The sequence below is a fragment of the Cavia porcellus genome, unplaced genomic scaffold (assembly GCF_034190915.1).
Source record: "Cavia porcellus strain 051 isolate PalLab524CR breed Dunkin Hartley unplaced genomic scaffold, mCavPor4.1 scaffold_11, whole genome shotgun sequence".
Classification (NCBI taxonomy): Eukaryota; Metazoa; Chordata; class Mammalia; order Rodentia; family Caviidae; genus Cavia; species Cavia porcellus.
Genome location: NW_026947494.1, coordinates 27,165,678 through 27,237,766, shown reverse-complemented (window position 1 = coordinate 27,237,766; position 72,089 = coordinate 27,165,678). Strand labels below are relative to the sequence as shown.

The 72,089-nt window shown below is 38.6% G+C and overlaps 1 protein-coding gene and 1 long non-coding RNA gene across 2 annotated transcripts; one reads left to right on the top strand and one right to left on the bottom strand.

The window, feature by feature from the left end:
• Positions 1-42,455: 42,455 nt before the first annotated feature.
• On the bottom strand, positions 42,456-58,658 carry Sub1 (SUB1 regulator of transcription). Its single transcript, XM_003470230.5, has 5 exons — positions 58,542-58,658; positions 55,964-56,036; positions 53,079-53,201; positions 44,494-44,602; positions 42,456-42,774 (listed from the first exon to the last, which is right to left on the bottom strand). Exons 2-5 carry the CDS (start codon positions 56,033-56,035, stop codon positions 42,695-42,697), a joined length of 384 nt encoding a protein of 127 aa, XP_003470278.1. The 5' UTR covers position 56,036; positions 58,542-58,658; the 3' UTR covers positions 42,456-42,694.
• A 36-nt stretch (positions 58,659-58,694) lies between these two features.
• Positions 58,695-68,114, top strand: LOC111756966 (uncharacterized). The gene is made up of 5 exons (XR_002791356.2): positions 58,695-58,836; positions 58,923-59,017; positions 61,555-61,722; positions 61,867-61,957; positions 64,393-68,114. It is a non-coding gene; the product is annotated as an uncharacterized LOC111756966 (long non-coding RNA).
• Positions 68,115-72,089: the final 3,975 nt, after the last annotated feature.

Sequence of the window (72,089 nt, the reverse complement as noted above, 5' to 3'; positions counted from 1 at the left end):
CATACTTTTCCCCTCATTGACACATTTCATATAGCTGCAAATTGCCCAGTGTCTCAGGTCCTAAAAGACACACAATCCCACTTCATCTCCAACTGCTCTAAATCACAGAGCTACCACTAACTAACCCTGCTGTGAGTTTCTCAGGGAATTTTCCACCCCAGCATAATTCCTAACTGCAAATCCTCAAAGGCAAGGGAGCATTGCCCACCTCCTCTGCATCCCTCAAACCTATATGGTATACATCTATGCATACAGAGGGCCCCCATAAATGCCTGCATGAATAGTTGAATGATGGAAGGTCTGTTTTAATTCCAGGACCCCAACAGATTGGGGAGGGGGTCTCTCATAGCTGATAAAGTGCCCTTAACCTTATCCTGGAATCATGGAAATTAAATGCTTTCAAAGAAAAACTGAGAACTAAGTCCATCTTCCTGACCATTTTTTTTTGTAATTATCTGAAAAAGATATGAACACTGCACTTTAAGTCTCTATAGTTTTCTCTTTCAAGAAGTGGATCTAGTCAGACTGTGGCCAACAGGGAAGGAAGCTGGGCCTCCTATATACGCTTGCATATATAAGGAACAAAGAATATGGTAAGAGGGAGCAACAAGAAAGGCTCCTCGGCCCCCAATCCTGCAAAGCAAGCAATAGCAGACACACCACCAATAGACATAAAGCGCTATCTCCAGAGCCTCAAAGACGAGTTCAGGAATGAAGTTATTAATGACCTGAAGCAAGACATAAGCAGAACAGTCAGAGAAATGCTAAGCACCACCCAAGAAAAAGCAGATGGTGGAATGGAAGAACAGAAAAAGAGGGGAGAATTATTTGATGGAGAAAATAGAGAACACATAGAATACATGAAGCAGGTTCAAAGAGATTACCAGGAAAACTCTATCGAAAACTGGCATAACAGCTTGAAAGAAACTAAGGACAGATTATCTGAACTAGAAGGCAGACTTGTAATATGGGAGCATGAAATGAAAAACTTCTTAAAAATAACAAAAAAAACAGCAATAATACAAAAACTAGAAGATGATAAGAGGATCTATAACTTAAGAATTAAGAACATAAGAGAAGAAGTGGGGACACAAACAAATGGACTACAAAAGCTATTCACAGAAATAATCCAAGAGAATTTCCCTAATTTAGCAAATGGTAAAGATACTCAGATGTATGAGGCATACAGGACTCCAGCTACCTACAACCCAAATAGAGATACACCCAGGCATATAATAATCAAAATTCCAGAAATCCAATATAAGTACAGAATATTAAAAGCTGTCAGAGACAAGAAACAGATCACTTACAAGGGAACACCCATCAGAATTACAGCAGACTTCTAGGCACAAACCATCAAATCACAAAGAGCGTGGGGGGAAATAATTCAAGCTTTGAAAGATAATAACCTCCAGCCAAGATTGAGATATCCTGCACAACTATCCCTGGAAATTGACGGAAAAACAAGGTGCTTTCAGGATAAAGAGGAACTAGGGGAATATGCAACCACCAATTCAACTCTACAGAGAATACTGAAGGATATTCTAAAAAAGAAAAATACTAAGAATCCAGAAATGGTGACAGAGAGGCCACAATGGAGCAGAAAACAAAATGAAGAAGACAAGCTGACAACTAATGACAGAAAAAGAGCTCAAGAGAAATGAAGCAGAGAAGACTGGATGATAGGAATAGCTATCTTGGAGAAAACGACGTCATAATAGGTAGTGCTGATTTGGTATCAAATTATTTTGAAGCCCCATCAAGCTTTTGTTCTTCTGTCTCCATAGGTCTTAACATGTTGACTCTTACTGGATTTTATTATATGTCATAGCATAAACAAAAACTTTTATAGACAAGGAGATTATGCAGAAACCATAGTTCATTATCTGTTAGTTGATTCTAAATGCCCTGTAATACTGTCATTCTCTTGAATGGTTATACATTGTGTTGATATATTTGATGCTACAGTATATGAAGTTATACTCAAAGATCTCAAGGAAAGAGACAATATGGTAACTACTTTTATGTCAGGATTATCTTGTGGTGAAACACTAATTTGCTTAAATGATCTGCACTGTTTAGTTGTTATGCCCTCTTTTATCTCAATGTCCATTTTATTATTTACTTTTTATTTTTATCCTTTTAATTAAAGGAAAAATAAATTTTAAAAAAAGCAGGATATATTATAGTAACCCACTTTGATATTCTATTAACTTAATATGAAGCCCTGTATTGCTCTCACCATCTTGTTTTGACTGATGTTCCTCTATTCTGCTTTGCTTGATAGTACCAGGTTCGAAAGTTTAGGCAACAGCTGTGAAGATAGTGGGATTCATTATGACACCCATTCTGGTTGACTATTATCTACTTTTGAAGACCTGTAATGTCTCCAGTGTTTTGGTTTTGTTGGTTTCATTCTTTACTGTTTTGTTCAATTTTATTATAACTGATGATATTGGCAATTCTATTTGAGATAGCGGGAGGCATTATGGTAACCATTGTTGACCACCTTGTATTAGGTTTTTACATTATCTATTATGTCCACCCTTTTGATTTAACCGATTCTGTTGAGTCACATTTGGTTTTGCTCTCTTCCAAAAAAAGCAATAAGAACTGTGGGAGCAATAAAACCCAAAATGTGTAATAGTCATTGTACAAAAGAGAGGAAAAGAAAGTGCGCTAAATGGTATAACTGCATGTATATTTAAGTGTGTAAGATAGACAATGATATTACTGAATTTTGTTGCATCATTGAACAGAACTGTTTGCAGTCTCAATGTCCACTTTATATGCTTTAATCTTGTAACTTGAACAAATATTTCTAAGATGACAATATGTAATCCATTAACTAGTGATTTCCTGTTTATTTTTTTCTGAAATTCTGTATAACTTGTACCCTTTTTCTGCTCTTTTTTCCTTTTTCTCCTTAAATAAAAAAAAAGAAAAAGAAAATAAGTGGATCTGAGTTCTCCAAAGGGATGCTCACAGAAGATCCTGTGCCATGGGAATCACAGCTGTGCTGGAAACCAGCATCATCTCTTCAGATCTTAGACAGGGGGCCTTCTTTCAAGAGTGATGCCAAGAGGTTGGAATTATAGCTTTCATTTATTTGGGAAAATAGATGAAACCCAAATTTTTATTGCTATGATTCTCCTTTACTTGGCTTTTATTTACCATATAAAAATGTATGGAAAACAGTATTTTTAAAATGTCACAAAGATTGGATGTTCATACCATCCCAGTGCAACTATAAAACTTCAGTAACTAGGGGTGAGCCTATAGAAATGTCAGGATTGATTTTCATGCCATCTGGTATCATTCAGTAATTGTGAAAAACACACTGTCCAAGAAAGGTCTGATATTATTATGTGGCCTTACCCTTTTTGATGTCTTTGACATCTGGAGGGAACAATGATGCAAAAGTGAACACACTGAAGTTTAGAAGGAAGAATGCTAGGAGCCAGACAGATGATGTTCACACAATGCATCCCACAAAAGGTGCCTCGCATGGCGTGGTGCTTAATCCTGAACACTAGGGAGCCAAAAATGGCCCAGTTTCTTGCCACATCCACGGATGCAAGGGAATAATAACCCATAGGTAAAGGCCACTCTGTTACAAAATGTTGGGGGGCATTCAGATGTCATCTTGAGGTTTTACCTCCATGACCAGACCCTCTGACAAGGTTCATTTCTAATATAACCAGCTAAGAGGAAAATGGGGAATAGCAAAAATGAGCTTGAGAATTCCTTGTAGTGCAGAACTTGGGACGGTTATACCTTTAATACCATTGGACCTAGAGTGCAGGACCACTCACTCCAGCAAATTACAGCAGTATCCACATGCCTCCGATTCCAGTTCTCTCATTTTGTACCTTTTAAGAACTTCTCCTAAATGACATAAACTTCACTGACAGTTTGAAAAAGTATAGTGCATGCACCAAGGATTCAAGGGAAGGGGACCTTGACAGAAAGATGATAGCATCTTTGTGGCTTAACAGCATTTCGTTTCCAGGAAACACGAGGATTCTAAGAAAGAATTTAAGCACCTTCCTGGTACTTTACAGAATTACTCAATAAATGACACACTATGTTTGTGACTTATAATGCCTCCCAAATGTTTAGCATGTTGAATGGAACACATGAGGTCCTCAGTCATATTTGTCAAATTGAATTGTACTTAAGGAGTAATACTAATGACTGTATTTCTGAATTTCAAACATTCTGAAGTTAAGAATGAGAGTGTAGGCTGGGGATTTAGCTAAGCAGCATAAGTGCCTGCCTGGCAAGCGTGTGGTTGTGAGTTTGATCCCCTGTACTACAAAAAAAAGAGAGAGAGAGAAAGTGTTGAATTTATCCCTGTATTTCAATCCCAGGGGCCCTTAATAGAAGATATGCAATGATCACTCAATAAATGTTGGCTAATGCAATGAAATTTAACAAAAATCCAGACTGTCAAAACAGCTGATGAAAACTGCAAATTCCTTTCTCATTTGGATGAAGTGTATTTATGTTTGCCTCAGTTTAACTGAAGTTTCTCAATCTAGTTTTCTTTCCCCCAAATCCCTGGCATCATGTCAAAAAAATTATAAGACAGCTATTTTAAAACAATCAGTAGATAGCTGAGTCAAACTAAAACACAAGTTAGACATTTGAAAGGCAAATAGATTATTTTTACTTGAAATATCTGAACCACAAAAAATCAATACAATTAATAGGAAGATGGTTAAGAGACTTGAACTTTAAGATATAGACATTTTTTCAGTGTTGAGTTAATAAAATAGGTAATTTCTATATAATTCTCTTTAATAATTTGAAAGCTCTCTTTAACCCTTACAAGGTAGAACAATGGGTTGACTTGCTCATAGGATAATGTTCACCATATAAAAGTAGGATAATTGCACATTAAGATAATTGGTGTCTCTGTAACTGTCACTTCCCTCATCCATTCCTTTCATTAAACTGTTTGTTATTTCAAAATGCTTTCCTGTGTTGTAATTTAGAACTCTTGCAACAAAAATTTGACAAGCAACTAACAACTGCCTGTGCACTGGACGTAGAAAAGACTTTCCCCTCCCTGACCACGACGAGACCGCAGGGTTAGGAAACACTAACACAGAAGCACTTCCAATAACTTGGGAAGACTGCAGCTGGTTTGGGAGCCCACCTCTTCCATCGCTCTCTAACATTCCGTGTGCAGATCGGGAACTTCCTGTTTAAAAAAACAAGTAGGGTCTTCTTACTCTTCCCTTGCCATAATCTCTCTATTTAGTCTACACATTTCTCAAAATTCAAGCCCAAATTCTAGCCTCCTACAGCTGACATTCCAGCAGTTCTCTCTTTTTCCATAGAAGCTGTTTTAGGTGCAAAGTTCTGGTTCAAGAATAAAATTTGAACTTTGATGGTTCATTGGCTCTACTATGTTAGGTTTTTAGTTTTCTGGCTATTGTCCCCTCTAACCTATATAAGATGTTATTAGAGGATCCCTGCAGTGAGTTCCCAATTTTGATGTTTTTAAAGTTCATTATTAATGTCCAGAAAAAGAGAGAGATAGACACAGACACAGACAGAGTCAGAAAGAGAGACAGAGAGAGAGATCTGGCACCCCAAGCTGCACTTCTAAATGACAACAATTGGCCCTACTCAGACAGCAGCTTCTTCTTAAGACCAGCACAGCCTCGTCCAGCCCAGGCCACTCCTACAGCACACCACTGCCCACTGCGCACATTTTCTTTCCCTACCTGGCTCCTGAGCCCAGGAGTCTACACTTTTTCCCTTCACCAACAGGTGGATTAGCTGACCCAGTGAGCACAGTAATACCCACACTCCATATCACTGCCTAAACCAGCACTGTCCACTGCAGTAGCCACCAGCCACACCCTGGCTTCTGAGCCCTTGAAATGTGGTCAGTGTAATGACAAGCAGACTTTTCAACATATTTTAATTTAATTATTAAATTTAGACTTAAAGCAACAGCATAAAATTCTCCTGGAGAGTGCTGGTCTAGAACAAGAGGCATTACAAGATTAAGATTTTTTTGTTAACCACGTGCATATACTGGCCTTTGTTCTCCTCAGGATTGGAAAGGTCATCTCTCATGAGGTGCTTTTTAGTTGGCTCCTCCAGAGCACAAGTACCTCTTCTCTCATTGAGCAGAGACACTGATCAGCCCAAACAATCCAAAGTTCCCTGCTGTCTTCCTCCCTTTCATCCACAATGATCAAGGTACAGGAAATCATCTGCACATTTACATTTCAGGGGAGAAGAAAGTGCGTTATTCAGAGCCTTCCTTCCCCATGTGCTTGCCATCTTGCATGCAGTCGCCTGAGACTATGGAGCACAACTGCCAGAAGGCACGCAGGGTTCCGGGGTACAGCACACCCCAGCCCCTCTCCACTCAGTGCGCTAAACTGTGCCGGTATGTGCTCCAAGGACCAGCTTAGAAAGCAGAGGGGAACCTTGAGAGAAAAGGACAAAGATAGCCCCACAAAAGGGGCTTGTGCTGATCTGGGGCTTTTCCTGAGAGAACCCAGAGTCTAATTAGGACACATTAGAAAGAAAGGACCCTACAAAAACACCAGCCCCAAAGGCAAAGAAGGCACTTAGGAAGAGAAGTGACTGTTACAGCTTGTATTTTGGTGTCTCCTAAAAGCCTCATGCACTCATAGTTGGGCCTTTCATGGACTGGCTGGACCTACGGTGTGTGATTGAGAGTGTGGTACTAAATTAGTCCACTGATTGGAATAGCATAGTTCTAGGTGACACCACCCAAAAGGCTGGTAGCCTGAATTAGATAAAAGGGAAAGGCACCTACTTACTGGCTATTGCTTACTGCTTGTGCTTGTCACGCCATAGACTGTTTCTCCTCTCAGATGCCCCTCTGCCTTGGAGCCAGATGTCTATGGACTGAAACCACTACAAACTGTAAACCAAAATAACCTATCCTACTTAGAGCTGTGGATGGTGTGTCTTAGTGACGAGAAAGTAAAACACATTTATAACTATAAACTTCCCTCCGAGAACTGGCCTTCCTATATCCCAAAGATTCTGGTGTGTTGTGTTTCCACTTTCATTTGATTTTAGGAATTTTTAACTTTCCCTTTTTTGAAAATTAAGGCTCTGAGAAGTCAAGCAACTCAACAAAGTCTGCAATGCTAATGTGACAGGTTGAAGATGCAAATCCAGATCTCCTGGCTCCAAAACCTGTATTTATATCACAGTGAGGATGTTATAAAGATAACACTATATAAGCAAACAAAGATATCCTTCTGTAAAAACTCAGTCATTTCTGAAAGTGAACACCAAGAGTATACACTAAAGCCATCCAGATTAATTCCAAGGAATTCTATAACATACTAGAATTTTTAAAGACTGAAATGATCCATATAATACACTGGAATCAAAATCTAGCTTCCATAGCTGGGGGTTGTGGTGCATGCTATAATCCCAGCACCCAGGAGGTTGAAGCAGGAAGGTCTCAGTGAGTTTGAGGCCAGCCTGGGATCCAAAAGGGGGCTCAAGACCTTGTCTCAAAATACAACAAAAAATCTAGTCTCATATGGAGACCTAAACCCCTTTCCTACACACAGCGAGTCTCTGCATATAGCATATAACATATAGCATACAGCATATAGCATATAGTATACAGCATATTGCATACCCTGAAGCCAAGCATACACAGCTTCTTAGTTTCACCTTGAGCGGTTTTCACCGTCCCTTAAGACATCCAGCTGCTGGGCTAATTCACACTGGATGAGCTCAGAGGCACAGAGAAGCATTCTTTAATACACAGTTCGCCTCAGAGCACACATCCCTGCACCAGAAGGACTGCCCTATGCTTATGCTCACCAGTGTGCCATAAATTATAGATTATTTTCTGAGAATTTCTATGAAATGATGAGACACTGGAAATTGAAGCTCTGTAGCCAGAGAGGTTTGTGGAATTTTGTTCTGTGGAAATAGAACTGTGGGATTTTAAGGCTAAAAGAAACCTTCCAAGTATACTCCTGCCAACGGCAGGGTTGAACTGAAACTGTCACTGAGATATACTGTGTTTAAATAACATGCTTCTTCCCCTCCTGTGTCCCGCACTCCTCAAACAGTAAGGGCATCAATAGGAAGAAATGCATCAACTTTTTTTATTAAATTCTCTTCACCTTTTCATTGTATTGTTTATTTTCTTTTTGGAAACAGCAACTACGCCCTAAGGTTTCCTAAGTGGATTTCAGCTTGTCCTTCCTAGTCCAACCAAGACGAGGCCTAGGTGACAGCATGAGATGATGTGACTTAGAAGAGTGGAGAACAGCAAAGCTGTGAGGACTCATTTGCTCTTTGCCCTCTCAATACACACCTACCCTCATTCCTGCAGAACCCTCAGGCCTGGGGAAAGGGGTGCCCAGAGTCAGCAACGGCCTGTTCCTCTGACCTGTTGAGCGCACTGTGGTGTCCTCAGGCAGAACCTTCGCAGGGGATGCAAAAGGCAAGTGCTTTGGGGGTATGCCTTTGAGACCGTTAATCCCTGACCTTCTGTGAGCAGAAAATGAGCCTGAGGACCCCAAAGAGCAGACACAAATCATCATGTTCCCCCTAAACTGAGGAAGAGTGGCAAGGAACTGCTCTTGGATTGGGCTGTGCTGTGGGACCACTGAAGTACCAGGGTAAGGGAAGGGAGGCCCATTAGATAGTAGTGTCATTTATAGAACCATCTCCCAAAAACCATTTAATTATGTACTTTCAAACTTTACCATCATGATTTTTGTTCACAACTTCTCATGGCTTCCCATAATCAAATCTTATTTTCTTTGTCATAGCCAACAAGCCTCACTCCTAATTCTCCCTATTGTGTGTATTTCAACCACATTGCCTTTCTTTCTGTCCCTAAAAACTAAGCTTATTCTCACCTCCAGCCCTTCTGTCCCAGCTTAGGTTGCTTCTTTTGTACTTCATCACATGACTGGCTTCTGTGTCACATCAGTTATCATCTGTGTAAAGTTCTTCCTTCTCCATTTCAACTGCCTGTCTCCCTATGTTGCAATCACATTTATTTTATCACACTTTTAAGGTAAGAATTTGCATTTATGAGGACTAGGGATAGGGCTCAGAGGCACAAGTGCTTGCCTGGCAAGGCAAAGTTATTAATTCGAGCCCCAGTACCAAAAAGGAGAAAAAAAGAAAACTGTAAAAAAAAAAAAAAAAAAGTGACTCAAAACTTTTTTTAAAAAAAGAATTTCCATTTATTTTATAGCTTTAAAAATAATATTATTATAAAAACAGGAAATATAAGATTAAAAATCACTTATTAAATAAACAGGTGATATGTCACTGTTTACCTACTTTATTCTCGGTTTTCCTGTCCTGTTCTGGTTTGGGTTTTCAATTGGTTTGGTCTGTTTTCACTGACTGTTGACACTTAAAATTCTTACCCAAGGCCTGTTTGTAACTTTGCTACCACCTTCTGGCAAAATAATGAACATCTCAAGATCTTTGTAAGATGAGTTTCCAAATTTTTATTTATTTGACGTTATAAATTTATTTTACTTATATCTATTGCTGTACCTGGGGCTTGGTGTTCACCAAGAACACCAGTCCTGTGTCCTTCCTCATTGGTGCCAGGGTTTCTCCCTCATTGGTCACGTTCCATGCCAGCAAGAGGGCAGAGGTTCTCTTTGCTCCTTCCAAAGTGTGATCCCTGTCACGTCAGTATGTTTCTTTCTCTTTTCTTAAAGAACTATGCTGGGGACACCTAGTAGATACCACCTAACAAAGCTACCAAAGTTGCCACCAGTCATAGGATGAGTTAAAATCATGTACTTCCTGTACTAAAGCTTCTCAGGTGTCCTTGCCGACAGTGCACAACCTGAATTTGGTTATGGCATGTACCAAATGGGTTACCAAATTGAAACTAAATAGCTGGTACATTCCAAAGTTCAAAAACCTTGAATAAGTACTTCAATCTAAAGGCGCAAAAAAAGACATAATAAAAAAAAACTTGCTATGTGATCCTGGATTGGATATTAAACCAAAGCCAAGGACATTGGTGGGACAATTGTAAAATCAAAAAGACTAGATAACTATATCAATGTTAGTTCCATGCCTTCATAATTATAAGATACTGAGAGGGGAACTGAGGATTTACCTCAGCAGCACAGCAACTGCCTGGCAAGCCCAAGGTTCTGAGTTCAATTCCTGGAACCAAAAAGAAAAGAAACAAAAAGATACTCTCAGTATAAGAATCTGAGTGAAATGCTTACAAAATCCTTTGTAGTGGTTTTTTATTCTTGTTTTGGTTCCACGTTTTGCAGTGCTTGGATCAAACCCGAGCCATATGAATGCTAGGCAATACTTTCAGTCCTACTGTTTTTGTAACTTTTTAAGGTCTAAAGTTATTTCAAAATGAAAGGAATTAAAAGATTTTTGAAACTACAGACTTTGAAGTTCATGCCAGCTAAGTCTCTGTGTGTTCTGTGTCTAGATGTCCCCCAAAGCTTCCTGCCATCAGAGGTAGGGCTTTTCAGAGGAAGCTGCATCTAAAGGAGTTGTGTGACGCTGAGACTGATTCATGGTGCAATGCTAGGATGAAGGATGAGAGTGTTATCAGTAATACCCTAAGGGCAGGTATCCTGATATGAGACAGAAAAAACTTGCTGCTTATCACTTTGCTTTGGCTGTCTTTTGCCTGCCATGAACTGTTTCTCCTCTACAATGCCCCACTCCCATACCACCCTGCCTTGGATCCAGCTATGAACTGAAACCTCTCCAAACTGTGAGCTAAATACATCTTTCCTCCTTTAATTTTGGGTGTCAGGTATTTTGTCTCAACAACGAGAAAAATAACTAAGACATCATATTTCTGTCACTGTCACTGTCTGACCTCATTACCTTTTACTCACACACATCGAAGGTAAATCCATCCACATAGTGTTCTGTTCTCTCCTTTCCCTGACCATTCATCTCAAAGAAATTTTCTTCCTCTTCTTCTTAGCCAATACTGAAATCTTCAATCACCCCTGAAACTATGCACCATCTACTGTACTGTCTATCTTTAAATCTCAAATCCTATGCCAAAAAATTCTTTGATTCCAATCTAAACTACTGACACTACATTTTTACAGTATCCAATATCATCCTGCCTCCAGGATGCACCATCTTCCTGCTTTCATGTGTGTATGTATGTATGTACGCATGCATGCATGTATTAAGAAGGGGGGTCACTATGCAGTCCAGGCTAGCACTGAACTCACTAGGTAGCTCAGACAAGCCTCAAATTCGGGGTGATCCTCCTGCCTCAGCCTGAGTGCTGGGATTACAAGTGTTCACAACCATGCCTGGTTACCTTCTTCACCCATTTTATAGTCCATATCCAACACTTTAAATGTTCTCTTGCAAACACTCTTAACTTGCTTGGCTATGTCACCCTTTTCCCTCTCACCTGCAAAACTCGACACTGCTTAAACACAGTACCCACTCAAACAACTAAAGATTACTAGAAAGATTTAAACTGCTGACAGTCTCATGTAAAATTATAAGCACAAATGGGCAGTAATACCCAAGTGGGCACTAATACTTCCAAATAACCCTTCTTCATAACCCTCATAAACTCACAGTCCCAGTGTTGAAGAAATCAAATTTAAACTGTGTTCAGGTCAGTACTTTTGGAGCTACTTCATTGCTGGCATTTCAGTAATATTTGGAAAAGGAGGAAAGTAAGCTTGATATAGAATATATGTTTCTGTCTTTTTCATCCTAGAAAAAAAAATTTGTCATAATGCAAACAAAAAATTTTGTCATCTGAATTCGTAAAACAAAAAATTCAAGAACATTTAGGTCAGGGCTGGGGATTTAGCTCAGCAGCATAAGCGCCTGCCTTGTAAGCAGGCAGTCGTGAGTTTGATCCCTGGTACCGATAAAAAGGAAAAAGACAAAAAAAAAGAACATTTAGGTCATACTTATGTCTTTATTCTCATGCACCAAACAGTTTCTTTTAACATCTCTAACATTGCCCTATTCCATATCCTATTCCTACCCCAAACTTAGAAGACTCTTAAAAAGTGATAGGATATCCCTTACATCAGTGGCAGATCAATGTGTGTCATTGGTCCAATATGAATCAAATAGAGAAATTGAGGGAAGGTGTGTATCTATGAGCACTTACAAAATCTTGACGCTGATGTAACGTGAAGCCTGGGATGTGATGCACACAGGGCGTGGGCCAGTGTAGGTGTCGAGCAGGCTGCTAGACACGTGCATCCATTGCACTGTGTAACATTTTATATGTTTTGTCAACTATAATCTAAGATATGAATAAAGCTTAGAAAATGTAATCCTTTCTTTTTATATTTTTATAATAGTTTTGTTAATCAAGTGAATTTTTTTAATTTATAGTTTTATATTATCAGTTTAGAAAAGTCATTTAGATTGTTTATTTTTATCTTTTATGAATAATAGTTATGATCAAGATAGTAGATTTTGACAAAATTTCCTTTTGATAGTATTTGCTAAATTAACAGGTAGCCATGTGGACCTTGACATTTTAATGTTTTCTCCTAGATCATATAGTTATAAACTCCCCACAGTGTGTTTACTGTCATGGAACATCGTATATGAGAGCCTTTTCTGTAACACTGCGTTGCATGTTCCTGAATTTCTCTTTTCTAATGGTGTTATTAGGTGCATTTGTCTGCCTTTCCTCTCTGTGGACATAAGATTATTAATAAAATCCCAGACTTTAACAGATTAAAAAAAAAAAAAAAAAAGATAGTAGATTTTGGTATTATGGCTACTTCCTAGTCAACTAATCATCTATTTGTAATTTTAACATTTTCAATCTAATTTGTTATTACTACTATTATTATTACCATTTGAGGTATTGGGGATTAAATTCAGAGCTTTGCACATACTAAGCAAGCTATCTACCACTGAACTACCATCCCAGCCCTAAAATTTTTTAATTTGAAATTTCTTCAATAATAATACAAAGAATTTCTATATACCTTTTACTCAGATTAATGAATTTTTAACATTTTATCAATTTGCTTATTTATATGTATGTATATATTCATATTCTAACCCAGTAAAAATCAACATCTCTTTTTACTTATTATTTCTTGAATTTCAACAGTGTGACTCCCTTCATTAACAATGTCTTGCTAGTTTAAAAAAAACCCTCAGATGATTTTAATAATGTATTGACATAGTAAAAATTATGAATGACAGTAAAAAATAATGCTTTAGGGTTGAGAATATACTTATGTGATACAGAATCTCCTGATAATAAGCACTAGTGCTTGCTGAGATGAAAGGAGTACTGTTGAGAAAGTCTGAGTCAAACTCTCAGTTTAAATTAAGAATGTGAATCAAACAGCCATGTTTACGTATCTTCTTGACAGTTTCAGCATATTCAACAATTTCAATACTTTCATATAACATATTTTCAAAGGCAAGTTAGATGTAAGGACAAAAATTAAAGTTTTACTTTGAAAAGACAAAATGTACACAGACTAATGAAATTTAGAAACTGAGTAGAATGTCATTTTAGATGAAAGTGAATCTGGAATTCATTTATTTCATCAAAAGACAATTTAACTTTAAATATAGTAATACAGAACAAATTACTAAACTAATTACAGAAGACTGAAGATGAATTTTTGGAAAGTATAGCTCTGCTTGCTTTATTTTACACAAAAGTTAAAAACCAATCTCGTGAGCTAGGTTATATAACTTTAAATTATCGTGTCCTCTAGTCTTATCTACCCTGTGAGCTGATTTCTCCATGTATGTTATTTTTTCATGTACTTTATTTTTTAAAAACAGAAAGTTTAGCTATACATTAACCCTGTAATACTGTCATCAATTCAACCTAAGTTAGATACATTTTAACAAGAAAAAGTTCATTTATCATATAAAAAACTAAATATTAAAATAGATAGGTATTTGTTTAAAATCACATTTTGTATGGAAAAGTAGCCACTATACTTCAACTTTGTTTAGTTTTGTCTACACAGTTACGCAAATAGTTCTTTATTCTTTTTCCCTGTTTTGTTTGTTCTAATCATATTAAAATGATATTTTTGCTGAACTAATAATAAAAGTGAGACTTTTGTGTACTTGTTTTTATATAATATTAGTAATAATCTTTTGTTGCACTTTATGATTACAGATAAATTTTTTTGAGACAGGGTCCCGCTATGCAGTTCAAGCTGACCTTGAACTCTGTAGCTCAGGCTGGTCTTGAACCTGCAAAGATTCTCCTGCCTCAGCCTCCCGAGTGCTGGGATTACAGGGGTAACAAATCTTTTACCACAGATATCTTGCATACTGCAGTTGCTCATTCATTCCCTAGGTAGCCACTAGGTGGTGCCCAAGGATCGTCTCCCTGACTGCTTGCAGGACCCCAGGCCCGGCAAACTCCAGTTAAGAGTAATAAAGATATTTTCCACATAGACTGGAAGAATCCTCAGGTCTTTTTTATCCATCAAATCCACATATGTAAATTAACTTATACAAATTAAGACGTATGCTCTCTCAAAAATGGGCTGGGAATATAGCTCAGTGACACAAGACCCTTGCCTGGCAAGCACAAGGTACTGGGTTTGATTCTTAGTACCAAAAAAAAAAAAAAAGTACTCTCACACAACTATATTTTGCCAATCGTTAAGAGGCATTTTTCAACAAAGCATAACCATTTATCAAAGTTATGAAACTATTATTATCAAGAAAACTATTTGACATCTCTCTGATCAATAATAGTGACAAGAGCCAATTCTAGCCAGGTCAAATTAGAAAGGAAGTCTATTAGACTTTTCCTTGATCACATCGCCCAGTCAGGATAGTAGTAGAAGGGCAGAACAAAAATCCAAAGCGTACCTGAAATCTGTCCACAGTCCAAACCTTAAGAGGCCTGAGGTCTGTATATAGAAGCCGGAGCCAACAGAAAATACCCCTGCCCCAAGAATGACAGACAGCCCATGCTACCTGCCTGCTGCTGCCCCCTCAGGAGCCAAGGACACACCTATATTTCAAGATATGCTGGATGCTATTAAAGTACAAGTGAAGAATGCCAACGCTTTCTCTTCATACGTATAAGAATTCAATCCTGAGGAACCCTGCAATAGTTTCTTTACATGTGGAAGTTCATCCAAGAAATTCATTGCTTCAGCCTCACCGAAGCATGATAAAACCTTTTAAAAATCACCAAGGCCTTCCACTTTCAGCAGCTTCTTCCCCAGCCAGTAAAAAACTTTTGCATCAGCGGGGTGAACAACAAAAAGGAAATATGCCTATGGCCAAACTGATATCATTCCGTATGACAAGTCGTCAAGGTTTCCAGGCCTGCCATTTGTAACTGGGAGTCTGATTTCCAACATGGCTATGTCTACGCTGGCCATTCCTCAAGCTTACAGACACCCAAGTACTTAGAACTTCTACATCTTCTCACTTTAACTGTCCTTGTTTTGCTCAGGGCAGCTGGCAACTAAGTTTCTAGGTTCAGTGTGGTAGGGAAACCCACCTGTCAAAGAACAGGGACGCAGAATGACAGCCACTGGTCAGTCTCAAAGCATGCACATAGGCAACCGCCCCAGCTCTCACCAATAATCTCACCTTCCTCCTCATGGTCTTTGGTCCTGAGACAATGTAAAGAAATTACTGTAGCCTTGGAATGGAGAAGAGTTTGCATTGGTGGGTCAATCTTTGAAGAACTCTTTTTTTCTTGGATTAGTTTCCAGTTGATGACGTTAGCAGTTATGTCTGGTTAGTGCCATGACTGTTCTTACAGGCCTCTTAGGACAAGAACCAACCCTAAAAATAATCCAGCAAAGTAAGTCAAACACAAAGCCTCATTTATCTCCTTTGAACACAGTTTTTAATTCTGTTCCAAAATCTGCTAATCTTGTCTGTCCATTATTAGGTTCCCAATTTGAAAAGACATGCCCCAATTAAGCCAACTCAAGAGGCTGAGGCAGGAAGATCAATGTGAGTTCAAGGCCAGCCTGGGCTACATGAGACCTGCCTCAAAAAATATATATATTGGGGCTGGGGATTTAGCTCAGTGGCATAAGTACCTGCCTTGCAAGTAGGTGGTCGTGAGTTCCGATAAAAAGAGAAAAGAAAAAAGAAATATATATATATTAAGATTGATGGGGAAAGTATGTTCAAAGTGTGAAGTACTTTAAAGGAATCTTTCTTTCTTTCTTTCTTTCTTTTTTTTTTTTTTTGGTAAGCCAAGGTCTTGCTGTGTAGTTCAGGCTGAGATTGAACTTGCTATGTAGCCCAAACTTGTGATGATCCTCCTGCCTCAGTCTCCTGATTGCTGGGATTACTTTGCCTATTATTCCAAGGAGTCTAAAATAACCAAAGGAAAATCTCCACTGCTTCTACAGTGGAACTCCCGATGCTTCCTTCCACATAAGGTCCCCAACACTCATACATTTGTCAAAATAGTAAATGCAAAAGAGAGGGAAGAAAGAGGCTTTATAATAGAGAGTAGCAAGGAGGTATAGGAGATCCCGGGGACCTGACTGGGCCACGCCTAGCCACCTCCACTGAGCCCCGGGAGCTGACAGCACATGAGGTGAGTTCCAGCATGCTTATACTCATTTGGGGAGAACCTGAGACCATCACTCTCAGAGGTTAAGATTCTGCCCAGCATCCTAGACCACTGGAGGACGCACAGGAGGTCCCTGCAGGCCTATCTGGGTCACACAGAGTGATCTCAAATCAGTCCTGGGGAGCTGAGGGCACGCAAGGTGATTTCCAGCATGCCCGCTGGAAGCTTTGGAACATCCCTCAAAACCCAGAAATATACAAAAGACCAAAATGCAATCTTAAACCTCCAGTCCATCCCAAGCAAGCCACGGAGCCCTATACATAGAATAAAATATAAGTCATACACTTGAAATGCCTGAAATGATAACAACTGAAATAAATAACTCTGGGAAGCTATAAAAGAACTCAAATCAGAAATCATCTCCCAGGTAAAAGAAGAAAGGACAAATGTAATGAAAGAAATGCTGAATACATCTAAAGAAGACATAGTTAAAAAATTAGAGCAACAATGCAAACAGATGGAAAGCGTGAATGAACAATATAAGAAACAAACAGGGTCCTCCCCCAAGATGGCAGATAGATAAGCAGCAGAATACAGAGGCTCCCTGAGACAGACAACTCAGATGCCAGAATAAAACATTGTGGGGAGGTCCAGACAGAGGGAGATGGATCCTCTCGAACTAGGAAGAAACTAAAGGGAAAAGAACTAGTCAAACATGCAGTTCTGGAGCTACCATTGGAGCAGCGAAGATTATGGGCATGGTGCCCTCACCACAGTGCCTGAACTCACATGGCCATGACTCACCGAGCTGCCCAAACTCCCGCCACTTCAACCAGCCTGACTGAACTCCCATCACTGCAACTCGCTGGAACTGCGGTCGTACAGAAGCCAGAGGTCAGTGAGCCCAATGGAGAATGGACCCAGCAAGAGGCCTGCATTCCCTATATTGAATGCTGGGATAAGACCCTCCCACAGGAAAGGGGCAACCAACAGGACAACATGTTGGAATTGGGCAGGATGGGTGGGAACAAGGAACAGCAGTGACTTCAGTCAGTCGTTCCCTTCCCAGACCAGATTGGTGGGATCTGCTTGGCCTGGGTCACACCTTGGGCCAAGACCCAATAAGTCACCCCAAACTAATTCCTTATGCAGGGTACACAGTAATGCAGTGAAGGTCCCCGAACGTTGACTGACCCAGAAGGGTGGGGCCAACATACACTGCACCTCAGTGACCAATAGTAAACTAGACAGGGCAGAAAACCCTAGACAGCATGCTTCAGAAGGACAATAACTAATAAGGAAAGGGACTGGGACCTCTTCAGTACACCTGTTTGGAAGGAACCAAAAACATGACAAGAGAAAGAAACAAGAAAAAGCCCTCAGCCCTGAGAACATTGATCCAGGAGAGGTAAATACAAAAGAGACTGAGGGCAGCAAACATGCAATATCAGACACAGCATCAGTGGACATAAAGAGATATCTTCAGGACCTCATAGACGAGTTTAAAAGTGAAATATTTAATCAAGTGAAACAAGATATAAGTAGATTAATAAAAGAAATGCTGTGTTAAGACACAGATGGAAGAATGGAGGAACACAAAAAAAGGAGAGAAATGTTTGATTAAGAATATAAAGAAAGACTTCCGGGAGAACATGGCGGACAGATAGCAGATACTACGGAGGCTCTCTGAAAGGCTTGGTTCAGAAGTCAGGAATGGTGCGGACTAAGGAGACATAAGCCAGTAGAGATATGCTCTGCTGACTCAGGAACGAACTGGGCTGAGAGAAACCAACTTGGAATGCAGTCCTGGTGCTAAAACAGGAACAGAAAAGCCTCGGTGTGGAGGCTAGACCCCGCGCCATTGAAGGCCGCGATTTGGGTTTCCCGCCACACGGCGGCTGGCTGCCTTTACAGCGGCTCGGCAAGGAGAGAGACGCGCAGAAGCTCTGAGAACGGGAGTCTGCGAACCGAGTCAAAAACAGGACGGCCAGGGAGGCGTACACTGACTTGTGGTGAGGTGAGTGAGAGAAACTGACACTCTACCACAGTTTGACTCCAGCGGAGGACTTTCTGGGCCCGGGCAGTCCTGCGGGAGCAGGGCGTGGTGGCAACTCCAGCCACACATCCCCCTCTAGGGCGGGATTGGTGAAAAGTGCCTGGCCTGCGTGACACTGCTGGCGGACCCGGTAGGCTTGCCCAACCCAGATCCCAGAGCCTGATGGTGGCCCGGAGGGGCGACTCCCGCATAGGCTGCCTAGTCCGCAACACCCTGGTGTGCTGCGGTGGGCGGGAACACCTAGCCAGCGCAATTCGATCAGGCTGTGGCTGACAGGGAGGGAAGCTGGGCCTCCTATGTAAGCTTGCATATATAAGGAACAGAGAATATGAGAAAAGGCAGCAACAAGAAAGGCTCCTCGGCCCCCAATTCTGAGAAACAGGCAATAGCGGACACCGCACCAATAGACATAAAGCGCCATATAGAGAGCCTCATAGACCAATTCAGGAATGAAGTTATCAACGACCTGAAGCTAGAAGTATGCAGAATAGTTAGAGAAATGCTAAGCACCACCCAGGAAAAAACAGATGGTGGAATGGAAGAACAGAAAAAGAGGGGAGAATTGTTTGATGGATAAAACAGAGAAAGCATAGAGTACGTGAAGCAGGTTCAAAGGGACTATCAAGAAACTAAGAAGTCTATCCAAGACTGGCATAACAGCTTGAAAGAAACTAAGGACAGACTATCTGAACTGGAGGGCAGACTTGTAATATGGAAGAATGAAATGAAAAACTTCTTAAAACTAACAAAGAAACAAACAGCAATAATACAAAGACAAGAAGATGATAAGAGGAGCCATAACTTAAGGATTAAGAACATAAAAGAAGAAGTAGGGACACAAACAAGTGAACTACAAAAGCTACTCACAGAAATAATCCAGGAGAATTTTCCTAATTTAGCAAAAGGTAAAGATACTCAGATGTATGAGGCATACAGGACCCCAGCTACCTACAACCCAAACAGGGCAACACCCAGGCATATAATAATAAAAATTCCAGAAATTCAATACAAGAACAGAATATTAAAAGCTGTCAGAGACAAGAAACAGACCACTTACAAGGGAACACCCATCAGAATTACAGCAGATTTCTCTGCACAAACCATCAAATCACGAAGAGCATGGGGGGAAATAATTCAAGCTTTGAAAGATAATAATCTCCAGCCAAGATTGAGATATCCTGCACAACTGTCCCTGGAAATTGATGGAAAAACAAGGTGCTTCCAGGATAAAGAGGAACTGGGGGAATTTGCAACCACCAATTCAACTCTACAGAAAGTATTGCAAGATATTCTAAAAAAAGAAAAATACAAAGAACCCAGAAATAGTGGTGGGGAGGCCACAACGAATGGAGCAGAGAACAAAATGAAGAAGACAAACTGACAGCTACTGACAGAAAAAGAGCTCAACAGAAATGAGACAGAGAAGATTGGATGATAGGAACAGCTATTTTGGAGAAAATGACATCTTAATAGGTAATACTGATTTAGTATCATCTTGTTTTGAAGTCTCATCTAGCTTTTGTTCTTCTGTCTCCAATGGTCTAAATAGGTTGTATCTTATTGGATTTTATTATCTACGATAGTATAAGCAAAACCGTTTTAAAGACAAGGAGATTATACAGAAACCATTGTTCATTTTCTGTTAGTCGATTCTAAATACTCTGTAATGCTGTCATTCTCTTAAATGGTTTTACATTGTTTTGATATACTTAATGCTACAGTATACGAAGTTGTACTCAAGGACTTCAAGGAAAGAGTCAATATGGTAACTACTTTTGGGTCGGAATTATCTGGTGGTGAAACACTATTCTGCTTAAATGGTTATGTTTTGATCTGCGCTGTTTCGCTGTTATGCCCTCTTTTATCCCAATCTCCACTCCATTGTTTACTTTTTTATTTTTATCCGTTTAATTAAAGGGAAAAAATAGCAGGATATATTATAGTAACCCACTTTGACTTTCTATTATCTCGATTTGAAGCCCTGTATTACTCTCACTATCTTGTTTTTGACTGATGTTCCCCTATTCTGTTTTGCTGGATAGTATCAGGTTCGAAAGTTTAGGCATCAGCTGTGAAGATAATGAGATTCATTATAACACCCATTCTCGTTGACTTTTATCTACTTTTAAAGACCTACAATGTCTCCAATGGTTTGGTTTTGTTCTTTACTGTTTTGTTCAATTGTATTATAACTAATGATATAGGCAATTCTATTAGAGATAGCGGGAGGCATTATGGTAACCACTGTTGATCACCTTGTATTATGTTTTTACATTATCTATTATGTCCACCCTTTTGACTTGACTGATTCTGTTCTGTTATGTCACATTTGGTTTTACTCTCTTCCAAAAAAGCAATAAGAACCGTGGGAGCAATGAAACCCAAAATGTGTAATAGTCATTGTACAAAAGAGAGGAAAAGAAAGTGCTCTAAACTATATAACTGCATGTATATTTAAGTGTATAAGATAGAAAATGATATCACAGAGTTTTATTGGATCATTGAACAGAACTGTTTGCAGTATCATTGTTGGAATGTCCACTCTATAAGCTTTAATTTTGTGACTTGAACAATTATTTCTAAGATGGCAATATGTAATCCATTAACTAGTGATTTCCTACTGTTCATTTTTTTTTCTGTAAATCTGTATAACTTGTACCCTTTCACTGTTTTTTTCCCTTTTCTCCTTAAATAAAATTAAAAAAAAAAAGAATATAAAGAAAACCCAGAATACATGAAGCAGATTCAAAGAGATTACCAGGAAATAAAAAACTCCATTGAAAGCTGGCAAAACTGCTTAAAAGAAACTAAGAATAGATTATCAAAACTTGAAGACAGGTTTGCAATGTGTGATCATGAAAGGAAAAAAATCTCTTAAAAATAACAAGGAAACAGACAATAACAATACAAAGGCTAGAAGATGACAAGGAAACAGGCAATAACAATACAAAGGCTATAACCTAAGAATAAAGAATGTGAATGAAGAAGCAGGAGTAAAAACAAAGAAAATACAAAGGCTATTCACAGAAATAATTAAGGAAAACTTCCCAAACATAGGAAATGATATTCACATGTATGAGGCATACAGAACTCCAGTGACCTACAACCAAAAGAGCTACACCCAGACATATAATAATCACGATACCAGAAATTCAATATAAGAATAGAATATTAAAAGCCATCAGAGAAAAGAAACAGATCACCTATGAAGAAAAACCCGTCAAAATCACAGAGCCTTCTCAACACAGACCATCAAATCAAAAAGAGCTTGGAGCGAAGTATTCCAAGCCCTGAAAGAAAATAACCTCCAGCCCAGATTGATGTACCCTGAAAAACTGATTCTAGAAATTAATGGAGAAACAAGATGCTTCCAAGACGAAGAGGAACTGGGGGAATTCATGACCTCCAATCCAATACTACAGAGAATACTGAAGGACATTCTAGAGAGAGTAAAAAGTAATAGGGTCTTAGGAACAGTGGCAGAGAAGCCTCAATGAATGGAGTAGAAAGTGGAATGAAGGAGAAAAGCAGACAACTAATGGAAGAAAAATAGCACAACAGAAATAAGGCAGAGAAGGGTGGCTATAATCTCTAATATATATGGCTTTGATACACTAAAAAAAAAAGAAAGAAAGAAAGAAGAAAAGAAACACAGGCAGAGTAGAGCAGGCAGCAGGGTCCACCAAGATGCTTTATATAGGAAATATAATTAACCTTATAGAGTTTACAGACTGAAAATCAAATATGAGAAAACAATGCTCTCTGTGACAGGGAACCAGAGAGAGTCATAGGGGCAACTCGACCAGCACCTGTAGGTTGGAAAGACAGGTTTTGTAGGTAAAGGAATACAACTTGAGATCAAGTCCAGGAGTGAGAAGGTTTGGAACCACTTAGGTAAATAGCAGGTTGCCCCCTCAATCTAAAAACTGAGGGAGTTGGTGGGACCCAAAAATGCATGGTACACCCTGTGGGAGTAAAAGGGGAGGGGTAATACAAAAAAAGAAGGCAGAAGATATTGTTAATAGTGTATCAGGATTTAAAACCCACATTACTCACACCTCTTTGTTCAGAAAGATTATATTCTGTCCCATTTTGTCTACTTGCACTAGATCTGAGGGCATAGACAGCTATCCCAAAAACAGCAGGATACAGTATGGTAATCATCCTTAATTCCCTACTAACTTAAGCTGAAGCCCTGTATAACTTATACTATTTTATCATGACTGATCTTAGTTGAATATGGTTTGTTAGATTGCTATTTGGTATCGATAGATTTTATTCAAAACTGTTATGATTGATAGTATCAGGTCTGAGAGTATAGGCAACTACACTGAAGATGACAAGATTCACTACAATTCCCATTCTGGTTTGATTATTACCGGCTTTTGAAGTTTTACACTATCTACAATGTTTTGTTTTTATTAATATTGTCGTGTACTACTATATTCAATTATACTATGCCTGATGACATAGACAATTCTGTTGAAGATAAGAGACAACACAGTAATCATTGTAGAATTCCTTGTACTGTGGTTTTATGACTTCTTCGTTTCATATGTTAAAAGGAATATGCTTTGTTTTGTCCTGCTTTGTTTTGTTTCTCCTTCTAATATAGAAAGGATAGAAATACATGTAGAGACTCATGCATGTGTAGAACCTATAAACAGTTTATCAGAAATGATTTTATAATGAATGATGAAATGAACAACTACTCTGAAGAAGAAGACACTACAGTCCTCGGTGCTGATCCCATAGTGTCATGATGTGAAATCCAGCAATGCTATTATTCTTTGTTCAGGATGATTTTAGCCTGCTTTGGTTTGTTTAATCTTAACATACATGAAGATATGGATAAATGCATGTATGTTTAAGTGTATAGGATTGTTAACCATATTACTAAGTTCTTGTTGGATAGTTGAACAGAACTGTTTGCAGTCTTACTGTTTCAATGCTTCAATTTGTATGCTTCACTTTTGTAACTTGAACAACTATTTGTAAGAGGACAATATGTAATTATCAACTAGTGATTTTTTACCATTTATTTTTCTTGAAATTATGTATTTCTACCCTTTTTCTGTTTATCTTTAAATAAAATTTTTCATTTTAAAGAGATTAAGATAGAAGAGGACATAACAAAGCAGATCAGAACAGAATAAAATTAAGCAACAAGTTATTTTACCAAGAGACAACCTGATATAACAGTAGCTACCATGTCTCTTTCCTTGAAATGGTTGAGCATATCTTCATATACAATAGTATCAAACAAAACAAAATAATATAAAACCATTCAAAAGAATGAAAGTATTATAGGGCATTCAGAACCAAGTAACAATGATTACTATATTATATCATTGTCCATAAAAAATTCATTTATAGTACCACACATAATAAAATCTAGTAAGTTACTACATGATAGAACCAATGGAAACAGAAGTACAAAAGTCTGGTAGTACTTCAAAACAAGATGATATTAAATCAGCCCTGGCTATTATAATGTCTTGTTTTCTTCAAAATAGCTGTTCATACCATCACAGACAATAAAATCAAACAACCCAGGATAAAACCATTCTAACTAATGAATGGAGACATTATAAGGCCTCAAAGCAATGTAATGGGGGATCATGATTATCAAAAACTTCTATGTACTCTTACCATTTCTTATACTAGGGAGACCATATGATACATATACATGTGAGTTTGATTTATTTTGCTTATGAGTATGGTCTCAAGTTGCATCCATTTATTTATAAATATCTCAATGTGATCATTCTTTCTAGCTGAGTAGTACTCCATTGTATAAAAATACCACAACTTTTTTATCCGTTTCTCAGTTGTGGGATACATACATTGTTTCCAAGATCTGGCTATTACAAATTGTGATGCTATAAACATGGATGCACATATATAACTGTGGTATGATGTTTTCAGTTCTTTTGGGAATATGCCTATAATATGTCCTTCAAAATGGATGAAGAAATAAGATACTTCCATGACAAAGAACAGCTGAAGAATTTCATGATCACTAAACCAATCCTGCAAAGAATACTGAAAGACATTCTAGAGAGACATAGGAAAAAACCAGTAAGCAAGGCAGACAAACACAATGGAAAGGTAAAGAAGCAACAACAGAAAAATAACATGTCAACAATAAACCAATATATATCATTTATAACCATTCATGTAAATGGCCTCAATTCACCAATTAAAAGAAACAGACTGGCAGAATGGATCTAGAAACAACATCCAACCATATGCTCTCTACAAGAAACCCATCTAACCCAAAAGGAAACTCATAGGCTAAAAGTCAAAGGATGGAAAACAATACTTCGCACAATAGGAACCAAAAAAAAAAAAAAAAATCATGGGTGGCTATTCAGCTGTTTGCTGACAATGTGAACTTCAAACCGAGAAAGAGCCAAAGAGATAAAGAAGGTCACTACATACTACTTAGGGGGAAACTTCAAGAAGAAGAGGTAACAATCTTAAATATCTATGCATCAAATTCAGGAGCACCCAGCTATACAAAACAAGTATTGACAGAAATTAAAAATCAAATAAGCAAAAACACAATTATAGCACAAGACCTTACCATGACATTGACACAAAGGGACAAATCAACTAGACAGAAAATCAGCAAAAAATAACAGAACTGAATCATACCTGTGAACAAATGGACTTGATAGATGTATACAGAATGTTCCACCCAACAACATCACAATATACATTCTTCAAGAGTACATGGGGCATTCTCTAAAATAGACCATATAATAGCCCACAGAACATGGTTAAGTAAATGCAAAGGAATTGAAATTATCCCATGCATGTTATCAGATCATAGCACCATGAAACTAGAAATTAATGATAAAAGAAATTGCAAAAACCCCAGAAACAGATGGAAATTGAGTAATACATCTCTGAGTAATCAGTGGGTCACACAGGAAATTAAAAAAGAAATTAAACAATATTAAAAACAAACAAAAATACAAATACAACTTACTGGATGGGATGCAATAAAAGCAGTTCTCAAAGGAAACTTTATTACTGTGAATTCCCACATCAGGAAAATGGAACAAACACAAATAAACAACCTGATGTTACACCTCAAACATCCAGAAAAAGAAGAGCAAGTCAAACCCAAAGCCAAAAGAAGGGAGGAAATTATAAGGATCAGAGCAGAAATCAATGCAAGAGACTAAGAAAACAATACAAAGAATCAATGAATCAAAGAGTTGTTTCTTTGAAAGAATAAATAAAATTGACAAGCCCCTAGCCAACCTTATTTTAAAAAGGAAAGAAAAAACTCAAATTTATGCAATAAGGAATGAAAAAGGTAAAATCACTACACACTCTGTGAAAACACAGATCATCAATACCTATTTCAAAAGCCTCTACTTTCATAGGTTCAATAATACAGAAGAAATGGACAGATTCCTAGAAACATATGAAATACCAAGCTGGGTCAAGAAGATGTAAAACTGCTGAGTAACCCAATTTCTATTAATGAAATTGAAAATGTAGTTAAATCCTTACCAACAAAGAAGAGCCCAGGCCCAGATGGAGTCACTGTGGAATTCTACAAGAAATTCAAACAAGACTTAATGCCAACACACCTCAAACTCTTCAATGAAATTGAAAGGGAAGCAATTCTTTCTAACTCATTCCTGGAAACAAATATTACTCTAGTACCAAAACCTGAGAAAGACCCAACTAAAAAAGAGAACTACAGGCCAATCTCCCTAATGAGCATAGATGCAAAAATTCTCAATAAAATATTGGCAAACAGAATGCAGCAAATCATCAAGAAGATTATACACAACCAAGTGGGATTCATCCTAGGCATGCAGGGATGGTTCAACATATGTAAATCAATAAATGTAACCACCATATCAATAGAGCCAAAAAATAAGAATCACATGATCATTTCTATAGATGCAGAAAAAGCTTTTGATAAGGTCCAACACTTATTCATGATAAGAACCTTACAGAGAATTGGAATGGACGGTCCTTTCCATCCATATAATAAAGGCCATCTATGACAGACTAACAGCCAGCATCATATTAAATGTCCAAAAATTGAAAGCCTTTACCCTAAAATCAGGCACAAGACAAGGATGTCCATTATCACCACTCCTATTCAACATAATTCTGGAAATACTAGCCAGAGCAATTAGACAAGGAAGAGAAATAAAAGGAGTAAGGATAGGAAAAGAAGTTAAATTATCATTATTTGCAGATAACATGATACTTGACATAGAAGACCCCAAAAAGTCCATTGAAAGACTCCTAGATATAATAAATAAATTTAGTAATATAGCTGGATATAAAGTCAACACTCAAAAATCAATAGCATTCCTATACACTAACAATAAACTCACTGAGAGAGAAATAAGAGAAGCCAAACCCTTCACAATAGCATCCAAAAAAATGAAATACTTAGGAATCAATCTAATGAAAGAAGCAAAAGGTCCATTCAGGGAAAATTATAATACCCTGAAAAAGAAATCAAAAAGGACCTCAGAAAATGGAAGGACATCTGTTTTGGTGAATAGGAAGAATAAACATTGTGAAAATGGCCATTCTCCCAAAATTGTTATACAGATTTAATGGAATCCCAATCAAAATACCACTAGCATAGCTCATAGATCTAGAGAAATCATGCCTAAAATTCATCTAGAACTAGAAGAGACCTAGAATAGCAAAGGCAATTCTAAGCAACAAAGGCAAGGCAGGAGGTATCACAATCCCTGACTTGAAGTTATACTACAAAGCTACTGTAAAAAAATCAGCATGGTACTAGAATAAAAACAGACCTGAAGATCAATGGAATAGATTAGAAGATATAACTACTACAACTACAAACACACTCAGCCACCTTATCTTTGAAAAAGGGCCAAACACATCCACTGGAAGAAAGATAGTCTCTTTAATAAGTGGTGCTGGAAAAATTGGTTGTCCATATGTCAAAAACTAGAACTAGACCCATGCCTATCCCCATTTACTAAGGTATAAATGGATCAAAGATCTAAATATTTAAAACAGAAACACTAAATCTGTTAGAAAATAAATCAGGTAAAAATCTTTAAGACATGAGGTAGGTAGAGAATTTATGAACAAGAATCAAATTGCACAGGAAATACTTCCCACCATCACTAACTGGGATCACGTCTTATTAAAGAGTTTCTGCATGCCGAAAGAAATTGCCAGCATAGTGAAAAGAAAACACACAAATTGAGAAAAAAATCTTAGTGAACTGTCCCTTAGACAAAGGACTTCTATCTAGAACATATAAAGAATTTTTAAAAAATCAGACCCCCAAAATTCAAAGATCCAATCCAAAAATGGGCATCTGAGATGAATACACAATTCTCAGAGGAAGAAATACAAATGGCAAATTGAATACATGAAAAAATGCTCATCATTATTAGTCATTAGAAAAATGCAAATTAAAACCACACTGAGCTTCCATCTCACTCCAAAAAGAATGGCCAAGATCAAGAAAACTACCAACAACAAATGCTGGAGAGGCTGCGGGGGTGGAAAAAGGAACTCTTCTGTACTCTTGGTGGAAGTGTAGACTGGTGCAACCACTGTGGAAGTCAGTCTAGAGGTTCCACAAAAAGCTGGGATTGCAAGTCCCATTTGACCCAGCTATTCCACTTCTAGGCATATTCCCAGAAGAACTGAAAACATCATTACCACAGTTATATATGCGCATCCATGTTTATAGCATCACAATTTGTAATAGCCAGATCTTGGAAACAATGTATGTATCCCACAACTGAGAAATGGATTAAAAAAGTTGTGGTATTTTTATACAATGGAGTACTACTCAGCTAGAAAGAATGATCACATTGAGATATTTATAAATAAATGGATGCAACTTGAGACCATACTCATAAGCAAAATAAATCAAACTCACATGTATATGTACCATATGGTCTCCCTAGTGTAAGAAATGGTAAGAATACATAGAAGTTTATGGTAATCATGGTTCCTCATTATATTGTTTTGATGTCTTATAATGTTTCCATTCATTAGTTGGAATTGTTTTATCCTGAGTTGATTTTATTATGTGCGATGGTATGAACAGCTACTTTGAAGAAAACAAGACATTATGGCAACCATTGCTGATTTAATATCATCTTGAAGTCCTACCATGCTTTTGTTCTTCTGTTTCCATTGGTTCTACCATGTTGTGTCTTATTGTGTGATAGTATAAACAAATTTTTAAAGGAAACTGAGATATTATAGTAGCCATTGTTCATTATCAGTTATTTGGTTTTGAATGTCCTGTAATACTTTCATTCACTTAAATGGTTTTATACTATTTTGTTATGTTTGATATTGTGTGTGAATGTATGCTCAACTGTTTCAAAGAAAAGACATTATGGTAGCTACTGTTGATATCCAGTTGTCTTGTTGCGAAGTGCTGTGTTGCTTGCATTGTTTTGTTTTGTTCTGATTTGCTTTGTTCTGTTCTCTTTTGTTTTATTGTCTTTAAAATAAAAAAGAGAGGGAGTAGCAGTCACCACTTGATCTTACCAAGTGACCAACCTCACAGGAACCTAGCTTGCTTAGGCACGATGCAATTCAGAGTGCAACATCTCACTTACATAGTGTTCTCGCAAAAGACAGTCAACCTGAATTAAGCCATGAAGAAAGACAAATCTAAAATGTGAGACCATTATAAAGCAGTTAAACCAAACTTTTTTAAATTAGGGATTTGAACATATGCCCTTGTACATACTAAGCAAAATTCTTCCACTGAGCCTCATCTCCAGCATTTATTTTCTTTGACAGTATCCTAAATTGCCTAAGTTGGCGTTGAATTTTTGATCCTCTTGCATCAAACTAAAAACTAGGATTACAGGTGAGTGCCACCACACCCAGGAAGCAAGCTGAATGCTTAGTCAATGTCATGGAAAAAAAATAATAGGAAATTTGTCCTAATGTTTTCTGTTGCTGTGATAAACCACCTGAGGCTGTGCTTTAAAAAAAAAAAAGTTTGTTTAGCAGTTTGGAAAGCTGCAGGATCAGCTAGCCTAGCCCCATCATTTCAGCCTCCAGTTCAAGCACCCGTGGCTACGTCACAACCCATCAGAGTAATGGTGAAGGATATGGTTGTGCACCACAGGGAATACTTATAAAGGGTGGCATCACTTTAGAACACTCTCCTGAGAATTCACCAAGGTCCTTCAAGAACTACATTAGTCTCATTCAAGCACAATGTCCTACACGACTTAATTATACCCCACCAGATCCTACCAAAGGTTCCTCCTCTTCCCAGTACTGTCACACTGGGGACCAAGCTTCCAGCTTAAACCTTTGGGGGACACACTCAAACTACACCTTAACTATGCAGAATTACCCTAGAGAGGCAAAAGAGACTAAGAACCAAATGAAGTGCATGATCATTGGATCAGGGCAGGAAATAAAGAGTATCTGGGAGAACTGAGGAAACAAACACGGATTCAATATTTTAAAAAATAAATGAATTAATTTTTCTAGATTGCAATAATATTGAGGGGTTTTTTTAATTATACTTTAAATAATATTGAAGTTAGGCAAGAAAATCTCTTTACTCTTAGAAAATGCACACTGACTATCTCAAGGGAAGATACTGGCCCAGTTGTTTGAACTGAAAAACAAACGCAGTTTTTTCATGAAGCACCACTTTTATTTGCAAGAATAATCAAAACATCCCTATTCATACTTGTGGATTTGGCCATCTTTTCTCAAAAATAAACAAACTAAGCCCGCCACTTCAAACAAAACAACTGACAGCATTTGTTGCCCATGGTGAAATTCGAGCTTTCAAGGGAAAAGTACATATTGTAACTAAAAAAAACTATCACCTGGCAAGTTTTGTAACTGCTATAATATTCACAATTACCTAAAGGTTATTAAAAATTTCTTTCCAACTACATCTCTGTTATTTTTCCCCAACTATGTATCTCTCTTTCTTCACATCTTCAATCCAAATAACATATTGCAAAAGATTATTTGCGGACTTCCAGGAGAACATGGTGGACAAATAACAGCAGCCACGGAGGCTCTCTGAGATTACCAGTTTAGAATCCAGGAGTGGTGCCATGTGAGGAGTTCTACATGAGGGGAGATGTACCCTGCCGACCCAGGAACGAACTAAGCTGAGAGAAACCAACTGGAAATGCAATCCTGATGCTATAACAGGAACAGATAAAATCTCAGTGTGGAAGCTGGATCCCACGCCATTGGAAGCCGCGATTAGAATTTCCTGCTGCCGATACTGCATCCCAATCCGCATGGCAGGGAGAGAGACGCACGAAAGCTCTGAGAGCTGGAATCGGTGAACCAAACGCGTTGAGAGCAGGACTGGCAGGGAGCCCTGCATCGACCTGCGGTGAGTGAGAGAAATGGGGACCCTTTCATAGACTAGGAGGCTCCAACAGAGGACATTCAGGAACGAGCAGACTAGCCGGAACAGGGCCTTGCAGTGACTTAAGTTGCATATTCTCCTCTCAAGCAGAAGTGGTGGGGAGCGCTTGGCCTGGTGACGCTGCGGACTAAGATCCAGTAGGCTAGCCCAAATCAGGTCCCTGCGCCTGGCAGTGCACCCTAGCAGTGAAGCATTCAGTAGGTTGACCTGGAGGGGCGGGCCCAGCAGAGGCTGCCCAGGTCTGTGCCTCCCTAGTACACTGCAGTGGGTGGGAACACCTAGCCGGCGGATTCAAACAAACTGTAACAGACAAGAGAAAAAAAAAAAAAAAAAAAAAAAAAAAAACTGAGCCTCCTACATACGCTTGTATGGAAGGAACAAAAAGTATGGGAAAAGGGAGCAACAAGAAAGGGCCCTCAGTCCCCAATCCTGAGAATACTGATACAGAAAGGTAAATGCAAAAGAGAATAAAGACAGAAAACATGCAATATCAAACACGGCACCAATAGACATAAAGCGGTATGTCCGGAGCCTCATAGACGAGTTCAAAAATGAAGTATTTAATGAAATAAAGCAAGATATAAGTAGAATAGTTAGAGAAATGCTAAGCACCACCCAAGAAAAAACAGATGGTGGAATGGAAGAAAAGAAAAAAAGGGCAGAATTGTTTGATGGAGAAAATAGAGAAAACATAGAATATGTGAAGCAGGTTCAATGAGATTACCAGGAAACTAAAAACTCAATTGAAAGCTGGCATAACAGCTTGAAAGAAACTAAGGATAGATTATCAGAACTGGAGGACAGATTTGTAAGGTGGGAGCATGAAATGAAAAACTTCTTAAAAATAACAAGAAAACAAACAGCAATAATACAAAGACTAGAAGATGATAAGAGGATCTTATAACTTAAAAATTAAGAACATAAAAGAAGATGTAGGGACTCAAACAAAAGCTACAAAACTACAAAAGCTATTCACAGAAATAATCCAGGAGAATTTCCCTAATTTAGCAAAAGGTAAAGATACTCAGATATATGAGGCACACAGGACCCCAGCCACCTACAACCCAAACAGAGCTACACCCAGGCATATAATAATCAAAATTCCAGAAATCCAATATAAGAATAGAATATTAAAAGCCGTCAGAGACAAGAAACAGATCACTTACAAGGGAACACCCATCAGAATTACAGCAGACTTCTCGGCACAAACCATCAAATCACGAAGAGCGTGGGGGAAATAATTCAAGCTTTGAAAGATTGCTATGCAAAATTACCCTAGAGAGGCAAAAGAGACTAAGAAAGATTGCTAAACCTCCAGCCAAGATTGATATATCCTGCACAACTGTCCCTAGCAATTGATGGAAAAACAAGGTGCTTCCAGGATAAAGAGGAACTAGGGGAATTTGCAACCACCAATTCAACTCTACAGAGATTACTACAGGATATTCTAAAATGAAAAATACCAACATTCCAGAAACAATGGCAGAGCGGCCACAATGAATGGAGCAGAAAGCGAAATGAAGAGGACAAACTGACAACTAATGACAGAAAAAGAGCTCAACAGAAATGAGGCAGAGAAGGTTGGATGGTAGGAACAGCCATTTTGGAGAAAACAAGACATCATAATAGGTAGTGCTGATTTAATATCCTCTTGTTTTGAAGTCCCATCAAGCTTTTGTTCTTCTGTCTCCATCGGTTTTAACCTGTTGTATCTTATTGGGTTTTATTATATGTGATAATATAAACAAAAACTTTTATAGACAAGGAGATTATACAGAAACCATTGTTCATTTTCTGTTAGTTGATTCTAAATACCCTGTAATACTGTCATTCTCTTGAACAGTTTTACATCGTCTTGATATATTTGATGCTACAGTATATGAAGTTTTACCCAAAGATTTTAAGGGAAGAGACACTATGGTAACTACTATTATGTAGAGATTATCTTGTGGTGAAACACTATTTTGCTTAAATGGCTATGTTTTGACCTGCGCTGTTTTGTTGTTATGCCCTCTTTTTTTATCTCAATCTCCTTTTTATAATCTTTTTCATTTTTATCCTTTTAATTAAAGGAAAAATAAATAAAAAATAGCAGGATATATTATAGTAACCCACTTTGATTTCCTATTAACTTGATTTGAAACTCTATATTGCTCTCACCATCTTGTTTTGACTTTCTCTATTCTGTTATGCTTGATAGTACCAAGTTTGAAAGTATAGGCAACAACTATGAAGACAATAAGATTCATTGTGACGCCCATTCTGGTTGACTATTATCTTCTTTTGAAGTCCTTTAATGTCTCCAATGTTTTGATTTTATTGGTCTTATTCTTTACTATTTTGTTCAATTTTATTATAACTGATGATATAGGCAATTCTTTTTAAGATAACAAGAGGCATTATGGTAACCATTATTGATCACCTTGTATTTTGTTTTTACATTATGTATTATGTCCATCCTTTTGATTTGACTGACTCTGTCCTGGTATGTCACATTTGGTTTTACTTTCTTCAAAAAAAAAAAAAAAGTAGTAACTGTGGGAGTAATAAAATCCAAAATGTGAAATTGTCATTGTACAAAAGAAAGGAAAAGAAAGTTCTCTAAAAGATATAACTGCATATATACTTAAGTGTGTAAGATAGATAACCATATTACTGAGTTTTGTTGGATCATTGAACAAAACTGTTTGCAGTCTTACTGTTTGAAAGTCCTCTCTATATGCTTTAATTTTGTAACTTCAACAACTATTTCTAAGATGGCAGTGATTTCCTACTGTTTATTTTTTCTGTGTAACTTGTACGCTTTTTCTGGTTTTTTTTTTCTCCTTAAATAAAATTAAAAAATAAAAAAAAAATTTAAAAGATTATTTGCAAGAGCATATAGAAGAATCCAGCTATCTTCTATTAGAGATTGGCAAACTACAAAATAATATCGCTTTCCTCACTAAAGTCTTGTTATGAAAAAAAATACTTTCCCGGAAAAAAGAACAGTGTAAATATCTTTATCCCTAGGAAATAAATTCCTAGGGATAAATACTTTATCCCTAGGAAATAAATTCCCTAGGGATAAATACTTTATCCCTTGAAAGTACTTAAAATAAACGAATCTGTCTGCAACTTACTTTGAATTAATTTATCCAAAAAAATACATGTATGGACAATTGTGTTACTTGATGGCCGAACATGAGAAATGTGTGGACAGACTATTGTAACAAGCAACATAACATCAGAATGTGCTTACACAAACTAGGCTGGCTATGGACGTCATTAGACAATATAATCATATGGGACCACTGTTGCGTATGTGGTCTATTACTGACCAAAGCATGAATATGTATATGAATGTGCATATATGCACAAATATGTATATGCATGTAATAGCATAGAAAAATATTCACTCTTTGTACCTGAAAACACTTTTTTATGTCTCACTATGCAGTCTAGGCTGGCCTTGAGCTCACTTTGTAGCCCAGCGTGGCCCTGAACTCACAACGATCCTCCTGCCTCAGTCTCCTGAATGCTGGGATTACAAGTATGAGCCACCACACCCACCACACACTCCTTTTTTTGCAGGGAGGGATTGTTCTTGTTTTTGAAATAGGATGTCATTATGTAGTGCAGGCTGGCCTGGAACTCATAGCAATCTTCTTGTGTCAGCCTACCAAGCGCTGGGATAACAGGTGTGTGTCACCACCAGCTGTTTTTGGTTTTGAAGGCAGGGTTTCATCATGTAACTCAGACTGGCCTTGAACTTGATATATAGCTCAGCTGCCTCAAACTCATGATCCTTCCACCTCTACATCATGAGTGCTGGGACTACAGGTATGCAGCATTATGTGTAGCAAAACACAATCGCTTAACTGTGCAGTGGAAGCACCTTCTGTTTGAGGTGACTCCTGATAGTGGTCTTATCTTTCAGGATTGGAGGCTTGAAACTGTCAGCTCTACCTACTTCTTCACCACTGGGATTAGGTGGGTGCCTGGGAATTGTACTGATTACCAGTGGCCAATGATTTAATCAGCTATCATACCGACATAATGATCCACAGAAATGCCCATGCTGGGGTGCCTAGGCCGGCGAATGCCTAGCCTGGTGAATATACTGAGTGTTGGCAGGGTGATACTGTTCCACTTGACTCTCTCCAAGCTGTATGTTTTATCATTGGAGACTCTTAAAACTGGAAGACACTCTGATAAATATCCTTAAGGTTACCTAATACAAATAGTATAGATCTTTAAATTCCTTCCTTCATTATAGGATCTCCTCTTGGAAGAGGACCAATAGCTCTAAGAGGGGACTGTTAGGAACAAATTCTGGTTACAGAAGTGCTGGGGAGGGTAAGGTTGGTACTCTAGGCAATGAAGACCAGACAATTAAGAGATTTTAATTCTCAGTCCAATGTCCCCAGCTGCTTTCCCAAACACTGTCCTTCCTTGAACATAAGAGAGCTAGTGGGACTCAGCCCTTACAACCTCAGGGTTGTCTCAAAACTGCCTTGGAACCACAAATGAGAGGCCAATTCAGATATGCCATAGAGGCTCTCTAGCACTTATTTCTATGTTCGTAATTTTTCCTCTTTCTCCAGGATTGTCACAAGTGAGATGGATGTCTGGAAAATACAATTACAACTCACCATGATGATGATGTACCAGAGCCATTTGGTCTATCAGTATCGTGTGCTCCACTGCTCTTCATCCCACACTAACTGGTGATACGTTATAGCTCTGGTATCACCACATACCTACCATACGTTACTCCTCTTCCACTCCCCCTACTCTCAAAATAACATGAGCCTGGTCCTCTTCAAACACATGTGCCATCCAGTCCCACCATACCCCACCCCAGGACTGGGGACTACACTCAGGCCCTTCACACTGAGGTACAGCTCCAGCTTTTTCTATCATTGACTGATTGGAGTCTCGCTAAATCACTAAATTGCCCAGGCAAGGGTCAAGTATGCGGTCCTCCTGTCTCAATCTCCGAAAGCACTGAGGTTGAAGGCCCAACTCAGAATACAATTTTGAGGGAGTTCCCAAGAGTCTTTTTTAATACCTATTACTGCAGCAGTCACAATGCTGCCAGAAGATGCCACATTCAAATCACAATTTGAGGAGGGTAATAATGGGTATCTAGGTGTCAAACTTGACTATATTAACATACAATTCCTCAGGTTTGAACCACCTGTGATACATGCATGACTGTCTCATCAAGCTGCTCATACACCAGATGGGCTGTTCCATGCTACCCCACAGGACGAGCCAAACATGTAGTACCAGTAGTTCAAGCCAGCATGAACATGTTCAAATTAGAGCCACCCAGCAATGAGACATACAAATTATGGCCACATCATGAACATGTTAAAGGGCACCCAAACAGCTATCTGGTAAAGCATTTCAGGGTATGTCTGTGATGGTGCTTCTGGAAGACACTGGTACTTATCAGTGGGCTGAGGGAATGTGCCCCTTACCCAATGTGGCAGGCACCACCCACCTAACAGACTGAAAAGGCGAATCCCAGCTGCTCTCTCCTATAGTTAGCACATTCATCTCTTGCCCTTAAGACATCAGAACTCGATTAGGCCTTCCGCTTCATGTTTTACCATTAGCCATGATTATCAGGCTTTCAAACTTAAAGGGACACACTACTTGCTTCTCTAGCCTGCAGGCAGCACACAGTGGAACTCCTCAACCTCTTTGTGAGCCAATTTCTCTTAACAAATTCCTCCATCTCCTTGCTGATTCTCTGGAGAATGCTAACAATTACAGAGGGTTTAGCAGAGGTACAAGAACACCTCAATATTAAAGTAAGCAATACATAGCATTTAGTAGAGTATTTAAATGTAAGAGTACAAGAACATACCATACGTTACTCCTGTTCGGCAGCATTACGGTAAGCAGAGCTCCTTAATGTATTAAGTCAATGGGACAGGTAAAGAAGGTGGCTACCAGAAATCAGAACAAAACTAGAGAGGCCACTTTTAGGTGAGGAACACAGTCAGTACAAACTGACCCTGAAATGGAAGTTGGGAATCAGGAATCAATGTTGGAGCTCATCTTCCTCACTCTAACTTCCTTAGTGTAGCTCTGTGCAAGTCAAACTAGCCAACAGCTAGAGAGCAAGGGAAAATACTGTCATGTCCACCCTGGGCAGCTTGCCAGTGCCAGAGTGGAAAGTCATGCCGGAGGCACTCCCAAAAGACATCCACACCGAAGTGCAGACAGCCTCTACATCCAAAGCCTACAATCTTTTCACTAGTCCTGTTAAAATTTTGGAAAGGGGTGAGTACAGTCAGAAGTTTTACAATTTTTCATTACTGGTTAAGGTTCTCCTATACCACCACAGGGCCCATGTGCCTGGAAATTGGCAAGAGACTAACCCAAAATGAAGTCCTAGTTCTTATACTCAAAATTACTTCAGCCAACGTTTTCAGTTTTGGCCAGAGACAAAGCTAAACAAGTACAAACCAACACAGATTAGCTGGAGACAAAAGTGTGGTCAACTGCCTTTTCTGCAGCTGCATAAAGTAATGAAAGGACTGTAAGAAACAAGACAGACTGGGTCACATGATAATCCTGGTTTATGATGGCAGACAAAAAAAAATTCAAGTAAGAGTTACTTCAGAAAAGTCCACAGCTAAACAGTGAACCTTGAATTGTGCCACTGCCCCAAGTGTATTCCACAGGAACACAGGTAAACATAACCTTGGGTTTCAAGATTCAGCAAAGGTGAAGTTCAAATCTTGCCTCTGCCACTGTATCACTTTGAGCAAGTCTGAAAACCCTAATTTCCCCACCTCTAAAATCTTCTTTATGAAATGATGAAAATTAAATGGAAAAACAAATACCCCAAACCTACCACCAACTATGGTTTCCACCCTGGCACCCCCAAAATGGGATTAACCCTTATCTACCACAGACCAGGCGCTCCCTGAGCAGTTTACATGTTTTTACATGAACTTGGCCCTGTCTTTCCTAAGACAAAATAATTTCCAAACCAGAGTCTAATCCAAACTCTTTTCAATGCTTACAAGGAAGGAGTCCTAACCACTATTCTTGGTCCCCCACCCCCAGAAATGACTGGAGTTAAAAGGTTGGAAATTCATCCCGTCAGTATTTTTTAAACTTAATCCTGTACATCACTCTTCCAGAGGCCCCTTTCCAGTGAAGTGGGTTGCGGACAACGCTTTGAGAATCTCTTTACAACATCCTCTAAAAACTCAAAAACTACTGATAAAGGACTGAGATATGTTAAAAACAATTTCAACTGTTTCTAAGAGCTTTCTCTGCCTGCCAATTAATGGTTTTACAGAGGGCAAGAAGCAGTTCCCCATGTTGGGGGGGGGGGTGTTGTAGGTCAAGCAAAAGGTAAGAATAAGAATTCTAAAGAAAACCATAGTGCCTCTGAAATTTTTTTCAATTACTAATAGTTTTCCTCAAACCTTAACAGGGTTTAAATGTACTCGTTTTAGATAACAGAAAAATGTCACCTGGAGAAAAATGTGGAAAGTGACAAAAATCATGGCTGCTACCACTGTAAATACTGTAGGAAGGCAACTCTGCAACCTCATTCGTATCTGGACTGTTCAATCACACCCAGCCGATTACACATTCATTTGCAGTCACATGGCATTCTGATCTTTTCCTACATAAACAAGTTCTCCTCACTGAACTGTCCTCTGCTCTCCTGGTCCTTGCCTTAATAATGGCTTTCATTTTACCAAACCTTCAGAAATGATAAGGCTATAAAACAGAAAAACTGAGAGGCCATCAGGCTGAAAGAGACTGAAGAACAGAATCTAGTGAGATACATGATCCTGGGTTAACAGCTTTTACTGTAAGACAATGATAAAATTTGAATGAGATCTCTGAGTGTACAGATAATTCAGAAGTCCTAACACTCAAACTTGCATACTTTGAAAATATAATCTGTCTAAAAGGGTAAAACTAGAACTTTACTTTCCATGATATATGAATCACTACACTACACTCACTTTAGCCGAGTTCTAGGCTTGGTTGGTAAGAGAAGCACTTTTATCTTTTTGTAAACAAGGGAGAGTCTAATTATCCAACTAGTTGAAATTCAGAGTATTTTTCATGAGCTAGAGAAAAATGGCATAAATCATCATCTAACTACAGTAAGTTATCAAGCATAAGTATAAAACATTTAAACTACCAGGAGCCTAAGAATGAAACAAGAGAAGTATTTATCTCACTTAGTTTTGAATAGTAGGTCACTATTACACCAGAACTAAAATGGCAATGAAAGTAGGACTATGAAGTCTAACCTCTGGAAAAAAAAAATCTATATAAAGCAAATAAGGTTAAGTTCTGTGTAGCAACATCTTTTCCTCAGATGGACATGGTCATACTGTTACACAGTAATTCCATATTTGGTACTTCTCAAATCCCTTCTGTAACCCTCTTTGATTCATACTATATAAATTTGAAATACTTTTTCTGCTCTTCTGACTGAATTTTGGAATCTGTACGTTGCATTACAACTTGTAACCAAAGTCTTAAGTACTTTTCCATGCATTTTTTAACCTGTATAAGCTCCTAAATGGTAATTTAAATGAGATCCTTTTACATAACTAAGCAAAAATGATTTATAAGGACAAAATACTTCATAAATGAAAATTCAAGTTTGAAATAGTCAAAAAAGTGCATTATACAAAGAATCAGATTGCAAAACAGAACAAATGAAAAAAGAGGTGTACACCTTGGTATTTGGATTTTTCCATTTGGATCAGAAAGAGAAAAAACAGGCCCATGCCACCCCATCCCAGAAAGACTTAATATCCAAAGGTTACTACAGACTCCAGAGTATTCAAATAGAAAGCCATGCTATTTAACAAAACCCACTCGACAGATAAATTATCCATTTGTCCTCAGATTTGTGAAACTGGGATAACACAAAGGGCACATTTCTTACTTTTATTTCAACATTTAAAATATTCACAGATGGAGTAATATATTCATTGGCATCTCCATGGAAGATGTACTGAACAAAACATAAGCATTCCACAATTACAGAATTACATATTTGTGATTATGTGCATGTTTACACTACAATTTATGTGGGAAAACCTTTTTAAAGAAGTGTTAACACTGTACTAATTTCCATAAAAGTGAATCACAAAGAATTTCAAGAAATATACCCAAGTATTAGTCAGTTTTTTAGTTTCAGACTTTTATAATACTCAGCTAATACATGTCAGAACACTTCCATAATTAATACTTTTTGCCCCTCAATAGACAAGCCAGGATGTACTTTCATTTTTTCCTCATCTTTGATTCTATGCATATTATGTTGATTAGATTGATCACAGCATCTTGACTAGATAATAATGAGGTAGGAGTAGTCTTCAAATGAAGTTTTTAGGCATTATAAATCAAAGCAAACAAGAATAATCAAATTATGAAGTCTTTTTCAGTGGTTCTTTGAATAAAATAAAAAGAATACTGGAAACTGGTCAAATACTGCTCATACTTTAGAGACAAAGAGGAAAAAATTCCATTAAAAAGTCCTGTCACCAATTAAATTTCTTCCTAGAGAAATGTTACTAAGGAGATAAAGTTTAAAACAGAAATGAATGCACTCTATGCTTTTTTCCCCCTCTGTATATGTTAGTTTCCTTTCTTTGAAACCAGTTCTTCATCTTTGTAAGAACACAAAGATTAAAAATTTTGGTATATCTAGTAACATACAATGAATTTAGGAGTCACTTTACAGAACTGTTACAGAAACACTCCTCATATGAAGTTTATTAGACTAAACAGTAAATCCCAAGGTAATAAATTGCAGCACCATCTCTGCATATGCAGATTTCAAAATGCATACTTTTCAAAATTCATATAAAGCCAGGAAATAGATCCATCTTCATCTATACCAAAATCAAAATTCTGTGTCCTAACTACCCTTTCTGTGTGCCAAAAACAAGGAATACTTCACAAAAATATCCAATTAACAGGACACATGTTCTCAAATAAAGGGAGGTGTATCAATGTGTCTAAACATGTACAGTATTTTGAACACTAGTACTGACAATCTGATGATGAATCAGCTACAAGAAGAGAGATTTCCTATTTTACCAACTTGCACCTATTTGGGTTACTACAAAATACACAAAAATTCATCTAAATAATGTAAAATACAATAGATTAGCTACCGGGAATGGACAAAAAAAAAGGTAGTTATCAGTACATGTGACTTGGTAGCTAATTTTAAAATGAAGTTCTTGACAATTCTACTACAAAATGTTTTAAACATAGGAATCAATCTTGGTAATGGAGTAGTGCAATTCTCCGATATGACATCCCTCAATGGCAGTTATCATTTGAAATTTGCTACCATAATATTGAGATTTGTCAATTTTTGTGTCTTTAAACCTTTTTTTACTCTTCTACCTCTAATTATGTCCCACTAGTGTGATCAAAATCTCAAAATAACCTATGTATATCATTTAGTTTGAAAAAAATTCTTTCCTCTTCACATACCACCTCCTTAATTTCAGTTTACATTCTTTTCCTAAGGCACACCATGCCCTATTTATTGCTGCAAAGCCCCTGTACTATGTCCCTCAATCCACTTGTTTCATCATTATGGTAAAAACAAAAACCACTTAAAGTACATAAGCGGAAGCAATATCAAATCTAGTAAGCCACTGTCCAGGAGCTGAGCTGTAAAATAACCAACTCTACTGAATCAAAGGCCAAAAAACTAAATATATGCTCTTACCAACATTATCTACTACAAGAGTAAAGCTCAGCAATATCTCTGGCTAAATATAACCCATATTCAATGTTACAAAATAAAATGTTAGGCCAGTAAGCTTTCACAAGGTTTATTAAATCCTAGTCTAGTTTAACAATATCTGATTTTATCATCCCATGGTGAACATGTTTACTAAGTGAAAGCTATTCAGACATCTAAGTCCTTATTTTCCGTGGACTAAGCAATAACTACACAAAACACTATGGATAATGATATACACCTGCTCAGAGTTTTCATACAAGACATACTATCAAACTATACCTGCTAATAATATTTAATACAATAGTGACTGTAGTTCTTACACAATTTAATTGCATGTACTTTATTGAGATAATATTTTGATAGTTTCACTGAACTTTCAAAATTAGAATATATTTAAGGAAAAGAATATTAAGATGAAATGAAAAGTGAACATGAAGATATTGTTACAAAACGAAAACGAAGTAAAGAAACACAAGGAAGTCAAATGTTGAGGTGGAAAGTCAAATTTACATAGTTGGATGAAAGGGAAGAGCTCAAGGATAGATTTCACAAATCAAAACCTCAATGCAACAACAAATCCTCTTTAAAAGCTGAGTTAAAATTAGTAAGCCTATAAAATTGTTAACTTTGGGCCTTAAACAGTACTTAGTTTTTGATCAAAGAAGGTCACAACAGTTAAAAATGATTGGTATTACTTGATTTTATTTTACACTAGGCGGTGGACACAAAGCAATCCTCCTTTATAAAGTTGACAGCTTCACTCAGAACATTTTTAACAATGCACATTAAAAAAAAGGATTCATCTTACAAATTGTTTTGCAATCCAAATATACAACAGCTTGGAAAACAACGTTTAGAAAACAAAAGCCAATGTAAAAAGACAGTAAAACAACTAGAACAGTACAGGTCTTTATGGCTCAGATTCTACAGTTTTCTTACTGCATCATCAATGTCAGAAATCTGCTCCTTCAGCTGGCTCCACTGCTCTGGATTTAAAGAAATACCTAAAACGAAATTTAAAAATTTAAAGATAAAAAAATCTATTCAAGACCTCTTGAAGATATTCATAATTCCAACAAATACTTCACAAAAATTGCCATTTTGTTCTTTGTGGGGTTTTCTTCAGTGCTGGGGATCAAACTTGGGGCCTCAAGCATGCAGAGCATCTACTTTGCCACATCATCAGCTCTAAAATTTTTTCAATGGCACAGTGAAGAGTCAAATCTCACTACTGTTAATTACAGATTTATGATTTCCCGAACAGATCAAGCTAGTACTAAATCTAATTTCCCACAGTGACTCCCATATTGCAATGAGAGCCAATGATGATTTGAAGATACACCTGCAAGTTGCAGGCTAAATAGGCAACCCAGATTTTTTTTTTTTGGCATGTGACCCTCACTATATCCCAGTTGGTTCTAACATTTGCCCCAAATCACCACAGGAATTTAGGTTAATGACTGTGCTGAACTCTTTCAAAAGCATCTTTATTTCACTTTGTAAAAAAAATCTCTGAGACATGATTCACAATGAACTTCTAGAATGAATCAATATTGTATGTATGTACGAACATACATTCTGGAGCCATGCTGCTGGTTCAAATACCAGCCTTCACCATCATTAACTGTGTAGCCTTAAAAAAAAGATTACATTGAGCTGGGGATGTGACTCAGTGGTACAGCTTTTGCGTTGCGTACACAAGGCCCTGGGTTTGATTTCCAGCAGCACCAAACAAACAAAAAAAAAAGTTTAAAAAAAAAAAAAAAAAAGGTTACATTTTCTTCAGAGCCTCAGTTTTCTCAACAGTAAAATACTTTTATTAAATAAGATCAAATGAACAAAAAATTTAGCATATCTCCTAAAGTATAAGTAAATAACTGAACTAACATTTCTCAAAAAACTGCTAAAAGGTCATGAAATTGAAAAGAATACCTAGAAATTGAAAAGGAGACAATACTTAGGAAGCATTTTAAAGCTAATCAAACTATTTCAAGAAATGTTTTCGGAAACAAAATCTGTCACTAGTCACTCTCAAAAAACTCAAATAATCCAGAAGTGACTTCAACAAGAAAACATGAAAGGTACAAAAATATACCGAAGATGTCTTTAATAAACCCTGAAACTGCTTGAAGCAAACAGGTAGGACTTTTAAAACTGACAGGGGCAGGCAAAGGAGTACTAAATGAAGCATTTCTTTTTATTAGCAAAATCAACTTAGAGCAACTATCTAAAAATATAAATTTAGATTGGTTCAACAAATAAACATTCTCTAGCTATTTAGTAACTAAAATACGCTCCTACACACTAACAGGCTTGGGACCTGAAGTACAAATGGAAGCAGAGCAGAGACTGAACAAAGGATACTGTTCTAAAGACCTCTTAGGACTGAATAAAAGGGAGGCACCATAAACTACTTTTCCATTCCTGACTTGACAAATGTTGTAATATTAAAATTATATGCAAATAAATTAGCAACCAATTAAAAGAGGTATTAAAAATGTTATTTTTCTGTGTTTTGTTTTATTCCTAACAGGTGAATTTAGGACACTTCACTGGGAAAACATTAAGTATGTGCCTGAAATTATACAGAATCATCTACCAACAACGGTTATATGAATCTTTGTCCTTCCAACATTTACTTCAACTTTAAGTAAGGTAGACTACTTAGCAATGTTTTAATTTAACCTTAACTTTAGAACCAAACTGAAGAAATGAAGCCTTACCTTTTCTTCCTGGTTTCATTTCACCTTCTGGATCCATCCAATATTCTCTAATATCAATTAGAACTTTCCCTTTAAAATCCCGAACACTGACATATCTCATTTTTCCAATCTGCAGAAAAACCAGAAACATAAAAAGAGGTATTCCTTTCAACAGTGATATCTGTTTTGGTAGTAGTGCCCATATTTACATTAAAAACTTGCTGCAAAGGAATTATACTTTTAATGATGAAAATGACTTTTCTTAATATCAAAACTGTAACCAATGAATATCACTGTTGAAAAAATTCTCAAAAGAATGAAATAAAGCATACCTCCCATTTCCAATGATTTTTAAATTTTAAAAGCATCATTAGTAAAACAGTACAGTTCCTATGGAAAACCACCATAGAGATTTCTAAAAAATTAAAAATAAAATTGTAATATAATTTGCAGTTTCACTTTAAAGTACACAGCCACACGTCACTTAATGACCAGTATGTTTGAAGAAATATATCATTAGACAACTCTGTCACTGTGTGAATATCAGAATGCACTTAGATAAACTAAGACAGCTACATTATCACTAGGCAATGTGTCTTATGGAATCACAATTCTATATGTGGTCCATCACTAATTTAAATGTTATGAAGTGCATGGCTGAACATATATCCAGAAGAACTGACAGCATGTTCTCCTAATATATGTATGGTTACAATTATTACAGTGAAAGACACACTGCCTTTAGTCCCCCTGAAAACACTCTTTCCACTTCAAAGACACATCATTCTTGCCATTTTCTGAAGCAGTTCTAAATGTCCTCTTTTGTTATGAGGTATGAAAAAATACGGTAAACGCAGCTGCCAAGTGTGCTGTCAGTGGAAAGGCAGGTTCATAAAAAATAGAATATGTCCTCATCCATCTTTATTCACCAAATCTGGCACTATGAGACTTCTGGCTTATCCACAAAGTCAAACGACCATGAAAGACAAACATTCTGAATTAATTCAGAACACTGAGGTAACCACAACAGTACAACTAAAGACACTCTCAAGGGGAAGTAATGGGGGGAATTAATGGCAATGTGGATTTTTTACCTGTAATAAATTTCTATAAAACATGAACATTCACTATATTGGTCAATCAATCACACCATGCATTTGTACACCAATGTCCACAGCCATGTTATTCACATTAGCCATGAGGAAGAAACCCAAAAGTTCATCCAGAGATGAATGGATTAACAAAGTATGGTATCCAAATATAATCGAGTATTAATCAGAAAAGGAAATTCTGTCCCATTCTACAACAGAGACAGATCTTGAACACACTGTGCTAAGTGAATAAACCAGTCATCAGACAATGGTAATACTACTTGATTCCAACCTACATGAAATACCTATGTCGGGGGCTGGGGATTTAGCTCAGCAGCATAAGCACCTGCCTGCCTTGCAAGTGCGTGGTCCTGAGTTCGATCCCAGTACCAAAAAAAAAAGAAAAAGAAATACCTATGTCTCAGCAGTCAAATTCACAGAGGTAAAAAGTAAAATGCTAAATATACAGGACTTAGGGAAATGGGAGAAATTTTTGTTTTTCTTTTGTTTTTAAATCAGTATAGGCTTACCGTTTTCTAAGATGGAAAGGTTCTGAAAACCTTCACAGTATGTTTTTCTTACAACAATTTTAAAAATCACTAATAAGCAAAACCTTGCAGTACAAACTACACTCAATAGGAATCCAGATTCAACTAGCTACTTTGCCTTAGCAACCACTCTGAATGTAGCCATCTTGAGTTCTAGTCAGTAGCAACATAAAATTTCCCTTCTGACACTGATTTCAAATAACATCTTCTATACTTCAGTCATAGTCAAATTAAGAACTTAAAAACTATTCACAAAAAAAATTTTTTCAGGGGCTGGGGATTTAGCTCAGCAGCCTAAGCGTCTGCCTTGCAAGTGTGCAGTCGTGAGTTTGATCCCCAGTAGAAAACAAAAATTATTTTTCAAAACTTTCATTTTGCTACTTAACATAAACCACAGATTTTAGGATGGATGAAAAAGGCTTTCTCAATGAAGCATTTGCTAACTCTTTTCCAAGACTAAGTACAGTTAAAAGGGGAGGAAGGGGGAGCATGGGAATACAAACAGACATAATAGATCAACGGATTAGAATGCAAACTACAAGTAGGCACATATTTAACATATTCTTTACAAAGACCCAAAGTAACTCAAAGGAAAGGAAACTGTCTAACATGGGTATCTATATGGAGAGAGGATCTCAATCCTTATTTCACAACTTAAAGAGAAATAATCCTCCATCGATCATAGACTTCAACACAAGAACTAAAACCACGAGGTAGACAAAATATGTACTGCACAGGATAAACAATCAAAAGGGGTATGGGGGAAACACCTATAAAATTACTTCTGCTACACTTTGGCGTGAAACGAGAAGTGGCAGATTCACTCAAAGGAGAGGACCCTGCATTAGGCAACCAGAAAAAACAATGAATTGATGTGAATCGAAACTTTTTTTTTTTTTTTTTTTGGTCTTTTTGAGACAGGGTTTTGCTATGCAGTTTAGACTGGCCTTGAACTCAACTTTGCAGCCCAGGATGGCCTTGAACTTGCAACACAATCCTCTTGCCTCAGCCTTCTAAGTACTGGGATTACAAGAATGCACCATGGTGCCCAGCTAAACTAGCTTACTTTAAAAAGACTAAAATTCTCCTTAAAAATTTTTTTTCAACATACTTATTTCAAAAAAAGGATTTTTACACAGTATATAGTTTTACAACACATCAAAATTACCCAGCTTCAAAGAATTTTAAAAAGGACAGAAAGGGGTGAACAAACTCTTCACAACAGATAAGAAAACAGCCAAAAATACATCAAAGATGTACAATGAATTAAGACATTTAGGTAATGCAAAGTAAAACCACAATGAGCTATTACTACATACCCATTAACATTTTAGCTCAATAAAACAGTTTTACAAGATGATCTGGCCAACAATCTCTTCCCTTGAGTGATTAAAATTCAATTCTTACAACACATTAAAAAAACAAAGTGATGAGACAGTAGTAGGGAGATATAATTCAAAGTAGAACAAAGATCACTATACTCCCATATTTCAATAAGGAAAAAACAACAGATGTCAGAATATGTATTTTCACACACATATATCTAGACTAGCAGGAAAAATATAGCACATACATCTACACAAGCATAATTTTTTCTAAAAAATATTTTTGACTCCTTGATCTCAAGATTCCCTGAGAATGTGGTAAAGGCTAAGAATCCTCTTTCAAAACCGAAAAATTAAAATTAAAAAAAAGCACATAATTTCACTCTTCAAATACCTTCACTTGGATTAAAAAACAAAAAATTAAAAACAAAATTAAAAATTTGAGTAACAAACATTTTCAAAAAGTAACATTTTATCCAGAAATTATCAAGTCACCTAATGCAGTACAACTGACCTTTTTGCTTAACTCTGAAGGAAAGGATAGAAGGTTGTCTGCACCAAATACTCTTAACTTTAAGAGGTACACTAAGTAATTACAATATAGTTCTTCAGGCTGTCTTTATTATCACATGGTCATTATAAATGTCATCTCAGGAAGATCATTTTTCTTTTCACAGTGAAAACAGCTTTCAAAATAATTTAAAACTCTTGTTTTCAAAAAAACTCACATATAGAAAATTAAAGACATGTGAAATCACACTCCATTGATAAACAGTTTGATAATGGTTCTACCCAGAATTCTGTAGACTGAGGAAAGAGGACTGCCACAAATTTGAGGCCAGCCTGAGCAACAAGGTGAGTTCATGTGAAACCTTGTTTAAAAAAATAAAAAGGCTCAGGGGTAGCATATACATTTTCCAATATATATGAGACCCTGAATTCAATCCCCAATACTAGGAGGAAAAACCCTATGTTACAACTACAACATCCTACTTTCAGTTGGACTTTAGATCTATTTGGTTTTGGGAAGGCATTTGTGATATCTTAGATCTGAAAAAATTCTAGTGTTTGATGATACACCAGTGAACAAAAACATCCCACTCTGTAGGAACTGTCTTTAAAGCATTTGATATGTAGAAAATACCTTTTTGTTTTTTTGTTTTTTTTTGAGATAAAAAATTTCACTATGCAGTTCAGTTTAGCCCAGAACTCACAGCCCAGGCTGTCTGAAAACTCAAGTGATCCTCCTGCCTCAGCCTCCCAAGTGCTGGAATTACAGGTATGCACCACCAAGCCCAGCCTCTGCTAGGAGCTGGAGGAGTGTTCTTGGTTGATCCGAGAGCTATTCTTTTCTCTAACCTTCATATATATATAAGACTGAGGCTTACCGTGTGACTCCAGTTTTTTTTTTTTTTTTTCTTTTTTTGGGGGGGGGTGGGAGATTAAGGACATTTACAATGAACTTGTGAGTATATGTAGTTCAGGCTGGCCTTAAACTCACTCTTTCCCAGGTTGGACTCAAACTCACAGTGATCCTTCTGCCTCTGCCTCCATGGTCCCCTCATTTTATTTTTATTTTTTGCTTAGAGACAGGATCTCCGAGTCACTAAATTGTCCAGACTAGGCTCAAACTTGTGATCCTCCTGCATCAGCCTCCCAGAGTGCTAGAACTATGAGATCTCATTTTAAAATGGTTTTACAGGGATATCTGGACTCCCTTTACATCTGTTTGCAATCTAGAGTGGAAAGGGGCTACAGGTTTAGCTCAGTGCACAAGTGCCTGCCTGGCAAGTACAATGTCATGGGTTTAATCTCCAGCACCAAAAGAAAAAAAAAAAAGAAATTCAGATTTTCAACCTAGAATGGACAGAGAGATACCTTTAGGGAGGTATGATTGCATTGTACCACAGTTAATCATCAGAATAGTAGCACCACCCCCTAAGGAGAGCTCACTGGTGTCTCCAGCTATTGGACTGGCCAATAGGGCACATTGAGGCTCCAAACACTTGGAGCTGGCACACTTGAGAAGCAGCCGAGATGGTACAACTCCTGCTGTTGGAAGCATCCCTCTAAGCACAGTAGGTTTGGATAGGCTCAGACCTTGCAAAACTAATTATCTTTAGCACCTTGTGCTCTGGACTCTTGGCAGATTCCACAATCATCCTAACCCTATCTTTTAAAAAATATTATGAAATATAGTAAGAGCATTGTTTTTTCTTCCAAAAACATCTTAATAGTTAAGTCATCACTAATAAAAATGAAGGCCTCATTTAATATTAAATCAATGTACTATAATTAAGTGCTCTTAAAATGATTAAAATTTATTGTAACTGTCTGTGGGCAAGGGACATAGCTCAGCCACACAGTGCCTACCAAGCAAGTACAAGGTCCTAAGTTCAATTCCTAGTACCAAATATATGCATATTATGTATTATAACTACTGAAATACTTTCTTGTGGCCAAAATTTCCATTTTTAAGAAAAAGCAATGAAATATCGTAACTCTTAAGATTGTGTACACTAGAAAGTCTGTGAAAGCTGCTTTAAAAATAATGTCCATGGCTCCTCTTAGATACAGATCTCTTATGAAGCACATAATGGCCTTAGAATGCTTAGCAATCTTCCCAAATATAGATTTTAAGAACTGAAGCTCAAATTTAACCTGGACAACTCAGCAAAATCCTGTGTTTAAAAATGGTAAAAGTTAGGGACGTAGCTCACTATAAGTGCCCTGGGTTTAATCTTCAGTATGAGGATGGGGAAAAAACAACTAACACTTCTGTTTGCTTTGATAGCATGAGGTGGCTTTGTGCTATGAAAAATCCATCTCCCTAAAAATAGACCTAGTTTTCCCAAAACTACTCTAACTCAATAGAATCTCTAGAATTTGAATCCTTGTCTCTTAAAATTAGATGAAATCTATTTAAAAGGCCACTCATTACCAAAGTAGACATATGGTGAACAAAACCAATGAGAAAAACCCAAAATAGTTGCACAGCAAACACAAATACAAAATTAAAATACACTAAAGCAGTTCATTCTACTGCCGGGGATTTAGCTCAGTGGCATAATGCCTGCCTAGCAGTTCATTCTACTACATAATAGGAAATCTATGACACGGCTCTCCTACAGATTTTACATGTCATTCTTTCTCTAAAACAGGAACCCACTACATTTACAAAACTCAAAACTCCAAAAGGCTATGTAGGATCTGCCCTTCACCAAGTAGATTTCCTACATCCGTACTTAAGATTTTCCAGGTTCCAGCCACAAAGCCTCCAATTTGTAACTCCCATACAATCTAAGCTCTTTCTCACTGCGAGGCATTAACACAATTCCTTCCTCTAATGCTTCCCTTTACCTACTACTTTGCATGACTGGCTCCTCCTTCATGTCTGAAAGTTTAACACCAATTCCTTGAAATGAAAGTCCCAGAACATCTACTATCTCATGCCCATCTGCCTCTTTGTTTCCCAGCTCTTCCTATAACTTTATATTTGTATGTATAATTTTTGTCCCCATAAATCCCATGGAGCTAGACTGTATCAGCTCCAACTGAGACCCTAGCACAGCCTGCCTGAACAAAAATTGAACACAGTAAGTGTTCAATTTATTATCCACTTGCCAGGCATGGTGGGCATTGCATGTATGTAATCTCAGCACTCGGAAGGCTGCAGCAGAAAGATTACTCTTAAGTTTGAAACCAGCCTGGGCTACAAAGTGAGTTCAACGCCAGTCTGAACTGCATAGCGAAATCATCTTAAAAAGACAAAAAAAAAAAAAGTATTACTCACTCAAAGCAGTCAGAATCCTTTAAGAATCCTTCCTTCCTTCCTTCCAGCAAATATTTTTTTAATGGAGCTAGATGTGGTGGCCCATGCCTATAAACCCAGCACTTGGTGGCCAACACAGAAGGAAACTCCAAGTTGGAGGCCAGACTGGACTATAAAGTTAACTTAAAGACAGCCTAAACTATAATAGTGAGACCATCTGAAACAACAACAAAAAGTTGTCCTTCAATATAGATATATCTGTGTTATATCCATTATATCTCTATAATATTAATACACCCTGCCCCTCAATCCTGAATTGTGCAATGCATAAGTCAGAGAATTTGAACTGTAACTATTCATTTGTACTTTGTCAATTTCCTTATCCAGAAGTATCACAAAGCAAAAGTGAACAGTATCCAACTTTTATTTCCATTCCACCTTAATCCTGGTATTTCATCTTTGAAAGCCATTAGCAAGTCAAAAAAATGCACATTTGCTAGCCTCACTTTCTACTCAAAAATTTGTATTCTCATTCTCTCCAACTTTTCATCTCCAACCAGTAGTACCCCTTTGAAACAGCAGTCCTTTGCTTACTCCTATTAATGAATCTTTTTAGTAATTTTCAGTATCTCTCATCTTTGATCTGTATCATCTTCCATCCTCTATAGCCTCTCGGTTTACGATGGCTTACGTTAAGGATGCTCATGATTCCACATGAACAATTCCTGGCCAACACTTCCAGGGGTTACAGGGGATCCTACTTTGTCATATTTACAATCAACTTCACATCCCCATTGATAGGTTAATTCCTAATTAGTATCTTTGCAAGAATCATTAGTTCTCCTTTAGAGAAGGAAAAATAAATCATCTAACCCTTATCACATACAAAAGCTTGTAATTACAACTCAGCAATCTTACCAGTATCCATTTATCCCCAATTCATCTTCCTTCACATCTTTGTTTTTTTGAGACGGGGACTCACTGTGTAGTTCAGACTGGCCCAGACTGGCCTTTTAGCCTAGGCTGGTCCCAAACTTACAATTATCCTATTTCAGTCTCCCAAGTGCTGGGACTAGCAAACACAGTTTTCTTAAATTTCTTCTGTGCAGTGACACCAGTATCAAGCCTACCAAAAATTAAGCAACCGAAGAAGCTATACTAATCCTCTGCAGCCAATTTTGCTGAACTCAAACCCTTCCAGTATATTTTCCTCACTTTATTCAATACACTCCCCTTCTTATCAATCCAAAATTGGCCACATCATATTGCTACTTCTGCAGTAATATCTTACCCATCCTCCACAGTCTAATGCTTACTGGTACCTTCTCAAAGTTGCTTCCTTCGCTGAAGCTTTTTGTTTTTTTCTTTTTGAGATAGGGTCTCACTATGCAGTTCAGGCTGGCCTTGGGCTCACTTTGGAGCCCAGGCTGGTCTTGAATTTGTAAACAATTCTCCTGCCTCAGCCTCCCAAGTGCTGGAATTACAGGAGTGTGCCACCACGCCCAGCTTCAAAATGCTTCCTAATGTGCAGTTTCCCATCAGTTTAATTTCTCTAACTTTGGCCCAGGGATATAGCTCAGGAACACAAGCATCTGCCTGGTAAGTGTGAGGTCCTAAGTTTGATCCCTGATACCAAAAAAAAAAAAAAAAAAAAAAAAAAAAACCCTCTGACTTTAGTTTTGCATTTTTTTGTATTGTTCAAATGTAAAACTACATATGCTCTAGACATTGTATAAATTCCTTCTTATTCCTATATTACTGTCCTTCGTGAAGAGGATTATAACACACATAAAAAACTGCTATGCAACATCAGACCGAGGTACTTTTAACATTCATCAGACTCCTGACTCTGAGAAAATAAGCTCCTCACCTGGAACATGTTATCATCCCTGCTGCTGCTGCTCTGCTTAGATGACGACAGAGCCCTCGAAGTTTCACCAGTCTTTTGCTTCTTTACAGGTTTTTCTGGAGCAACTTGCTTTTTCCTCTTTAACTTCAAAAGAATGCAAGAATATGGTTAAAACGTACATAAATAAATCTCAAACTGAAAATATTCCACTATTTTTAAAGGATTACAGAGCCAAAACACATTAAGGGGAAGGGGGGGGGGAATCAAGCCAAGTATGGTTGGTTGTGCACACCTGTAATCCTAACATTGTGGAGGTTGGGGCAGAAGGATCACTTTAAGGCTAGCCTGGGCTACATAGTAAATTTAAGGCCAGCCTGAACTACATAGTGAGACCCTTCCTCAAAAAACTAAAATAAAAAAAAAAAAATCAACTGTAAGTGTTCAAAAGATCTTGTAACAGAAAATGGCCCCTACACTTTAGTTTCTTAGTTGCCCAGTTAATAAATTGCTGCTGCAGTTCTGGTTGCTCCTGTCTCTTAGAATCGAGGTCCCTGATGGTCCCTATGATGCACACTGTAAGACCCAATCAAAGCCAGTCTAAGTACTCTGCCTTTATACTTCCCCTTGCAGACTCAATAAAAATCTCCCTCCCTGAGCCTTAAGAGCCTGACACACTGAGGAGCAATTGATTCCTAATCAGTGCCCATCTGACTTTAAATACATGTTTCTCCTCCTGGGTGTCCTTTCTGTTTGCCATTGCAATATGATGAATGTCCAAATTTGAAAAAAAGAAACACCTTAAAAGACATGTCACCTAGAACAATGGAATAAAAGTATTTAAGAAGGATCGATGGTAATATGTATTTCACTGTAATTTTTAAAAATGTAATCATGCGCTATAGCAAAATTTCTATTTAACAACAGAACTATGACTCTAATCATTCTTTCAAACTGTTTTCTCAGGATCCTGAAAGATACTTTAGGCATCCCAAAATACAGCAGGATTAGCCAGAGGGAGAGTCATTCTGTGCCTGGGGATGCTATATAAGATTTCTTTAGAAGGAAAAAAAAAAAAAAAAAAAAACCTAATACTTTTGAATATACTTTGGGAACCATAAGCCTACTAAATGAAGCTAGTCAAGTACTTATTTTTCTAACTAACAAAAAAAAATTGGAGAGGGACCAATATAATCATCTTATTCTGATAGTTCAAGCCCTATTCCTGGTACTGTCCCCCACCCCAAATATATATAAAGGGAAAGAGAGAAGTTTTTCTGTCTTGCCTATTCCAAATGGCATTTAAACTGTATAGCTAGGCAAAGTGAAAGAGAGGTCTTTTCTAGCAGGCATTGAACAGAAGTCATAAATTCAAGAACTTCATCACAAAAAAAAAAATCACTAAAGACAGCAATGCATTAATTAGACGAGCATTCAAAATGAGAACAAGGTTTTAAAAACACCATTACTGTAAACATTTTTTTATATAGCCTAGTTTTAAAAATGAGTTAACAGCACAAAAAAGTAATATTCCCAACACAAACAGTAGAGGGCAGTCATATTCCTCCTGGAAAAGTAGCAACTAGTACCTTAATGCTACCAAATTATTTTAATATAGTAAATTAGATAAAATCAGGTAAAATAGTATATACATATATGTAAAAGTGAAAAAACATGGATGTATTTAATGTAAGTGCTTGCACAATCATACAAAGGCAAGGAGCAAAAAATTGGCTCTTTAAAGAGATACAACTATTCTTTAAATCATTTAATTATTCTCAACCAGGCATGATGGCCCACACCTGTAATCCCAGCACTTCAGAAACTGAGGCAAGAGAATTGTCATAAATTCTAGGCTACCCTGAACTACATAGTGAGATTCTATCTCCAAATAATAATAATAATCATCATCATCATCTAAGTATTTTCCTGAACTAGTACATAAAGGTTCAATATGTTATCTAAAAATATTCAAACGCTACACTGATATAAGTAAAGATTAAAGAGATTTCTTCAACTACAGCTATGTATGCTCTTTGATATCTTAGTTCAAACTTCCCAGGTGATGATGTTATCCTGTAGTTACAGGTTAAGTGTCCCAACTTCAACAAGCCTCTCCCATAAGGAGTCCCTATTCTCTTAGCTAGCACTGCTTTGGGAAGAAAAATAGCTGAGTGGCCTGCTGCTTTTGAAACCACAGTTTTCTGCTAAAGCTAGTTACTAATTTTATAAAGGACTCACACTAAGAAGAATAAAATCAATTTATCCCATTTCTAGGATATAAATGTTTATTCACGTATATAAACATCTATGAGGGAGCAAGACTGAGGGGCTAAAATGCTCAGTTATGATCCATGGAGATGGTCAGAGAAGTGGAACGCAGAGTTCTGAGCTGTTAATGCTGAAAAGTTAATGCTGTGTCAAAATGGCTCATTTCATCGTAATTTTGCTAGATGTTGATTAAAAGGAAGAAGTCAAACCAAGTAATATTCTAACTTAAAAGGCATCAAGTCTAAAATTCAGTAGTACTTGTGGACAAAATAAACATCAGTAAGGCGGCTGCCAAAATTAACATTTGTCTTCAAAAGTTCAGGTAACTCAGCCCAACAACTACAAACTATCTACAGATCATGCAGGTATCTACAGAGGGTGCAGAGCTCCAAACAACAACAAATAGTGTCTCTGGTCTAATTACAATTCTATTCCCCTAGAGCCCAAGGAAGTAGCTCTGCAACTTTCAAGTTCCTAAAGGTCCTCAACAGAAGGCTTACGTTTGACTTAGGGCCTAGCAGTGTGGATGTATCCATTCTCATTTTAATATTCTAATATACCTTCTATACCCTTCTCAACTGAATATGGGCCATACTGCTGAATTAAACATAAAAAAATGATAATGCACAGTAAATCACCTTTTTGTCAACTTCACTGTCAGAATCACTGCCCGAAGAGCTTGAAGAAACAAGTTCCTTTGATTTAGGCATTCTGAAAGAAAAATACATTATATACATAATTTGGAAGTTGTTCTACCACCTTTAACTTAACATTTGCCAATCAAAAAATTGACATTTTATAGTACATTTTATAGTATTTAAGAGTTGTTACACTGAATACAAGTAACATGCTACATGAAATTTTTTAAATCCATTTAAAGGAACTAAATGCCATACACACATTCCTCATTTCCATTTTTTTTTTTTTTTTTAAACAGGGTCTCATGTTTTCAGGCTGGTCTCAAACTCAGTGATCCTCCTGCCTCAGCCTACTAAGTGCTGGTATTACAGGCATGTGCCACCGCGTCCAGCTCATCCAAATGAGTCTGTTAACACTTCATTTAGGGCGAAGAGAAATCTACAGTTAAGGCAACTTGACATTAACTACTATCAAAACCAGATGACATCAAGCGTGGTGGCACATGCCTGTAATACCAACACTTTGGGAGGTTCGATGCCAGCCTAGCCTACCTACATAGTGAGTTAAAGAGCAGCCTAAACTGCATAGACAGGCCCTGTCTCAAAAAGACTAAAAAAAAAAAAAAACCAAAAAAACCCCAGAACATGCTGGGGCATAAGCCACTGCCTGGCAAGCCTGAGGTCCTGAGTTCAATCCCGGATACAAAATAAAACCTAGAGAAAACATTATTGTACCTGAGTACTGCTTCACACCTCTAATGAAATTAGACCTAACATAAAATTATTCATGAAAACAGACTCCAACATTCACATAAAAGGACAGTTTTACTAGGCAACTGTGGTATCTAATTTTGCCATTACCATCTTATCTTTTATCTGTATGTACGTGTATATATATATATACTGTCTTTAGCCACACTATTAAAATAGGTCCTAATTCAGTTCACAAAATTACACATAATTTGCAATATTTTACACTGATTTTCTACTCTGGGGTGTAATTAAAATTTGATTTCTTTATAGAAAAACCAAAAGCTCTCATGTCTGTGACCTAGTACTTTACTCACAAGTCAATGTTTACTTATGGCCCAGGCACAGAACTGAGCACAGACTATCTCAAAATCTAAACTCCCAAATTTTAATTCCAAAGCATGTGGGTATCTCTTTACAAGCTACTTCTAATGCTAGATGCTAAAATTGTAATTAAAATACCTTTGCTCTCTAACTCAAGTCTAAATCCTGCTAACTTTTTGCATGCCTGAAAGAGCTTAACCACCACACCATAAATGTTGAATAAAAGGAAAATACTTTGAAGAGTTCGATCCGCGGTACCAAAAAAAAAGAGAGAGAGAAAAGTCACTGAATGAGGTCAATATACAAGAAGTGGGTCATCCCAATTGTGGCCATTAAATTTAAAAAAGCTCAAACCATGGCCAACATAACCATGCTGTTTTTTCTTTTAGAGTAAATTCATGGGAGCCAGTAATGATCCTAATTACATTTCATGTATTTTTCCAGTTACAGCTCCATTTTACAAGATAACCTCTAATACTGACTTAATTCAAATTTCTAATGCAACTACCCAAAAACCTTTCTTAAAAAGGTAACGAAACATAACCTGTTTTTCACTTGGAAACAGCCAGGCATTAACCACCCTCCATTAATAAAAGCTGCTTGGAGATCTAAAATCATTCTAAAGAACTAGTAAATAAAGTCTTTTCGAGGAAAACAAAGACAAAAACCTGAATATTGGTAACTAAAGCCAACATCTTTGCACTTTTGACAGAATGTATTTCCTACTGAAGGAGGATTTACTGTCTCAAAGGCGGAGGAAGGCGATTTACTTATAACGATAACTGAAAGCGCTACATTGAAGAATACATTCAAAATGCAACTGAAGAAGAAAACGGATTTTCAGCCTTAATGACTACGTCGGGAAAGATTAGCGAGATCGCTGGGGAAAACCGGGAAGGTAGGACGCGCGATGCAGTGCAGCCCTCAGGGTGAGGGGCCCGAGACCGCCGAAGCCCTGGGCTGGCGCCGGCTCGGCGAGCAGACCCAGGTGGGTCGCAGGGGGCGTGGGAGCGACGGAGTGCGGAGGGAAGCGCGTGGGAAGAGGAGGGACTAGCACCGAGCGCCATTTTCTCCTCTCCAAGCCTTCCCAAGCCCGCCACCCAGCCATCTTCCCTCGCCGCCCCCTCCCCCGGCTCCGCTCCCCCACGCCCAGCAACGCCCACCCTAGGGGCCCAGGTGGGGGCCGAGCTGAGCCCGCGCGCGCCCCCGCCTGGCCCGACGCAGCCGCCGCATTGTCCCGGGGGCACCCCTGCCCGGCCGCGCCCCGCCGTCACGACGGCTTCGAGAAACGGTGTCTACTGCGGAGCCCACGGCGCGCCGGGTGCGAGGTCGGGAACCCAGGGGGAGCACAGACGCTGCGGAGGGAAAGGGGAGGCCAGCAGGAGCCGCCGTCGCCCGCGGCACATGGGGCCCGCAGGTCTGCGAGCGGCTACCCACCCCGCCGGGAGGGTGAGGGTCGGAGGAGTAGGGTTCCCCGGGGTGGGGGCGGGGGCCGCGCACTCACGCTCCTCTGCTGCGGTCCACAGCCTCCTGCTCGCTCGCTACTGACAGAGAACCGGAAGTGACGGCAGTTTAGAGACGCCGGCCCCGCCCCGCTGGAACCATGAACACGTGATGGGGCGTGGTCTCCAGGCCAGACCCTTTCCAAGGCTTTAAAGGGACCGCGTCCTGTCCCGAATGGATGCAATTAATTATCCCTGACCTGAGAGGAAATGAGATTCCTAATGAAAAGGCTTTGCGCTTGTTCAGTAAATGCTTGTCTATCAGGATAAAGAGCCAAGCTGAAAAAGATCAACCTGGTGGGCCATTTTCTCAGAAAGGACCCTCTTGCTTTCCCACCCTTAATATTTTGCTCTGTACACACCTATAATCCTTGAATTTTTAGGAGGCTAGGCATGGTGGTGCATGCCTGTAATCCCAGCGCTGGAGAGGCTGAGCCCTGAGGATCGCTGCGAGTTCGAGGGCAGCCTGGACTACAAAGTGAGTTCAAGTCTACTCTGAACTGTATATTGAAACCGTGTCTCAAGAAGACGAAAAAAAAAAAAGAAAAAAAAATATATATATAGTGATCCTCCAGTGTATGCTGACTGATACTGGAGGATCACAAGTTCAAGGCCATCCTGGGCAACTTTTAAATTTAGTGAGACCAAGTCTCAAAAATAAAATAAAATAAAATAAAATAGACCAGGGTGTAGCTCAGTGCAAAGACCTTGGGTTCCACCCCCCCCCAGTACCACAAAAAAATGAAAGAAAAGGGAGAGAGATAAAATAATGAAATTAACTTGTAAACAGAATGCACTCAGTAACCTCTGCTTCAACCTTGTAGCTTGATAGCTAGGCCTGTGTGGGAAGACTTCTTAGAGCTTTCTGTGATAACAAACAGCTGGCTGCAGCACACCACACCTGCCTTAGATTTGCTACCACTGGTAGAGTTTACACACACAAAAGCAGTTAGGAAAGTGCTTACATGAACAGTAAGGGAAGATGACCACAGTTTCCTTGGACACACCAGGCCCTGGAGCCATGGTGGGGTGCCCATTGCTCAGGACATCTGATTGGACAAGGCTCACATATTGCATTACTAGAGGATGCCTGGGCCCTGGCAGGCATGGATATGGTTCTGTTATCACAACCCTGGGGTCCTGTCCCAGGTGACAAAGAATGAAACCACAGACAAGGAAGTAAGGTTTCTGCTACCCAGCAGGGCTTATTGAGTAGGATATCCATAAGGGCTCTTTGTTTAGAGTTTGTCAGGTTTTTAGGAGTTCAAACCATTGTGTAAGGCTGGGGATATTGCTCAGTGGCACAGTGCCTGTCTGGCAAGCGCAAGTCCGAGTTTGATTCCCTGTACCCAAAAAAAAAAAAATTGTGTAAGCCATATAATCTCTGTCCTACAGAGACTACTTACTCTTTATGGCCTCATCTATGCAATGTTCCCATAGGTAACCTTCAACCAGTAGCCCAGCCTAATCATGCTCTGAGGAGGTCCCCAGAGTCTCAAGTGCTCACAGGTGGTGCCTTTCAGAGGCGACTGGATCTAAGATGTGTGAATATGAATGAACGGTGTGTAGTTATCTGAATTACTCCCCTAATTGGGTTAGTGTAATTCTGGGTGTGGCTGAATAGGTTTGTGAAATTTTTAATCTAATAAAATAAAGGAAGGCATGAAAATAAACACAGACACTGCTTGTTCCCTGTTTTATGACCTCACACACATCCACACTTATATAAAAAAAAATCATACAGAGCACACAAGTTAAACCAACTGTGCTTAAATTAACATGACATCTCTGCCCCCTCTCCCTCTCACCTCCGTCTCCCCAGTGCTGGAGACAGAACCCAGGCCTTCCCTTGCAACAAAAGCTTTCATTCAGGGTTTGTGTCTGAGAGAACTGGGCAGTATGCCCGCTGTAGATTTGAGTTTCAGTTCTCAGGACCTCTAGAGGTAAAGAAGAGCTGTTGAGGTACTGTATGCATTTTTAGAAGCAGAGAGACCTGTGATGCTTTGCATGCAAATTTAGCTGACTTAATTTTCTTGGGTGTGACATGCTGTGAAACTATCAGCAAATCCTTGATTCTAAGTGATGGCCATTAAATAAAAGTACATGTATCTCAAAATGACAAAAAAATGTCTTAAATTTAGATGAAAGAGAAAAGTTTTCAAAATGTTAAACAAAATAGGGCAGCCGTTATTTTCAAATAAAAAGCTGTAGGATGATTCATATACCTTTGTATGAGGTATATAAGGTGGAGCACAGATTCTTTCATAGAAAATTCCTAGAAGGTGTCCCTGGATGTGAAAAGATCACCACTCCTTACTCCAGATCTTGGTCTTGAAGAAGTGGAATATGCTGCTAAAACCACGGAGCATGCTAGAAATGTAGCTAGCACACAGGCTGAGGCATAAGTATTTACAGAGAGTTCAAGGCCAGCCTGGGAAATACAGGAAGAGCCTGTCTCAAAAAACAAAAACAAAATAACTAAATGTACAAAATTTGGAGAATCCATAGGTTGTCAGAAAGGTAGTTTTGGGAGTGAAAAAATGAGTGAGGAAACTTGGATGAGTGAAAGGACCAGAACTTGAGGAGACAATCAGGGAGGAAGCCCTGAGGGCTGGTGGGGCCAGCAAGGTTATTGGTTCCCTTGCTATGTCGAGCACTGCCTTCTAATACACACGTTTCCTAGAAGTTATCCAACTAGCAGTTTATGATTCTGAACTGTTACCCAGTGCGGTTCTCCGTTCTCGTTCCTGGTGCTTCCTGTTTCCGACCCTTCCCCTCCCCCTTCCTCTCATTTTGTCAGCCACATGCCTTCCACAAATAAGACAATAACAGAGAAAATGTCAGGTTCAATGTGCCTGGGGACTTTTAGACTATTAGGTTTCCAGGCATAAACTGACATTAAGGTGATTTGTGCTTAATCTAAACAAGTTCTTTCTGCCATCATCCTATCCATTGTAGATATTCTTGAGACTATGGAAAGGAAGAGCTTAACCATTTTTGTTGTTGCTATTGTAGTACCAGGAGTTGAACCCAGGAGACTTGCAAGTGCTGCACCACTGAGCCACACCCAGCCTATGGACGGAAAGAGAAAGAGGAAGCCTCAGGGTGTGACCGGCTACTTTTAGTTATGGAATCTTGACGAAATGAAGGGCTATGCAGGAGATCCACAAAGCACAGTTCCAGGTGTGTCTGTAAGGGTATTTCCAGGAACGATTGATTGGCATGTGGAATGGCAAATTGAAAGTGGGTGACACCATCCAGTGGGGTGGAGTCCTTGGTGGAACAGGATGAAGAAGCCGCAGTTAACGTTGTTTCCCTCTCTCACAGCTCTCCTACTGCTATGATGTCTGCAACTCTCCTCCGCTGCGTCCTTTCCATCATGATGCTCAGCCTCATCGCAGGAACAGGGAATCAACTGGTAATGACCTGGACCTTGTAAAACTGTAAACTGGATAATTGTCTCCTCCTTGAAATTGACATTTTCAGATATCTTGACAAAGCTGCAACACCCTAACATACCTAGTCTCCGAGAAGGAGCTCTGCTCCCTCTGCCAGAACAGCCCCTACAAAGGAAGAAACCTTTAATCCTCAGAGAATGAGAGGGTGTAGAGGAGAGAACCTCCCAGCCCATTAGTTCTTATGGGGGTTCTTTGACTGAATCTACAAACCCAGTTAACACAAGACCTGTGAGAAAAACATTAGTTTTATTCAATTTACGTGTACATGGGAATCTTCACAGATGAAGTAGAAATGACCAAAGTGTGATACTTTCCTACATTTTAGACAAAGCACAATAAACTTGTGAAGGAAAAACAGGACAAATGGATATCTGGGATAAGGTAGCTGTCTTGGCTACTTTTGCATTGCTGAGACAAAATACCTGAAACCGAAAGTTAAAAGTTGTTGTTGTTGTTGTTGTTGTTGTTCTTCTTCTTCTTCATCTTCTTCTTCTTGTTTGAGACAGGGCCTCACTATGAAGCCCAGGCTGGCCTCAAACTTGCAGCAATCCTCCTGCCTCAGCCTCCAAAGTGCTGGGATTACAGGCATGTGTCAATAGGAAATAACAGGGATATTGTTAGGAGATATGAGGTAGATAGATATAAAAGCAAATGGAAGAATAGAGTAGCTTCCAAAAGTTTATTTATTCTGGTTCATTGTAGCCCCAATTACTAGTCTTTGATGATCAAGGGTACCTGCAGATCTTGACATGTGAAATAATCTTTATGCTTGCTACATGTGGGGAAAGACAGGCCAAGTAGCCCTTCTGAATTTATAGTTCCTCAAATGATTTCAGTTTAAAGTCATCAACATACCAGTTAGGTTAATCATCTTCAGAAGTGGCATATCCTTAACTTTCTCAGAGATCCAAGAGCAAAGCAAACTAGTGCTTTGCTTTCAAAAGTGGTCTGCACTCTGCAGGCTGTGGGTAGTGACATCTGTGCTGTGCGTCACACAAACCTAACGCATGGACCAAGGTGGCCTCACTGAGTCCTAGAACATCAGGGTACCACAGATCTCAGGAGAATGGCTTCCTGTTTGCCCAAGAGTGACACAAATGTGTCACTGACAGCCAGTGCATCTGGGGAGGCCTTGCCACTGGGACAAGATCTGATCTTGGAGAGCGTGTAGAGAATAAGAGCATCTCAACAGTTAGCATGGAGAGGTAGGAAGGACAAGAACTAAGCATGATGAATTCTTAAGCTATGGGGAAAACAGACTAGATCCCACCATCTTGCTTAGTTCTCTTGCAAGTGTGAATCCCACCCAAACACTATCCAAAATTCAGAAGGGGAGAGAGAAGAGATGGGAGAAATCATGGGTTTGATTTGAAATTGGCTAAAATTAAGCTTCTGTCACTAGATGCAATGGAAATTGCTGAGCCCAAGCATAGAGAAATCAAGTCATATTTCTTGAGAGCCTGTGTTGGGAGCACGGGAGTCTTACCGGGAACAGAGGAGGAAGCAAAAAAGGGAGAAGAGTCTGGCTTAACTTCCATCCTAAAACAAGAAAGTGGATCACAGCATAGGATGACTAAGAGAACACAACTACTTCCAGAAACTTATGGGAGAACTTAACAAGAATGCATGATGTCCTGCAGCACTTAGAATGGTGGCATCAATCGTGACATATGGCTATAAAAGCCTTTGAATATCTATAGGAATTGGGAACATCTAAGATGGGGCCATCAGAGCCATTCATGCACAATGGAAAACAATGCAATGATTGTGAAGAGCTGGGGACTGAGTGGTACAGTGTGTGGAGGAGAGGGGAGGGACTTGGACTATTTGTGTCTCCACTAAAACTCATAAAATGAAATCCTCCCCTCCAATGGAGTGGTATTAGAAAGCGGACCTTTTGGGAGGTGGTTAGGTTAGGAAGATGGCATCTTCACAAATGGGATCAGTGTCCTTATAAAAAGAGACTGTAGAGGAAATAAGTCAGCGTCTCCCAAGAATCAGCCATGCTGGCTTCTGGGTTGGGGTACCAACCCAAAAAGCGAAGAGCCATCCTTCCCACCAAATGGCATCAGCCATGGGCATGCCAGGGAGAGAACAAGTCAGCATCTCCCAAAGAATCAAGTTCCACGCTGGAACTTGGGGTAAATAAAAAGGAAGAGACTGTAGCTGGATATAGTAGCCACATCTGTAATCCCAGCACTCTGTACGGCTCAGGCAGAAGGATTACAAGGTTGACTTCAACCTAGACCATTTAGTGACTAAGAGAGAGATTTTCTATAAATAAATAGTAGAAACGACTAGGTATGTAGCTCAGTACAGAGACCCTGTGTTTAGTCCTCAGTATCTCAGAAAAAAGAATAAAAAGAGCTTTCTTCCTCTCTGCTCTTCATCATAGAGCATTACAAGAAGATGTCCATCTGCAAGCCAGGAAGTTGCTTCACCATCCTTGCCAGATCTACAGATACCCTGCTCTTCCAGCCTGCAGATGTGTGAGACATATTTACTATTTGAGCCGTTTGTGGTATTTCTGTTAGCGTCACCAGAGCTATGACTGGCACCCACGAGGTGAGGCAGGAAGCACCTACCACTGCAGAGTGTCGTGCAGTGAAGCAGTGGTGAAGTGAGACTAATTTAAAGCAGAGGGGGACCCTTGCTTCACAGGCTGTGAAGAAGATGGAAAACATAATTTCCTTTCTCTCTGTCTTGCCCTACTAAGAGCCCTGAAGGGTGATGCCCAGAGACAGGGAAGGAAGGATCTAAAAAGAAATATATGTTCAGGGCCAGGGATGTAACTCAGTGGCACAGAGACTGCCTGGTGAGCATGAGGCCCAGTTTGATTCCTGGTACCAAAACATAAGGTAAAGAACTAAAGTTCATTTTGTGGATATAGGTCTGGTTCCATAGGGTGTAACAAAAGCAATCACAAACCAAGAAAACAAAACTGCTAAGCCAGTAGCTGAGGCAGGACTGGTCATTGGGAGACCAAGATGAACAATTTGAAAAGGGGGTGTGGGAGAGGAGAACGCTGTTATTCCCCAAAAGGCAGGATGGTGACCTGCCCACCAAAAATCTCTTCCACCAAACAAAACATTTCAGGCTCTTGTATTTTATCTACCCTCAGAAATTAATTTCATAGTGCAACATAAAAAAGTTTTATTTGTAATTCTAAAAGCCAGCCTGAACTGCATAGTGAAACCCTACCTCAAAAAGACAAAAAAAAAAAAAAACACAAAAAAACCCAGCCAGGTGTAGTGGCACACACCTGTAATCCCAGCACTCAGAAGGCTGAGGCAGGAGGATTCCTGCAAGTTTGAGGCCAGCCTGAGCTACAAAATGAGTTCAAGACCAGCTTGACACATATAGTGAAACCCTGCCTCAAAAAAACCAAAAATAAATTAATTAATTAATTTAATTAAATTTTAAACAACCCACACACAAAAATAAAATAAATAAAAGCTTACTACTCTCAAATAATTATAAATAAACATGAATTATATGTAAGGCCATATGCAATGAGCAACAGGAAAATATTTAATGAAGCTTTCAAAATACAAACTGCTTCCGGGCATAGTGGCAATCCCAGCACTCAGGAGGCTAAGGCAGGATTATTGTTGTGAGTTCAAGACCAGTCTGGGCTCCAAAGTGAGCTCAAAGCCAGCCTGAACTGCATAGCAAGACCCTGTCTCCAAAAAAAAAAAAAAAAAACAAACAAACAAAAAAAAAACTGCTGAGCATTTTTCCTCTAAGGTAACTTTTCTGAACTTGGCACTGCAACTATTCTTAAATCCAGTTTTCATTTGAAATGCCATGTCACCTATTATAGAAGAATTCACTTCATAATGGCAAGTATATGTATGTGCCATTTTTAGCACATGAATAGCATAACTCTTCTTATTAGCTATTCCCAGCTAGTAATGTACTATAAAGCAATGGGCTGAGGCAGGAGGATTGCTGTGAGTTCAAGGCCAGCCTATACTGCACAGTGAAAGCTTGTCTCAAAAAGACAAAATAACAATAATAAATAAAATAAAACAATGGAATTCATTTCTAGTTACTGCCTTAACTTATGAATGAAAGTGTTTTCTCCTGTAAGTCATGTTGGAGACTATATTATTATCACAATGATTCTGACATTGATCAAAGTTAACTTTCAAGACTCTTCTGTCTTGTTTTGTGGTTGTTGTTGTTTTGGCATTTGTTTGTTTGAGGCAGAGTCTCATCTTCCTATATATTCTAGGATGGCCTGGAATTCAAAATCATCCTCCTACCTCAACCTCCCAAGTGCTGGGATTATCTTTTTTGGGGGGGATTCTTTTTGAGACAGGGTCTCATTCTGCAGTTCAGGCTAGCCTTCAGCTTACTTCATAGCCCAGGCTGGTCTCGAACTATCAATGATCCTCCTGCCTCAGCCTCCCAAGTGCCAGGATTATAGGCATGAGCCACCGTGCATGGCTTTGAGATTATCTTTTATATGTCCCTAATGACAAAAAATCTTTGGCTTTTGAGGTCCATTTCTACTTACAAAAAGTGAGAAATCAAATTCAAAGATCTATGATCAGTATTACAAGTAATTAAGATAAAATAATATCCTTGGGCTGAGGATTTAGTATATGTGCTGCCGAAGCGAGCACTGGGCTGAGGATTTAGCTCAGCAGCATTTGGGCCTGCCTGGCAAGTGCGAGGTTGTGAGTTCACTCACTGATACAAAAAAATAAAAATAAAAAATACAATAATAACCTTCTATATATCCTTAATTGGCCCTAGTAGCAATTTGTTAAAAATCAAGTACAAATATGGGCTCAGTGTTTGCCCAAGGACATACCCTCCAAGGAGGCTGCTGTGGAAGCTAGCCCACTGATGTGTTCTACTACTTGAATAAACTTTTCTGGAATGCTCAATATTTAATATATATACTATATTGGTATGCCTGTGATAATCAATTAATTACATATAAAAATCCCCCCCAAGGAGACCACTCTCCCACTAGGCTGGCTGGTTGAGAGTCACCCACCAAGCAAGCTGCCTGCTACGAGCTATATCAGCCTATGATGGGAAGTAGTGATTTACCAGATGTTCCAGCACTGCTGTGGCCTCTGCTGCAACAAAGCCCCACCTACAGAGCTAGTTGGCCAGAGACCACAGGGTTGAGTAATGCCGCCATTCAATCCAAGTAGAATTCAGTTCAGCAAAACCTCCAGAACACTGGGGTGCAAGACAGGTACACAGGAGCCTCCACAACAGCCCATCAGAGAAGCTGACAGCCCAGCATCAGGTTTACGGCACCATCTGATTGCATTCTAAACTGTGTTTTCACACTCTTTTATCTTTAATAAGCACATTTCTTGTTTGAAAGCAGTCTGCTTATCACTTTCAGTTTCAAAAATTTATCTGGGATTCACAGACCAACAAAAGTGTGCCTCTGTTCTTAAAAAGGTCTGCTGTCCAGTAACACCTTACATGAACATCCTGGTCCCTCAGTGACTTCTGCCAAATTTTCAAAGACTAGGCATCAAGAATGAAATATCTTCCTTCTCCTTCTCCTTCTCCTTCTCCTTTTGTGTCTTCTTGAGACAGGATTTCACTATGGAATTCAGGGTGCCCTTGAACTCACTTTGTAGCCCAGGCTGGCCTCGAACTCACAGCAGTCCTCCTGCCTTAGCCTCCTGCTGGGATTATAGGTGTGTGCTACCATTCCCAGCCTGTTTCAGTTTTTCAAAAAAAAAAAAAAAGCTGAGGATGTAGCTTAGTGTCAAGTCCTTGGGTTCAATCCCTACCACCAAAAGAAAGAAAAAATAAATTGAATAAATAATCACGGTCTTGAATCGTTGTGCCAAGATTATAATAGACTTTATATCCCGAACGTAACAATGCTGCACTGAGAAACTTGTGCAGAAGAACATCTCAGTTAGACTGTGATATACACCACCAAACAAGGAGAGCGTGGAGCTACCAGAGGGATACAGCATGGCCAAGAAATCAGCAACATCATTTCTGTCTGGATTAGTTTTATGAAAAACATGAATTAATAATTTTCTTCACCATGTTTAAAAGAATAATTTGAGAAATAATTTCTTACCAATTTTTTTCATAATTGTTAAATAAATTCTCCACACTTCTCCTCTGTCTACTCTAGTGTTCTTGCTTCTTTTTAATATTTGCTCAAAATTTACCTTTAACGAAATTTCTAGAGATGCCCTATCATCTTAGAATCTGCTAAAAGAATTCTCAATGACTGATTTATTTGTTCTAAAAAATCTAGACCCTTTGGCTGGGAGTTTGGCTCAGTGACGTAAGTGCCCGCTTGGCAAACTAGAGGTTGTAAATTCGATCCCTGGAACCCCCCCCCCAAAAAATCTAGATCCTTTTCTCTTTTCAGGCTGGGCTTGAACTCACTATGTAACCCACCCTGACCTTGAACTCACAGCAATCCTCCTGCCTCAGCCTCCCAAGTGCTAGAGTTACAGGTATGCGCTACTACCCCTGGCTAGATCCTTTTTTATAATCAAATATTTTTTCTATGTACAATTCTTCTCTATGATAGTTTTCTAATGAAATTTGGCCATTTTAAATAATATATGCAGATTGACATTTCTTTAGGTGATTTATGCAACATTTATTAATTCTTCACTATTCTGACTAAAGACTCCTTTATAAAGCTGAATTAGGAGCTTTTCAGTAGTGCCCGTGTCACTCGTAAACTCTACTTACAGAGTAGAAACTTCTTCCTGTGAGCATACTATCCAAAAGTTTCTGCTAAATCATGCAGAACCCTACGTGCAGAAAGGATGGTAATCACTGTGGTTTGGAGAGAGAGATTGAACCAGTCAGTGTGACTCAACCATGTTTCTTCAGAATGGACTAGTAGAGTCTTGCTTTGTGAAAAAACACTTACAGAATGCTGATTCGAGTTTTCTTCTGACCCTCTGGGGCCAAGTCTATGGCCATTAATATTTCTGATCTGAAAAATCAAATGACAAACATGTTGAATGCCTGCTATATGTAAGTCACTGAAATGGGCCCTAGGAGCAACACAGTCTCAGTGGGAAGTGAAATCATCTGTAGCATACATACTGTATGCTGGACATATTACACAGGTAATCTCATTGAAAGTTCCCATCCATTCATGGAGAGAGATATTTTATCCCAGCATACAGAGAAAGAAAGTGTAATCAGCTTGGCAAGGGGAGTTAATAAAGCAAAATTCATGAATTGAATTATGTCCACCAGTCAGGTGTAGTGGCACCCACCTATAATCCCAGAACTTAGGAGTCTAAAGCAGGAGAATCAAGGCAAGTTTGAGGTCCACCTGGGCTAGATGGTGAGTTCAAAGCCAGCCTGAACTACATAGTGACTCTGTCTCCAAAAAAAAGAAAAAGGAAAAAAATTATGCCCACCAAAAAGATGTGTTTAAATCTTAGCCCCAGTCTCTGTGAATGTAATCACATTTGGAAATCTGCAAAGGCAGATGTAATCACACTCAAGTGGGGTCCAGATAAATTAGGGTGAGCTTTCAACCTAGTGAGAGAAAGAAAATGGAGATTTGGATACAGAGACACAAAGAGGGCCATGTGAGGACAGAGGCAGAGATTGGTGTTAATGAGCCAAGGAATATCAGTTCCTGGCAGCCACTAGAAGCCAGAAGAGTTAAGAAAAGAATTCCTCTACAGGGAGCATGAGTCTTCTGATACCCTGTCTTTGGACTTTTAGCTCCAAAACTATGAGAGAATATATTTCTGCTATTTTAAGCCTCTCCGTTTGTGACAATTTGTTATAGCAGTCCTAGGACACTAAAACATCAGCATCCCACCACCGGGGAATAACAGGTGGAGGTGATCAGTTGTTTCATCATAAGGAGCGTGCTATCAAGGAGGGTTTTGCTGCTACCTGATTCGCAAACCTAGTCAAGATTTCTCCGTGACTTGGGACAATCCAAAAGATGACTCCAACTGGTGCGTGGTGGTGTACACCTGTAATCTCAGCACTCAGGAGGCTGAGGCAGGCCAATAGTCATGAGTTTAAGGCTAGCCTAAACTACATAGTGAGTTCAAGACCAGCCTGGAATGCAGAGCAGGTAACTAACATTCAAAAAAGAAACAAAGAACAACAACACAGAAAAAGATTGCGCCAGAATTCATGAGCCCAGTAGAAGTGGAAAACTGACTTAATTCAAGCCGAGTTACAGAAGCCCAAACTCTGTATTATTCAGTCTCTCAGAGAATTGACACATACAGAGCTGTATAAAGGTGTGTGAAGGACACTAGACAGCTAAAGCTAGAGCTCAACAGTGACACTGACCATAATAGGGCCAGGCAGGTTACATTACCTCTCTTGGTCTCAGTTTCCTTCTCCTATGAGAAATCAGGCTAAATAACCCATTGGACCCCATACTTTACAACCCACATAGACTGTGGACCCACCATGCATTACATTTATTTTTCTCCCTTTGATTGGTAAGGTTTGATTGCTTTTTTGAAAAGATTTTGCTGTTGACATCCACATTTAAATGTTTCTTTCTTCTATCTTTTCATTCTCAGGCATCTGAGGTGAAAATAATAGCAATATTTCAATGCTATGCACAGGATTGCTTGCTCCTTTTGAGCTGACAGAGGCTCATGCTTTTAATGAAGGACCTAAACCAGATTGGTGCCCTTGTAGCCACAGCAGGTGCAAAAGAAAACAGTGCTGTTTCCGAGATAAGAGCAATGAACCGTCCCCAAAATAAGTATGGTGCGGCAATTAGCCTTTTGAAATCATCAACCGTGCACAGAGCAGCCTCAGTACTAAATTTGTTTGTTTTCCGGGATGACCTTTCTTGAAGAATGTAAAGTAGACAAAAATGCATCTGTTTCGACAGCTGTGTGGAAACCGAATCAAGCACAGGCCCCTAGTGACACACCCTGTCCTCTCTGACAGGTATGGAAAGCAGGCATCCTTAGCTAAGAAGAACTAGGCTATTTTCACTTTGACTCACCCTTCTGTGTGCACCCAGAAGAGTACTATTTATAAAAAGTTCTGAAGTCAGAAGATTAATGCAGTTCAGGTGCTTTCGAGGCACCCTCTTAAACATGGGCTTGGTTTCTTCTTCAGCTACATAAGCAGCTGTAGCTGCTTAACAGAGAGTGGAAGAAGGCGGCTACAGATGCCGCTGTGAACACTGGGGCCACTCTTTCCAATCTCCCCTGTGAATTCTCTCCCAGGACTGGGCCAGAGCCTCTCCAGCATCACAATAACTTCCTTGTGTGGTTGCAGATGCATAACCAAGATTATTAGCAATATTACTGATGCTAATTGTTTTTGTCTTTATTTTAGTCTTCTGTGGAAGAATCTGATTCTCTGAGATTAAATGTAGACATCTAGGGAGTGTGTGTGTGTGTGTGTGTGTGTGTGTGTTTGCATGTATGTGTATGTGTGTTTATGCAGCAACTGTTGTTGAATAAATAAAGAACATTTCTTTAACCGTTAGAAGACGCCACTAAAATTAACAAATACCAAGTGTTTGAGAGAAGTACTGTGACAAGCATTTTTTTTATTTTAAAGAGAATAAAACAATAAAACAGAACCAAACAAAACAATGAGAACAATATGGAATTTCAAAAACAAGATAGAAGGAGATCCCCCATAGTTGCTATATTGCATATTAGAGATGCTCAGGCTACTGGTTTTAGGCCTTCAAAGTCAATCAAACAATATAAGCATTAAGTTGTTGGGGTATTTGGTTTTGTTTATTTTTTTACTTCAGTAGCTATCATTGCAGCTTGTGTTCCTCTGAACCAGCCAGTTGCTTCTTGTCTCTCAGCCCATGCTCTGACTGGCTCATGGGAGGGTGTTGGCGTCTTGGTTCTCTCCCCAGTCTTCATGGCTGCCGCTGGTTCCCAGGAAGGAGTTGGTTTCTTGGGTCTCCTCCTGGCCCTCATGGCTGTGGCAGGCATTTTGAAACAAATTATATCATTCAAACTATAGAATGACTGCTCATGAGTAAGATGTTTCCCTTCGTGGAGATGAAAAGTTTCCAGAACCAATGTTTAGGCTATCCAACTTTGTGAATATGCTAAACCCCACCAAATTGGATATCTGAAGAGAGCAAATTTTGTG

Bases quoted from the DNA above. Each gene is read 5' to 3' on its own strand.
- Sub1 (XM_003470230.5), bottom strand. From the start codon at position 56,035: ATGCCTAAATCAAAGGAACTTGTTTCTTCAAGCTCTTCGGGCAGTGAT. The intron at 53,202-55,963 runs GTGATTTACTGT...ATTCTTTTGAAG, and splicing joins ACAGTGAAGTTGACAAAAAG to TTAAAGAGGAAAAAGCAAGT. The intron at 42,775-44,493 runs GTAAGGCTTCAT...ATTTCGTTTTAG, and splicing joins AATGAAACCAGGAAGAAAAG to GTATTTCTTTAAATCCAGAG.